At 37.2% G+C, this 72,089-nt stretch overlaps 2 protein-coding genes across 2 annotated transcripts; both read right to left on the bottom strand.

The window, feature by feature from the left end:
• Positions 1–21,425: 21,425 nt before the first annotated feature.
• LOC149177721 (putative disease resistance protein At4g27220) lies at positions 21,426–23,378 on the bottom strand. The gene has a single exon (XM_089421858.1). It carries the CDS (start codon positions 23,376–23,378, stop codon positions 21,426–21,428), a length of 1,953 nt encoding a protein of 650 aa, XP_089277984.1.
• A 26,585-nt stretch (positions 23,379–49,963) lies between these two features.
• LOC149177720 (disease resistance protein UNI-like) lies at positions 49,964–50,869 on the bottom strand. The gene has a single exon (XM_089421857.1). It carries the CDS (start codon positions 50,867–50,869, stop codon positions 49,964–49,966), a length of 906 nt encoding a protein of 301 aa, XP_089277983.1.
• Positions 50,870–72,089: the final 21,220 nt, after the last annotated feature.

Genomic DNA, 72,089 nt, shown 5'->3' with positions numbered 1-72,089 from the left:
TCCAACTGAATCACATCATCTATTTGCCGGAGGAGTGGATTAATAATCACGCTGGTTATTTTGTTGGCAATTGTGTTGCTTGCACTTCCCGTGGCAAAATCCAAAGCCATGGCTACTCCACAGCACAATATCAAAATAAAAATAAAAGAGGCGGAGAGGAGAGTATCAGTTAACACGCAGAAGAAAGTTTGAGTATAACGGTAAAGGAAGACTGGAAGGTTATTGACCCCGGGTAGACATAAAATTTGTAATCATTGTAGAGTGACTCCATTCATAACATCACATTAATAAAAAGAAACTTCAAATAATTATTTTTTTTCCCTCAAACTTTATTTCAACATCTACTTTAATTGATGAATCTACTTTAATTGATGTTTTTTTTCAATGTTCCAACCAAAAAAAGCATTTCACATCGAACATATCCTTCGTTGGATTCTTTTTCAATTTTCTCCTCGACTAGTTCTCGTTCACACTAGCGATCTGGAAAACATTACATTCATAAAGAGCATCGCTGGTTTTTTGTTTTTCGTTTTTTTTTTTAATTTTAAATGTAAATTTAAATTTATTTGCCCGTGCTCAAAAATTTCTGATTTACACGTTATATGAAAACGACTGGTGTCCATAACTAACGTCACCAAGATCTACTTTATTGAATTTTGCATGGTTCCGGGTCAAAGTTCTCATTCACACACAATATAAAAAACAATTTACTTGCATATCGAAATTTCATCTGCTTGATTTTTATATATACATTCCTTTAAAAGTTTCATTTGCATACATTATTAAACAATTCACATCTATAGCCACATCGTGGCTTTGCTGGTTTTCGCTATAAAATTATCCACTATACAATATATATTTAGTTTCTATCTATGGGCAATAGTGTTTAGTTTTTATATTTATGCGTAATGATAACAGTTATGGTCATACCATGTGGCTTCATGAAGAGTCATAGAGTTGCACAAAAGTAGCTTCCCGACAGCCACCCCTCTGCATCTGCGCGTTAAAAAATTTTAACGCGATGGAGATCTCCCAAAGTCGATCCAACGGGTAAAGAGAATTAGGGTTCGAAAGTTTAGGGAATACATTCTTTCATCTTTGCATTTCGCTCAACAACCTTGCCGCTTTTTTTTTTTGTGTTAGATTAGAGCATATATAACACAAAACGGATTTATACTCGGAGACAGAGAAATGGAGAAACAACATGATTACTCAATCAGAAACAGTGGAATAGATAAAACAATCATTGGAGAACAGAAATCACTTTGCATTACATAACAGGCTTGAGCCTTGGCTTGCTTTCCTTGGCCAGAGAAATTACAAATTTATGGAGGCAGAAGAAGGATCTCGAATCCTGTATGTGATTCAGAGGGAGATCTGGAATGATCTAGAAAATAATGGCGGTGTAGAAAGATCTAGAATCCTGGAGATCTAAAAACTAATGGTGGTGTAGAAAAATCTAGAATCCTGCATGTGATTCATTAATTTGGCTTCACACTTAACATTCTCCCACTTGATGCCAAATAAGAGTCATCAAGTCACATCGATTCCTACCATGCTTTTACATAACTCATGTTTATTTCACAGTAGAATCTTAGTGAGCATATCAATAAGGTTCCTATCTGTATGGATCTTTTCCAAGGATAATTGTTCTTCCTCCAACACATGCTGAATCCAATGGTACCTTAAGTCAATGTGCTTGGTTTTTGAATGAAATGCTGAGTTTTTCGCCAGATGAATGGCACTCTAACTATCACAATATAACACATACTTGTCCTGCTTTATTCCTATCTCTCTTAGGAATCGTTGCATCTACAACATCTCTTTACAAGCTTTTGTTGCAGCTTTGTACTCTGCTTTTGTTGTAGAGAGGGCTACTATTCTTTGTAACCTTAACACCCAAGATACTGCTGCACCTCCAAATGTATACAAATAACCTGTAGTAGACTTTCTGGGATCCATATCTCCAGTCATATCCGCATCTGTAAATCCTTCAAGCACAGTTTCATCATGACCAAAACATAAACAATAATTACTAGTACCCTTGAGATACCTCAAAACCCATTTTACTGCTTGCCAATGTTGTTTACCTGGATTGGCAAGGAACCTACTCACTACTCCCACTGAATATGTAATGTTTGGTCGTGTGCATACCATGGCATACATCAAACTGCCAACTGTTGAAGCATAAGGAATCTTTCTCATCTCTTCTTTCTCCTTGTCATCACTAGGACATAATTCAGTACTCAACTTGAAGTGGGCTACAAGGGGTGTACCAACTAGCTTGGCATCCTTCATATTAAACCTGTCAAGCACCTTCTTGATATATTTTTCTTGTGACAACCACAACCTTTTGTTTTTCTTGTCACGCATAATCCGCATGCCTAATATCTGTTATTCTGGGCCCAAATCCTTCATTGCAAATTTGCTACCCAAATCTTTCTTCAATCTATTGATCTTATTCTTATTATGCCCAACAATCAACATGTCATCCACATATAACAATAATATGATATACTTTCCTTGATCATATCTCTTGATATAGACACAATGGTCAGCTTCCAACCTCTGAAAACCATGTTCCAACATGAATGAATCAAATTTCTTGTACCATTGTCGAGGTGCCTGTTTCAACCCATAGAGACTCTTCTTCAACCTACAAACAAGGCCTTCTTTGCCTTTTTCTATGAAACCTTCTGGCTGCTCCATGTAAATTTGTTCTTCCAATTCACCATGAAGGAATGCAGTTTTTACATCTAACTGTTCACATTCTAGGGCTAAAGCAGCAACTAGACCAAGAATGATTCTAATGGATGATATTTTAACAACATGTGAGAAAATTTCAGTGAAGTCAATACCTTCTTTTTGGGCAAAACCTTTAACCACCAACCTTGCTTTATACCTCTCTTTCTTTTGGTCACCTTCATGCTTAATCCTGTACATCCATTTGTTTTGTAAAGCCTTTCTACCTTTTGGGAGGTTACCAACTCCCAAGTTTTATTTTCTTGCAAAGAGTTCATTTCTTCTTCCATTCTTTACTGTGCTCGACTTTACAAGCTTCTTGAAAACAATTAGGTTCACCTTCATCAGTCAACAAAATATAGTTTGAAGGATGATACATTTGTTAAGGCTTATGAGGCCTAGAAGATCTGCGAACCAACTGTGGTGGTGCACTATCAGGTTGAATCTCCTGTAAAGGTTCCTGCAAGATTCCTTCTTCTTGTTGTTCATCATTTTCCACTTGTTGTTCTTCATGCTCCTGAATCTGTTGTTCATTTTCTTGTATGGGTGGTATGTTTTCCTACTGCTCTTCAAACCTGTCAATAACTTTCTTGACCTCCAACTCACCTACAGTTCTCTTGAACATTTCTAACTCATTAAATATAACATCCCTGCTTCTAATAATTTTATGTTTGACTGGATCCCATGGACAATAACCAAGATCTTCATCTGCATATCCCAACAAAATGCATTTCATAGATTTATCATCTAGCTTAGTTCTATTTTCTTTGGGAATATGTACGAATGCTTCACATCCAAAGATTTTCAAGTGAGAATAATTCAAATTCTTACTAGTCCAAACTTCTTCCGGAATACCACCATCCAAGGCTGTAGTTGGAGATCTATTTATGAGGTAGCAAGCAATCATGACTGCTTCAGCCCAATAATTCTTCTCCAAACTGGAATTGGATAACATAATTCGCACATTTTCCATTATGGTGTGATTCCTCCTTTCTGCGACACCATTCTATTGAGGAGTACCAGGCACAGTGTTCTCATGCTTTATGCCAAACCTATTACAATATTCCTTAAATGTATTTGAGCAATATTCTCCACCATTATCTGTTCTTAAACACTTTAGCAATTTGTTAGTCTCTCTTTCAACAACCACATGGAATTTTTGAAATATTCCAAACACTTCATTTTTATTTTTCATAGGATATGCCCAAACTTTCCTAGATGCATCATCTATAAATGTTACAAAATATGATGCTCCTCCTAATGATTTGATGTTAACAGGATCAAATACAACTGAGTGTACCAATTCTAACACATTTTTCTTTCTGTCATGGCCACCTCTAAGGAATGAAACCCTTCTCTGTCTACCATATATACAATGCTCACAAAGATCAATATTGTAGGATTTCAAACCTGGCAATAAATTTTTACCAACAAGGATTTTTAAGCTCTTCTCGCTCATGTGACCCAAACGCTTATGCCACAGATCTACTGAATTTCCTTCTTTTGAGACAGCAACCAAATCTAATTTTCCTATCAATGTCTTCAATGTGTATAATGTTCCTGTCTTGGGTCCTTTGGCTACGACCAATGCACCTTTGCTAATTTTCTAGTCTCCTTTTCCAAAGCTTGTCGAATAGCGTTCATCATCTAGTCGTCCCATAGAGATTAAACTCATGCGCATTTCTGGTACATGCCTGACCTGTTTCAACAATATATCTTGTTTATATTTCATCTTGATCTGGACATCTCCCACTCCAACAATACTACAAAAATGATTATTCCCCAAATGCACTCTACCATAATCACCAAGATTATATGAAACAAAACTATCTTTGCATGGGGTTACATGGTGAAATTCCCCAGAGTCAAGGATCCAATCAAAGCTACTGCTAGATGTATATACACATGCATCCTCTACTGAAACAGTAAACAACACATCACCATCTATGGTTACAGCAGTAGTCTCATCTTTATTTGTGCTAGATGATTTGTGATTTGTACTAAACGGTCTCTAATCCTTTTGTCATTTCTTTCAGAATTGACATTCTTTCTTCATTTCCCGGTTTTGCCACAATGAAAGCAGATGATTCTGCCTCTCCTTGATTTTGATCGGCCTCTCGATCTTGATTTCCCTTGCCGGTCTCGATCCATTCTCCTACCACGATAAGCTAGATCTAGAGCCTCTCCTCCCTGATTTTCCGCAATTGACTTACGTCGCAGCTCCTCATTCATTAAACTACTGCTGACATCATCAAACATCAGGGTCCTTGTGGTTGTTGAAGTGCTCATAGCTATAATTAAATTTTCCCAACTGTCTGGTATATAACACATCAGCGAAATAGCTCTTTTTTCATCATCTAAAATGATTTTAACAGAGGCAAGTTGATTAGTAATAATATTAAATGCATTCAAGTGTTCATCGATTGAAGCACCCTCCTTCATTTTGAGATTATAAAGCTTCTTCATCAAGAACACTTTGTTTGATGTCATGTTCTTCTCATATAGATCATGGAGCTTCTTCCATATTCCTTTTGTTGTCTTTTCTCCAGACACGTTGAAATAAACATTCTTTGCTAAATATTGGTGGATTGTTGCAATCATCTTTTTATTTAGCTTATTCCACTCTTCATTTGTCATCGATGAAGACTTTTTTGTTGTGCCCTCAATCAGCAAATACTGATCCTTTGAAATCAGTATATCCTCCATCTGTGATTTCCAAAGGGCAAAATTAGCCGCACTCAACTTCTCCATATCTGTAACTGTTGTCTCCATTTTCAATCAAATTCACGCCGTAAAACACAAAAAAACTCCACTTAAAAATAAAATTTTAATTATTACTTTTTAAAATTTAGTAATAATGACCTTCCTCCTATAAAAATACCCTTTTCAAAATTCCTGCTTCTTTTTAAAATATATTTTTCAAAATTCCAACATATAATTATATATGTTTCATAATAAATATAAAAACATATATAATGTTTTAACCTTTTCACATTTCACACATACATATGTTGGTTTGAGAAAAAACTTGACATATATGTGCAAACTTGATGTAAAAAAAAACTTACGAACACCATGTTTCAACTCCAAACTCCAGGGATCTCCACGTTTCAAACTCCAGCAACATGTTTCAACATAGATCCATGACCTTGTTTTTCTTGTAGCAACTGCCTTTTAGTTCAAGCGTTCCTCAGCTATTTCTTGGACATATCCTTCAACAGCTCCAAGGGTACAACCAACGTCTTAACAAACGCTGCCAGAGTAAGGCGATGGCACTAGCACTAAGCGGCTTGCAAAGTGGATATTCGACCCTAGCTCTAATACCAATTGTTAGATCAGAGCATACATAACCCACAACGGATTTATACTCAGAGGACAAATGGAGAAACAACAAGATTACTCAATCAGAAACAGCAAAATAGATAAAACAATCACTGGAGAATAGAAATCACTTTGCATTACACAATAGGCTTGAGCCTTGGCTTGCTTTCCTTGGCCAGAGAAATTACAAATTTATGGAAGCAGAAGAAGGATCTAAAATCCTGTATGTGATTCAAATGGAGATCTGGAATGATTTAGAAACTAATGGCGGTGTAGAAAGATCTAGAATCCTGGAGATCTAGAAACTAATGGTGGTGTAGAAGAATCTAGAATCGTGCATGTGATTCATGAATTTGGCTTCACACTTAACACTTTGTGTTGGAGAGGTAAATCCCCTCTGCGGACAGAGGCGATCCCACTAGCCCAAAATGGGTCTAGCAACAATCAATTCACGCTACCATGCAAGTTCCTAGTTGCATACTGAAAGTGGATTACGAAAACCAACCTGGAGTCCAACGCTAAAGTTGAAGAAGAGTTGATACTCCCGTTCCCTTGCTCCGGCAGGTCACAATCCTTGCGATCCCCGCGTATGGATACATGCACATGCAAAGAACGAAACGAGAACAAGCATAAAATCCACTATATACAACTATATTTCAGTCAGAAAGGAAATAAATCAAACATTATCATGATGAACAATGAGATTGGAACCATAACAGTATCGTTTATTAATGAATAATCAACAGAGAAAGATACAACCAAGGTTCTGACGTTGAACCTCTCCTCTGGCTGGGCGAGCAGCTATGTATGTCTTGCAATAGACCTTCTCTCTCTCAGACTTCTGGCAGCATAACCTCCCTATGCTTCAAGACTCTCACTATCACTCAAGACAAGCATAATCACAACTAGCATTATTCAGAAAAACTAGCTTGTCTAATGCATGAGGACAGACTTTTATAGATGGAGAAGGGAGGAAGATACAATGCATCAGGACACCCATTGTGGATTGGCATTATCTCCGAAAAGCCTCTGTGGGTAGATGTCAAGGATAGATGATGACTCTCGACCTCTATCAGATAAACTTTATCCTCAAAAGACTTCGTGATCTGAAGGGAAAAAACATCTGGGCGCGCGTTTGTCAAAAATCATTACCAAACTTGGTTGGCGCAGGTGTTGTTCTGAGACAGAGCGCCAATGGTCGCACCCTCTTTTGAGGATCTCAGTGATTGGCGCGGGTAAGACATTATGGACCCGCGCTAATGGGAAAAGGGCACTTTTCAGGGATATTTTGCAGAAGGTGTCTTCAGGGAACATGAAGTACATACTCAGGGGAACATAATGCAAGTGTTTTTAGGTTATGTCACTGTTCACAAGTCCCGAAATGCGTCCTCCAACATACAGAAACAAGGGTAACAGGGACGGTGACCAATGGTGACAAATTACTGTGTAACAGATGCCCCCTAAAGTATGAGACCCGAGAGAGAGAGAGGGGTGAAATTCTTTACAAGAACACATGTAGCTGCCGCTGAGAATCTGCATTGAGAGATACAACTGATAGCTCAAATACATGATGTATGTGGTATGGTCGCAACCATCCATAAGAGAGTACATAATAATCTAGATCCATAGTATGGACGCAGTCATCTGGTTAGGATCAATGAATCGACTCAGGTATGGTCGCAACCATCCAGTGAATGAGCCATGTATCAAGAATCACGCCTGGATTACAACAGACACAATCCAGGGTCTTGCGCTCCATCTCGACCCGAACAAAAGTACAAGTTCAAGCATGCGAATATATGAGCTGAAGTCGAACATGCATGAACATCGTCTGATTACTAGTCAATATTGGAAACTGTTAACAGACGCGAGAGGTACCACCAATAATGACAATGGCCCTCAAGGTACTACAGGTACAATCTACGGCGTGCGAATTAGTGATCTGACGTCGAACACCCGTAGAATCATTCGATCGGAGGTCAATGATGAAAACCTCACGTCGAACACGAAGAACCTGCCATTGAGGCATGCAGGCTCCAAGGCACCGGAAGGGAGTCTCTAGATCATCCTCCTGGATAATGAGCTGAAGTCGACAGGAAGTGATCTTGATCGAAGGTGGGCCATAATGTTTCCCACATCATTGACACGAGACAGAGAGATAATGTTGTGAATCAAGATTGTGCGAGCTATCAGAGGGAGGTTGTTTCTTTGCAGAGGTCAACTTCTCTTGAACATATCGGCGGCACGACAGTGGAATTGGCAGTATTTGACATCAACGTATCAGAGGTCATGGTGACGAGGCAATGAGCAGATGAGCGGTCAAACAGGATTACCCAAATCCACGGAGGCAAGTGAAAAAATGAGATGAGATATCCCCACCCAGACACGAAAGCAGAGAAGTGCCATGTTCAAGAGCGACATACTGTCGACACGACGGTAATTATGGTTCCTTTTTTCCCCCGCCATTTCTGGCGAGTACCCCAATTATTTTTAACAAGCTTGATGGGGATAGCATATGCTTGTGGTGCGTCATTTCGAAAAAATCCGATGTCATTAGGTTTTAATGAGTCTGACAAAGGAAGAACTCGGCGTCTTTAGATGTTTAGAGAGTTTGAAAAGACAGCAGAAAAGGAAACTCCAGGGGTGTCCTTTTTCGTAAAGTTGTGTCTCTCGAGCCCGAAAAAGTATAAAACAATGCTTGAAAGAACCGCCCGACCATTACGATCGAGGAGTACTTTTCATAAATAGTGATTTCGACCTGAAAAAGTAAAAAAGCGATCAAAACCACGTCGTTTCGTAACCATTAACGAGTTTGAAACGACAAAAACCCGGTAATCTTTTTATGTTTTAACGGTCGACAAAAAGAACTTAAAACGACCGCCCCTTATTAACGTTTAACGAGTCAAGAGGAGTAACTCGGCAATCTTTTCCTCTTTAAACGGTCAGAAAAGAGCTGAAAGCAGACCTTAAAAATAACCTTTTCACATGTTTTACTGAGCCTGAAAAAGTAGAAAAAGGAGCTCATTTCATTGCTTGAGTTGCACCAATCCCTGTCATCATACAAAAAACAGCGTAAAACCCACTTCGACATAAATATATTCCAAAAATACTCAAAAAATATCATTTTAATGTATTTTTAGGTCAAAAAATGCTATAAATAGTGAAATGGTAAAAAATAAATTTACTTTTCACTTTTTACCTTGTGAGTTTACCATTGGAGGGTTTTGGGTGCAAACTTCAACTGCTGATTGCGATCAATCCAGGAGATCATTCGAGCCGCCGTCTGAAGCAGGTAAGAGGCCTCATCCTTAGCTTTGTTTTCATTCCATTCTTTCAGTTTTTCATCCATAGATTAGTCCCCTGCCAGAGGATTTGCAAATTCATAGGGTTGCGCCATTGGCGCGAGTTTCCCGCACGGGATCGCGCCAATGGGATTTTCTGCCCAAAGGGGGTGTGACCTTGGCGCGACTGTTTTGAAAACAGTCGCGCCAACCGCGCAACCTAAATTTGCCTCAAATTTGACCGTTGAAATTGCAATTTTTTCTCAATTTTGATTTCACCAGTGATCTAATGATGAAAATTTCGACTTTATGGGTCAGGGATTCGTCAGAATGGTTGTTGAATGGAGAGAAAGAGAGCATGATGCCATAGATGCCATGGAAATAGAGGATGATGCATGCATGGATGCTTTGAGAGACTGTGGCTTGAAGAAATTCTTCCTCACCTCATATTTACGTGCACAACCTGAGTTGCTGCGATTTATTGTGGATGCTTGGGATACGGAGGATCAGGTATTCCGCCTGAAAGATCAGACATTGGAGTTAGATGTTTCCGATGTCTACTTCATCACTGGACTATCGCGGAGAGGTGCACGGCCCATCTTGACTGGTAGTAGGCCCTCTGGGGAGAAGATGGGGGAGGTGATGGAACGAGTTTGTCCTGGGGCACGGTTTGGATCAAACAGTGCCAAAGTAGATATTATCACGGTTCCCGACCTGGTGCTACGAGTGATATTATTCACTATCACACGGACGGCTGGGGTACAGGCACCCCACGAGGTCAGCAAGAATCATTTGCTGCTGGCAACTGAGTGTCTCCAACCTACACTGTTTGATTGGGCCACAACAGTGACGACCAATATCAATAGGCAGCTTACCAAATGTAAGCGTGGCAACAAACAGTTCGGGTATGGGTCCATCGTGGTATCTTTCTTCCTGGAGCGACTGCCGATATTCCAGATTCAGGGAGGTATAGTGGCAGATCCAGTGCCACGAGAGCCAAGGTTGGCTCGATGGGCAGCACTCATGCCCAGAGGAGGAGGGGGCCAGCAGATGGCCTGGAGGCCCGAGTTCTTCATTTGGCTCCGTCACCAGATGATCGTCATAGAAGACTGGCCCTATGCGGGCACGGATTTTACTGGAGATCCAGATCTCCCATTGCTTGCGGGAGAAGACTGGGACGAGGAGCTAGGTAAGAACTCTTTGTGTTTTTGATGTTTTTATGTATTTAATTTTTTTTGTAATACATGCCAGTCTCTGACAACAGATATATATATGTGTATGCAGATGTTGGTGCAGAGCGACCAGCTGACTTGTCTCACATCGCAAGGAGGGCACAACCTGCAGCCGACCCTCAGGTAGAGGGTGATGCGGATGATGATCTAGTACAGAACCTTGAGGCACTTACTCGAGGGATTCCAGACTATGGCAGATTGGCAGACGTGCCCAGAGCGTATCAGAGGCACACGGTGGGAGTATCTACTCGCGTCCATCGTCTGTTGAGACGTTTGGTGCGAGCGGTGTCATGCTATCATGAGCATCACCGTGATTAGACGCCTAGGTTTCATTTTTGCATGTTTTTGAGAGACATGTTGTCAGCGGCCGTATGAGTTTTGGACATGTATTATTTTTTGGATTATGTAATGCGCGTGGCGCAAACATTGTGACACACACGTATATATATACATATGCCTATGGTTTATTATTGTGTTTTCATGTGCTTGCTTGTATACTGTTTTGGTTACAAATTACGCAAATGTCTATCTAATACATGATTAGCCAATGCATCAGATAATGTTTTTAATTGTCGTGGAATATGTTGATATGTGATAAAATAAAAGTTCCTTTCTAACAATCTCACACGTAAATACAACCTTAGAATGTGATGGTCTCTGACGGAATATTGCCCGTTGAGCTGGTGGACGACAAGTTGAGAGTCCAGGTTCACTATCAATGCATGAATGCCGAGATTAATTGCTTCAGCAAGTAGCTCGATTACAGCACAGTATTCGGCGACATTGTTAGTAGTACGACCCAAACAGACACCCTGACAATCTATCAGCTCGCCATGAGGATCGTAGATCACCCACGCCGCAGAGGACAAGTTGCGAGTACTGCGGCAGGCACCATCAGCGAAACCAACATAAGGTGCATCAGACTTCTGCACAAGAAGCAAAAAAACACAATAAGTGGCAGTTACGCCTTTGAAAACTAACACACACACACACACAACACACTTGCTAGAGTACATGTATGTACAAAATAAAATGTACCAGCATCACGCATAGTACTTTTTCAGATATAGCCCATTTCGTGGCTTCCCAAGAGGGTTCCCTTCATAATCAATCAGCTCGTAGGCCCCTTTCTGTAGAACTTTCTTGACAATGTAAGGGCCTAGCCACATAGACTCGAGCTTTCCTGCTCCTAGCTTATCTTTTGCCTGACCATAGAGCAGGACTAAGTCTCCCTCAACAAAAGAACGTGGATGTACGATCTGATCGAAGTGAGTCTTGACTCGCTTCTTTTGTGCTTCGATGGCCAAAGAGGCCAGGCGATGAGTCTCATCTAGCCGTTCTAAGTAAAGAAGGCATTCTTCTAACGGAGTGGTGTTGGGAAGTAGCTCGACAACTAATTTTAATGAAGGGATTTCACATTCAATTGGAAGGGTAGCCTCTAGTCCATAAACTAGTTGAAATGGAGTGAAACCAGTGGCATCCTTCACAGAGGTTCGGTAGGCCCACAAGGAAGGGAACAACATCAAATGCCAGTTAGACTTATGCAAGCCAACGGTACGTTGAAGCATTGTAACCAAAATCTTATTGATAGCTTCAACTTGGCCATTGGACTGAGGGTAGTATGGAGTTGAACTATCGTGTTGCAAGCCTAGCTGGGTTGTTAATTCCGACATCATATGATTACGGAAATGCTTTCCGTGATCAGTGACGATGGCTTGAGGGACGCCAAATCGCGAAATAACGTGATTAAACAAAAATTGCACCGCTGTGTGACCGTCTTCGGTTAATGTAGGCATCGCCTCGGCCCATTTAGTAAAGTAATCGACGTCAACGATAATAAACCCATGCCCCCCGGCCGAGCGAGGGTTACAGGTCATATAATCAATGTCCCATTTTGCAAAAGGGCCGACGGAGACAACAGGGTGCAATGGAGTAGGAGGCGCTCGCATCTTCCGCTGGTATATCTGGCACTCATGACAAGAGCGGACGGCAAGGATGCAATCCTTGAAGATAGAGGGCCAAAAGTAGCCAGCACAAAGGATTTTTTGGGCAGTAGCATATCCGGACATGTGACCGCCACAGGCACCGGAGTGGCAATCATTCAAGACCCGCTCAGCTTCCTCGAGAGTAAGACAACGGCGAAGAACAGAGTCGGCGCCGAGACGATATAATGTATCCCCAATGATACGGTATGGTTGAGATTGATGATGAATCCTTCGCCGAGCGTCTTTGGACACGCCTGGGCGAAAGGAGGACGTTTGCAGATATATAATTATATCTCCGTACCATGGATCGAGGGTGCTAATGAGGAATAAGGTGTCATCCGGAATTTGATCCTCGACGTGAGAGGTCGGGGAAGAAGATGGCAAAGAGCAAATTAACTCAGCAAACACAAGGGATTTCTTGGACTTGGCAGTGGTAAATTCCAAGTCAAACTCTTGGAGGATAACAATCCACTTTGAGTACTTGCCCCCCAGTAACTGGCGTGATAATATATATGTCATGGGGTTGCAGTCATAAATCACAGTGGTAGTACGCAGTAGAATATAATGACGGAAACGTTGGACAGCACAAACAACGGCCAAAGCCAACTTCTCGATGTAAGCATATCGAGTTTCCGTATCTAAAAGGTTGCGGCTGAGATAATAGATAACATGCTCAGTGTCATCATCGTCAGTTTGGACAAGAACCACGCCGATGGTGGTGTCGGAGGCGGCCAAATACAGAGTGTAGTCGCGATAATAATTCGGAGGACGGAGCAATGGAGCAGAAACAAGGAGGCCCTTGAGACGCTCAAAAGATTCCTGAGCAGTGGTATCCCAATGAAAAGGGACATCGCGCTTTAGTGATCGTGTAAAACCTTTGGCCACCTCGACATAGTTTGGAACGAAACGACGTAAGAAATTTGATTTACCCTGCAAGCTTTGCAATTGCTGTAAAGAAGCGGGGGGGGGAAGATTCACTATAGCCTCGACTTTAAGGGGATCCAAACGGATGCCCTCTCGGGAAACGACAAACCCGAGAAGTCGGCTAGATTCAACGCAGAAGACACATTTGTGAGGATTAAGCCTGATTCGGTAGTATTGACAGCGAAGAAAGATTTCGCGAAGGTGCTTAGGGTGGTCCTGACGTTTGGCTGAATGAGCAGGGAGATCATCCAGGTAAGGTTGTACAATGTGTCGAATGTCATGGAACGCATAAGACATTGCACGCTGGAAGGTAGCACCGGCATTTTTAAGACCGAAAGGGAGCTTCTTATAGGCAAAAGTGCCCCATGGACAGATAAAGGCAGTTTTGTGTTGATCACCGAGAGCAATATTGATCTGGTTATAGCCAGAAAAACCGTCCATAAATGAATACATTTCACTTCCGGCACACTCGTCAATAATTTGATCAATGAATGGTGTGGGAAAATTATCTTTAGGACAGGCACGATTTATATCACGATAATCGACACAAACACGGATTGTACCCTGTTTTTTAGTCACAGGTACGATATTTGAAACCCAATCTGTGAGTGGAATAGGATAAATGAAACCGGCTTTAAGAAGCTTCTCGACTTCGGTCTTGATAGCTGCAGCCTTTCGGGGTGTACAGGGCGTAAATGTTGCCGAACAGGCTTAGCACCTGGGTACGTGATTATCTCATGCACCACTATGCTGGGATCAATGTCGGGCATTTCTTCATAGGACCACGCAAAGACATCACGAAATTCGCGAGAAAGATTAGAATACAGTTGAATCTCCTCCGGAGTACAAGTGACTCCAATGTGAAGATGCTCGACAATCCCTGGCTTGACAGAGATGTCGATGGGTTGGGTTTGCATAATGTTCGCCAGATTTCCTTCAGAAGACACTTGACAAACTTGGATAGGTGTTTGAAGGATTTGAGATGGGAGACAAGAAGCAAACCGCTCGAGACAAGTGAGAAAATCCTGTGGGGCAGGTAGAAAGTTCCTCGAGAGACATAGTCTCAATAATGGCTTCATCGGAAGAGAATGATTCTTGTAAAGGATCCGAAGAAGTTTTATCTACAAGCCCTGAGGATGGATCAAAGGAATGGAGAATCGTGCTCGAAGGAGCAAGTTCAGAAGAAGGAGTCGATGCAACAATAATTTCAATATAGTTGAGTTCAGCAGGACTCAACGGCATCTGGTCGCCCCAAGAATCTACTTGGTCGGTGGGAGGAATGATCCACGGATCAGAACAAGTAGTAATCATATTAACAGAGGCGACGTTAGGAGGTGGGAGCGGAAAAACACCCATAAGAGCGGGATCTTTGAAAAGTCCGGCTCCCAGACTCTCAGATAATTGCGAGGTATGCTCCAAAAAAGGGATGTTACCTTCAGAAGAGGAAGCGAAGAAAGATAGCTGGTCTACGGTAACAATCTTCCCTTGATGAGGGAATCGGATGATACGAAACAGAGATGAAGCAACAACTTTCATCGCGTAGATCCAGCTACGTCCGAGAAGGAGGTTGTAGGTAAGAGTTGCGTCAACGACTTCAACTTCCATTTCGACCGTCTTCCCTTCCAAAGTGATGGGCAAACGTTGGAGTATACCATAAGGACAGGATGCTCTTCCATCAAAGGCTTCCAAGGTTGTGGGAGACTGGCTCAGCGTAGGAGATCCAATAGCCTTCCAACAGGCGACAGACATGATGCAAATAGAAGCACCTTCATCGATGACTGTACGATGAATCGTTTTAGAATCAATAATAACCTGTATAAGGAAAGCGATTTGGGGAGGCAGTCTCTGCGCATGGCGTTCTAAGTCAAAAGTAATTAAATCCGAATCGGCCGGGTCTATGCCACCAATAGCGGATAGCAAGGACTTCCTCTGAGAAGGGCAGCTCTGGAGAACTTCTAAAGCGGACATAGCCGACGGAGTCTGTGCTAAGTCCTCAACGATATTGTAGTGTTGTGCAGCACGAGCATTTGGGTTGTAAGAAGATTTCCGGAGTACTCCTTTTGGAGGGGGTCGAAGAGGCGTCTCAGTGGTAGGTCTCTCAATGTGGAGCGGACCCGAACTGAACGGTGGAGCACTAGAGGGGATCTCAGGCTCCTTCCCAGTAGATGGCGGATAATCTTTTGTTCGAGTACTGATATTAACAGGTATCGTTCCAGCCATAAACACTTGAGAACTGAAGGAAGAGGGAGGCTGAGAAGGGTCAGCCACCATCTGAGTTTTTTGAGTTTGTTGTGAGGGAAAGGGTTCTTTAAGCACCGCAGGAGTTTCGGGGGCGCCTTTCAACAAACGACTAACCTCGGACCGCCTCGGGCAGTCTTTGGTATAGTGATCCTCATCGTAGATAAGACAAGGATACTTGGGTTTGCGTTTAGCACCGTCCTCGGGCGGAGGTTTAGGGGCGTCCTGCTTAGGTTGATTTGGTTTATTCTTCGCTTTCCCTTTCTTCTTTGCTTTCGAGGATTTGTCTGCCGTGGTGGATTGGACGGCATTAACCTCGGAAGTAACATTCGAAATGGGTGCTACATGGGAAGGTTGTTCACTCGAAGCAGTTGGTTTTTGCTTCCCAGGGTTCGCGGGATTCTTTTTTGAGGATGAACTAACCGAACCAATAATACCGTCAACAATTGGTGTTCGCGGGGCTTTAGATGTTCCTGGTCTTGGGGCATCAGGCAGATAATCATACAATGTACCTGACTGAGAGTAAACCAAGTCAAGGTACTGAGCGCACGTGATAGCTTGCTCTTCAGTGACACACGCCCCCATTGCAATGTCCCGAGCTATTGGAGGAACGAACGAAGTCGTAAACCAATCGGTAAGAAGCTGGTCGGGAATCCAAAATTTAATCATACGTCTACGCCGTCTCCATTCATGGATATGATCAGAGATATGCGTAGCCGTCGTTTGTCTTAAGGATGTGAGGAGGTGTGTACCCGTTTCATATCGAATGGGCAACTGAAAATGCGTGAGAAATGCCATAGCCAAGGAGTTAAAATCCTGAAAGGATCCGCGATTGAGCTCAATATACCACTTAGCTGCAGAGCCAGTGAGAGTCCGCTAAAAAAGGCGAAGCCGAATTGAATCGTCAAGCCATGAATTGGATGAGCACCAAAGGTGATAGGTCACGACATGGGCTTGTGGATCTTCATTAGCTTTACCATCAAATTTTGGACAGTCACCGGGAATTTTCGTTGGAACCGGAGGCTAATATGGGTTATGAAGAATAGGATCATTGGTCAATTTAGACACATCCGGTAATTCTAAAGTTGCTAAGAAAGGTAATTGAGGATTAAAGGACATCTAGGGCTGCTGGTGGGATGGAGCACCAGGGTTCCAACCAGCTGGCGGTTGCCCCCAAGGGCTTGGTCCGGACGGATTTGGCCCCATAGGGTTTTGTCCGTAGGGATTTGGGTTCTGCCCCCCAGCGTTCCATGGATTACCAAACGGTCCTGCAGAAGCACCATATGGTTGCGGATAAGTTTGATAAGGATTCGTCTGCAGTTGTTGGTAATTTTGATATGGGGCAAACAACGGTTTCCCTTGAGGTTGCTGGTGACCATAAGGTGGCTGGACTCCAAACTGAGTTTGAGAAACAGGCTGAGTTTGATAGGTCTGTTGAGATTGAACTCCAGCTTGCATTTGAAAACCGGATGGGGTCTGGGGTCCAGCCTGGGGGAAAAACCCAGGTTGAGCAGTGCCAGAAGGATGTCCTGTAGGTTGGGCTATCTGGCCAGAAGGATAACCTTGTTGATATTGAGGTTGACCTCCCTGCCCAGAAGGTTGTACCTGTTGGGAAAGGAGTTGTTGTTGCCCAACTGAAGGTTGTCGCAACGGACCAGATGGCTGAGTGGGCTGGGCAGTTGGTTGGCTTGATTGGATTTGAGGCTGACCGACTTGCCCAGAAGGTTGACTATACTGGACGGTGGGCTGACCATGTGGTTGAACAGCTTGTCCAGATATTGGACCATACTGGACATTGGGTTGGTTTGGGTTAATAGATGATTGACCAATTTGTCCAGTAGGATAACCTTGCTGGATACCAGGTTGTACTTGTTGACAGAAGATTGACTTGAGTTACCAGAAGGTTGCTAGACCCAATGGATAAGGCTCTGGTCTGCGAAACCAGAGATTCTGGGTTCGATCCCCAGTGGAGTCGCCAAATTGTTGGAGAGGTAAATCCCCTCTGCGGACAGAGGCGATCCCACTAGCCCAAAATGGGTCTGGTCAACAGTACTCAGACAGGTCTAACAGCAAGAAAAAACTTTAAAGCTGACCCAGAAAGCTCATTTATGCAAGCAAGCAAGAGAAAAACTAACATGCAAGACAAACTCCAAGCCGTTCGGTTCATAAACCAAACCGGAGATTGACTGAAGTGGCGTTGATCTACTCTGCTAATGCAAAACAATAGCATTTCAAAGGCTGTCTGGTCGTGCTTCAGACTCCGTCCAAGGTTTATGAATCAAACAACAAATAGCTCCTCCCCAGTGGAGTCGCCAAATTGTTGGAGAGGTAAATCCCCTCTGCGGACAGAGGCGATCCCACTAGCCCAAAATGGGTCTAGCAACAATCAATTCACGCTACCATGCAAGTTCCTAGTTGCATACTGAAAGTGGATTACGAAAACCAACCTGGAGTCCAACGCTAAAGTTGAAGAAGAGTTGATACTCCCGTTCCCTTGCTCCGGCAGGTCACAATCCTTGCGATCCCCGCGTATGGATACCTGCACATGCAAAGAACGAAACGAGAACAAGCATAAAATCCACTATATACAACTATATTTTAGTCAGAAAGGAAATAAATCAAACATTATCATGATGAACAATGAGATTGGAACCATAACAGTAGTCGTTTATTAATGAATAATCAACAGAGAAAGATACAACCAAGGTTCTGACGTTGAACCTCTCCTCTGTCTGGGCGAGCAACTATGTATGTCTTGCAATAGACCTTCTCTCTCTCAGACTTCCGGCAGCATAACCTCCCTATGCTTCAAGACTCTCACTATCACTCAAGACAAGCATAATCACAACTAGCATTATTCAGAAAAACTAGCTTGTCTAATGCATGAGGACAGACTTTTATAGATGGAGAAGGGAGGAAGATACAATGCATCAGGACACCCATTGTGGATTGGCATTATCTCCGAAAAGCCTCTGTGGATAGATGTCAAGGATAGATGATGACTCTCGACCTCTATCAGATAAACTTTATCCTCAAAAGACTTCGTGATCTGAAGGGAAAAAACATCTGGGCGCGCGTTTGTCAAAAATCATTACCAAACTTGGTTGGCATGGGTGTTGTTCTGAGACAGAGCGCCAATGGTCGCACCCTCTTTTGAGGATCTCAGTGATTGGCGCGGGTAAGACATTATGGACCCACGCTAATGGGAAAAGGGCACTTTTCAGGGATATTTTGCAGAAGGTGTCTTCAGGGAACATGAAGTACATACTCAGGGGAACATAATGCAAGTGTTTCTAGGTTATGTCACTGTTCACAGGTCCCGGAATGCGTCCTCCAACATACGGAAACAGGGGTAACAGGGACGGTGACCAATGGTGACAAATTACTGTGTAACACTTTGCTCTGCAATGCACTTGTGCTTTTGTCTCGCCATGTCTCTTTCTATAGTGTTTTTAGGAAAAAGGATTCTCCTTAGGTCTGGTCCTTGATTTATTCGGCTTCTGTTTTGAGATCTATTCGGGCCTATGATTGGGAATCGCAGTAGAGTTCGCCTTCGGCGTTAACAACTTTGTGCTTTCTTCTTACAGGTAGCTTTTTTATACGCTTGGTGTGAAATATATCACTCAATCCTTCTTCTTATATCCTTAAAAATAAATAAATAAAACATTTTCTTCTATCCTATACAATTACAACCAATGATACAAGCATAACCAAACGATTATCATCAGATTTCTAATTGAGAGGCCAAACAACAAACCCCAGAGTTAAAAATGGAATCAATTGAAGGGTAGAGACACCATTCGTTTAGGAAGAAACTCATGTCATGGACTGAGAAACGAAAACGCCGTACGAATTTCTCATGTGGTTCTATTTTCTTTACGTTTTTATCTGGAAACGGAGGTTCCCTTTCAGTTTCTGGTATATATATATATAATTGGTTTTTTTTAATCAGTAATATAAAATATATTATAAAACAAGTATTTTAATGTTTATTATTGATTAATGTATGTTTTCTAGCTATTTATATGATTATGTTAATCTATATATTATGCAATTTAGATCTTATTCTTTATTCATTTAAATAAATATCATTTATTTCTATTAATTCTCTTTAATATAATTTTCTGAACTTAATAACATTTTTTAATGTATATTCTTGTATCTTATGCCTAAAAACAAAGCAAAGGAGAAAGGAGGTTATACTATTATTACCCATGTTGACAATTTACCCATAATGAATTTGGCACGTTTTGAAATAACTTTATTAACATGGATTTTAACGTTATGATTAATGTAATTCTTGTCGAAAGTAGTAAGGAATAAATTGTATATCAAAATCATTGTAAATAAAAAATATAAATAATTCTAACATTAACTAGTAATGTAAATAGCTAAGTGGAAATGAAAAAAGGCATATCCATTGGAAATTCCAAACTCTATAAACTCTTATACAAATTTCATCAAATACGATCATATGCTTTGTTCAATTGCCTTTCCTTTCTTATTTCTAATTTATATAATTTCTTTCTTATATTTGTCGAAACAATTATAGAAGATTGCACAGGCAACAGAGAAGAATAGGAACAACAGAAAGCTGTTTTTTAAAAGAGAAGATCACCTATGTTCCTTTTCACTATGTAGAACGATTTCAATGTTGTGCACTTTCATAGTTATCTCATGTTTCCTTGCATTAAAAATGTCGAACGGGAGACATTGTTGGTCGCTAATATGAAGAGTTACAGGATTTATTGCTAAGGCACATTGCAAATACCAATTTTAGGATATAGAGATTTGGAGAAACCAAAAGTTCTCGTCATTTTACAGATAAGTTGAAAGAGATACCTACAAGGGTAAGCATTTCAAAAGTTCTTTTTATATGATATGTAATGTAAAAGAGATATACACATAGAGAAGTATTGATTCATGTTTAATTTAGGGTTAGTAAAATTAGTTTTGTTAGTCGAGATTAAAACATTGGCGTTTGTATGTAATTTTATCTATGTTTTTCAGTATTGCATTACAATTAAGATTAAGGGATCAAACGTTTTTTAACTTACAAGTTAGTTGTAAAATGTTCAAAAGTAAAATTAGAATTAAGAATGTATATGGTTCATTATTATACAAAATATTACTTTTTATATAAAGTTAGTTCAGTTAAACCTCTTTAGAACCTGTCTTTTTCCTTTTGGTTCACCTCTAACTCTATATAAAGCAAAGACCCAATTGAATAATTGACATAATTAAATTCAATCCTCGACCTGCAAAGAAACTTGCAAAGAAATCTAGGAAAAGCCTCACTGCAATGCAAATGACCTAGGAAAAGCCTCATTGTTAAATAAATTATACATTTTAAGTTGTGTATAATAATAAAACTATATTAATAATTGTATAGAGTTCAAGGAAGTTTTATTTACGATTTATTTTAACCAAAAATTGGATGGAGTTAACATTGACAGTCCATGATCTCATTGTAATTATATAAGTTAATAATGGAGAGATGTCCGAAAACACTGGCCCTTTTGATTTTGAAACATTTATTATATGCTATACTAGTTTCAAATACTAATAAAGTGAATCATATTTTGCCTTAAGAATATTTCTCACTCCAGGCACTTACAACAGTTGATAAAGATCATAAACAGCTTTGGAAGGAGAATGAACTTAGAAACAACTCTTTGTCTACAAGTAGAATCACCATGAGCTTATAATACAACATTATACTGAGATGCTTGGAGACTCTTGAGATTTTTAAGTTCTCTTATATGACGAGGCAGTGATCGCAGTTTGGAACATCTTGAAAGATCTAGAAACTGAAGTCGATAAAGATTTGTTATACCTTCTGGCACATCTTCAATTTCTGTGTAGCTTAAATCTAAAAACTCCAGCTGTGTGAGTTGCCACAATGATGTTGGTAATGTTTTGATCTTTGTCCTAGATAAATCCAACACCTTGAGGCACGGAAGGCTGCCCAGAAATTCTTCTGGAATATTTTCTAATCCTTTATTTCCTCTCAAGATTAGACTTACCAGTTTTGTGCATTTCAATCCTTGTGGCGGGAGATGTGTAATATTATTCTCATACAGTGACATTCTTTTGCAGTCCTCCCTAATTTCCAGGGGAAACTGTTCATGTATTTGACCTGCCCTAAACAAACAATTTTCTTCCTTCTCCCCAATGAAGATCGCCATGTCAAGGAGGACATCGTCAGTTTTTAAGAAAACTATTCCCTGTGGAAAGTGCGCTACCTCAAATAAGCAACGGTCTACCAGCAAGTTTATATAACTCTTCGCTGTCTCCATCAAATTTGCTGGGTTTTTGCTTTCAACAATCCCTTCTGCAATCCACATTCCAACCAACTTGTCCACTTCAATTTCTTTATCTTGGGGAAACATGGCACAATACAGAAAACAATTCTTGAAGTTAGCATTGGGCAAACGATCATAGCTCCATCTCAATATCTGATACAACTCGTATTCAACGCGAGGATGAGTACTTGGGAAATTCGAATCCATTATTTTCATCTGGCTTAAAGCAAGATTCCACTGATCTACACCCATGATGCCAATCATTGTTGAGGCAATTACATTTATTGCTAAGGGTAACCCTTTACATTCATTGGCAACTTCTATGGCAATGTGCTCTAAATCATCAGGAACATGGCCTTCTTTGAAAGCCACATTGCGAAACAGCTCCCATGCTTCTTCTGAGGATAGGGGTTGTAATTGAATGGATTTTCCTGTGTTCATCTGTCGAACCAGATCTCCATTGCGAGTAGAGAATACAACTTTGCTTCCTCTGTCATTGCCAAATTCTACTCCTAATTGTTTCAGATTGAGGGGATTCCACATGTCATCTAAAATTAAGAGATATTTCTTGATTTTGAGATGTGCAGACAATTTCATCTTCCTCAGATCAGAATTAGAATGGAAAACAGTGAGGTCTAAATTGATTGTCTGAGCAATACAACTCTGCAAATCTATGATAGAAAACTGAGAAACAGTGACCCAAATCACTACATCAAAAAAACCACTAACCTTGTAATAGTTATAAACCTTTTTGAGCAATGTGGTCTTTCCAACACCGCCCATGCCCCATACACCAATTAGATCTACTTGAGGAGCATCGGTGAGCCAACTCTTTAGCTGTATCTCCGCAGACTTAATCCCCAAACCCACAAAGCCGTGATCTGGTGCATCTTGAAGTAATAGCTCTGTCTGATGCGGTGCGGACGTAACAATCCCTCGAGCATTGTAAAACACAGACAAGTCGGTTTGAAGCTCTGTAAAGAGCTTCTCAAAATTTAACTTCCATTCTCTGATTTGCCTCGAGAGGTTGGGCTTGCAGAGGAGGCAATCGAGGCATTGCTGTGGCCTTAGCGAGCGATCGATCAAATCTCGGGCCTTCCCAACTTCATTTTCCATCCTTCGCAAACAATTGTTCACTGTCGCTGGAGGCGTCCTTTGTTGATCTCCGAATTGATTGCCAACATCGAGTAAGAGGCTCTTCATTCGATTTAACTGCGTTTCGAGAATCTTTCTGTTTTCATCCAACTGGATCGCATCATCTATTTGCCGGAGGAGTGGATTAATAATCACGCTGGTTATTGTGTTGGCAATTGTGTTGCTTGCACTTCCCGTGGCAAAATCCAAAGCCATGGCTACTCCACAGCACGCAGAAGAAAGTATGATCATTGTCATAGTGACTCCATCATAAAATTTATGATCATTGTCACAGTGACTCCATCCATAACATCGCACTAATAAAAAGAAACTTCACATAATTGATTTTTTCCCCTCAAACTTTATTTCAACATCTACTTTAATTGATGGTTTTTTTTTTCAATGTTCCCAATAAAAAAACATTTCATATCCAACATCTCGTCGACTAGTTCTGGTTCACACTAGCGATCTGGAAAACATTTACATTCATAAAGAGTGTTTTTTTATATCCAACATCTCGTCGACTAGTTCTGGTTCACACTAGCGATCTGGAAAACATTTACATTCATAAAGAGCATCGCTGGTTTTGTTTGGTTATTGTTTTTTTTTTAATTTAAATTTATTTGCCAGTGCTCAATAATTTCTGATTTACACGTTATATAACTAACGTCACCCAGATCTACTTTATTGATTTTTCCATTGTTCCGGGTCAAAGTTCTCATTCACACACAATATAAAAAACAATTTACTTGCATATCGAAATTTCATCCGCTTGATCCTTTTATATATATATATATATATTCCTTTAAAAGTTTTCATTTGCATACATTATTAAACAATTCACATCTATAGTCATGGTCATACAATTCACATCTATAGTCATGGTCATACCATGTGGCTTTGCTGGTTTTCTCTATAAAATTATCCACTATACAATATATGTTTAGTTTCTATCTATTGGCAATAGTGTATTTAGTTTCTATAGTCATGGTCATACAATTCACATCTATAGTCATGGTCATACCATGTGGCTTTGCTGGTTTTCTCTATAAAATTATCCACTATACAATATATGTTTAGTTTCTATCTATTGGCAATAGTGTATTTAGTTTCTATATTTATGGTAATGATAACACTATTATGATGATAATATATATTAATATAAATATATTAGTACATTTAAATAAAATGATAAATATTAAGACACACTTTATTATATATGCCGAAATGATAAAATTAAAAAAAACCATAAAAATTAAATTATAGTTTTGTTTTATTATCATTAATAATAAAATTAATATAAACGTTAATCTTATAAACATTTAAAAAAAAACATGATTCTTAATTATGGATATTCTTAATCTATAAATAAGCTTTGTTACAATACCATGAACCAATACATAACTTATTAATGTCATATACAAAAAAAAATATATACTCATTTCATATCATACTTGTTTATATGACATTTTTTTAACTAATTAACTTAATTAAAAATGAAAAGAAAAACATTACTACTTTGTAAATAAATTTCAGTTTTCCATTTGTGTATACTACCAAGAATATTCTAGAATATTGTATGAAACTTAAATCCCTAATAATTCTAGAATATTGTATGGAACTTAAATCCCTAATAATTATAATTATTGATAATTCAATTAAAATTCTAAAAACTCTATTCCAAATTAAACATGCATGCCATCATAAACATAATAATAATTTTCATAAAGTTGTATTTATAATAATATAAATAAAACTAGCACAAGTATATAAATTAAATGAATGACAAATATTGATAAAAATCATAACACACTTTAATATGCTACAAACAAAAAAATCAAACTATAAAATTTAACTAAATAACTAACTATAATATTTATCATTAGTAGTATTGATAAAAATAAATAATATATGACTTAAAAATATATATTTAAAAAAAGTATGTGAACAAATTCTTAACCACAAAGATTAATATTCACTTTACCATAATGACTACTAACTTGTAAATATGCTTTATTACACTATCACGATCAATACCATAACTTATTAATATGACTTGCCCAAAAAATTACAACTCATTTCACAGTGAATATATATATATATAGATATATATATATATATATATATATATATATATATATATATATATAAACAAAAACGGTATAAGTACCTTTGAGATAAATCTCAACCCTCCTTGTTACTACTAAACATAAATGTCACATCAATCCATGACAAGCATCAAAATCCTAGATCTACTAAGAAGATTTCTGTAGAAGTGCAAAAATTGAGAAAAATTTGCACACTCTAGGTACTTAATAGATGTAAAGTTAAGATGAATCTATGCCGATATCTATATATGTGAATGATATTTTAAAATGACAAGATTTATTAAAAAATTATATATATACTTAATTCTTTTTATCATATATATATATATATATATATATATATATATATAAACCATACTCTCTTTCGTCCTCCAACTCTATCATTATCTCCCTCCCTCTCTCCTTCTCTCCCACCTTCCTTCCATCTCTCCTTCTTTGTGTATCTATCTCAACCCAAAACACACACTCTCTCTCTTCATCTCTCCCTTGTCATCCCCCCTATCTCCACTTTTCTATCTTTGTCCCTCCCTCTCTCCTCCTCTCTCTCAACTCCTCTCTTTGGTCCCCCCCCCTTTCTCTCCTACCTCCCTCTCTTTTCCCCATCTCTCTCTCTCTCTCTCTACCCTCCAAACTTTTCACTATCTCCCTCCCTCTCTCCTTCTCTCTCTCTTCCCTCCTTCATTTTATTAGCATCTCTCCCTTTTCACTCGATCTATCTCTCAAGCTCTATCACTATATATATATATATATATATATATATATAATGGGAGATAGCATGGAGTTGGGTTACACTTTTTGGTGAAGCAAAGGTGCATTTTGGTGAAAAAAGAATGCTCGATCGAACAATTTTAAGCACTCAATCAAGCATTTTTTAAGAACTCAATCTAACAGTATTTTTTGATCAAGCATCATTTCTTATTAAAAACCCTAGTTGTGACCTGCGTAAGTCATTTTGCTCAAACCACGAGAGGAAAAGGAGTTCGACAAAAGATTTCTAAGCTCAACTGAGATGGAGGAACTCAATCCAGTTACCCATTAACCCCACCAACGACCCAGAGTCAAGTTGAGGTAGGTTTCCTATCATTTTTGTATTTTTTTGCAAAATAAAATAAATTAATCTGAAAAGAAACCTACCATACAAAAACTACAAAAACATTGTAGAAAAACCAACATGAAAACCACAAAAAATCACCAAGAAGAACCTTGAAAATCATAAAAACACAACCTACAAAATCACCAAGAAAACCATTGAAAACCAAAAACAAAGAAAACCACTAAGAAAACCCTTGAAGGGCACAAAAAAAAACTATAATTTAGGTTTTATTTTTATATTTTAATTTCATTGTATAAGTTATGATGGCCCAGCCCCCGACGTTTGCAAACGTGTGGAAGCCTGACGTGTAAAGTTGTAACCACGCCAACACTTACAGGCCCTCTCGACCCTTCGGCGATCAACTCGGTTTAACTTGACTGTCACGTCCAAGTGTAATGATGTTAAATCTCCGTATCGATTGCAATCTATGAGTTTTAATTTTCTGTCCCTCCTCTCTGGTTGAGGGTTGCCACCTGTCGGTTCTATCGGTCTATTGCTCCCGCCTTTTGCTAAAACCCTACTCCTCGGTTTTTATGTCACTTTTCCATTTCGCAGTGTTTGTTTTTGAGCTCTGCTCTGTTGAGGTGTTGTCTTCCTGGAGGTTAACTGTGCATCTGTATGCTGCTCTGTTGTGGTTTTCGGATGGGTTACTGTGCTCGTGGTTGAGCGTTACTCCGTTATGGTTGCCGGCGCCTTCGGCTTCTCTGCTGTGTGCATGAATTTACATGCAAAGGTTAACCCTGTTGCTCCCCTGTTCTGTGCGATTGTTGGTTGGTAATTCTTGTGAGCGTTTTCCGTCACACGGTTTGGTTCTCAGCTTTGGTATCTAATTGTTTGCAACTGTGACAGGGTTTCTTTAACTCCGGCGCTTCTGGTTCGATGCGTTAGTCTCCGCCTCCAAGGTAACAATAGCTCTATGCTTCACTCTGCATCTTCTTCTGCTACAGTTCCTTATGGTTTTTGTCCCTTGTCTCAGGCTTGGTCTATTTGTTTCGGTACTGCTGTGTCACTTTGTCAAGTATGGGTAAGCCCTGTGGATTCCATGGTTCTCTCCGCCTGTTATGTTTTTTTTTTCTTACGTTTTCCTTGTTCTGTTCTAACCCTTGCTCACTTTCTTTGCAGGTCGTTGAGATGGTTGGCCGCCGAGGGTTTGTTCGCTCCCAATCTTCGAATCCCACATGTCTCCTAAATGGGTAGGATCTTTTCCCGACAGTAGTTTGATGGTCAGGTTATAGAGGGTTCGAGAATCTTGTTCTGGTTCTGTTTTAGCTACAATACTTAAGTCGTAATTTGACTGTGTTTCATTCTGCGTCTGTGGCTTGGATAGCCCTGCTCTGTTGTAATAATTTGAACGCTATACTTTGAAAATAAATTTGTCTTTAGCCGAACGTTGTTTTCTCAGGAGGTTTTGTAATGTACTGGGTTTGTAATAATGATGGATGCTAAACTATTTTCTCTTCCTTGCGTTCTGTATTTATGTTAATTTGTAAATAGAATGAAACAAGTTCAGTACCTGGTTCTTATTGGGACGGTTGAATGGTTCTTCCCTTTGTTTATTGGGTATGGTTGTCTGTAGCGACACTGTCTGCGGCCATTAGTTGATTCTTCACTTTTGTTGCTGGAAAATGACTCTGTAGCAGTAACTGTTTATCTTCTCATGTTCTGTTACAACTTTGTAGTGTTATCATTTCAAATGCGTTCTAAAACATATAGGAGAATATGAAAATGTACAGAATAACAAATAATGGTTCATTAGTTGGCAAAAGTAAATGTTTGTGATTGCTTGTATTACAGAGGTTTCATTTACTGTATCTTTTCTTTCTTGTGCCGGAGGTTCTCCCTCTTCATTTCTTTTCTCTCTGTTTTTAATACATGGAGAGCATAACTGCTTCCCTTTTCATTTGAACTGTCCAACCAGAACTTTGACAACCGCCAGCCAATTTATTTTTACAAAAATGTTAACTAACTGTTATTTATCTTCTAAGCTAAAACAACTTACAATTATAATTCTATGGTCTCTAACGACCTTCTGGGAAATGAAACAAATAATAATAAAAAGAAAACAACAATAACAAGTCTAATGACCTGTCCAGCGATGCATATAATCTTTGGCCTGTCCTTGTTCCCTCTCCATGAGACAGTCAACTGCCTTCCGTCTCTTCGGAGCTGGATGCTCCTGCATCAGGCTCCCGGGGTGGCAAAAAGTCATGGCTCCGTTCCATGAGGTCGTCGACAGAATAGCCTGCTTTCTGTATCTGCGTTGCGTTAAGCCACGAACTGTCCTCTATTGGACGGTTCTTCCACTTGACCAAATACCGCAGATATTCCTTTCTGCGTGTGCGCCTAGCTACCTGTGTGTCCAGAATCCTTTCGATCTCAAGGGGTGGTGCCATTGGCATCTGTCTCATCCATGAACTTTCTTCATAACTGGTGTCCCGCGGTGGTTCTGCTGTTGTATTGTCTTCCGAATCAGCGACATAAGGAAACAGATCTGCCACGTTAAAAATGGGAGAAATACCGATCCCTGGTGGCAATTGTAGCTCATAGGCATTTGCAGAGAATTTTCGAATGATCTTGCAGGGACCGATCTTTTTATATTTTAACTTGCTGTACTCCCGTTTTGGAAACCGCTCCTTACGTAAATACGCAAGGACTTCATCTCCAACGTTGAACTGAACTTCCCGTCGCCTTGAATCAGCTTGTTGTTTATACCTTTGACTGTTGTCCTACAATTTCAACTTGACCTGCTCATGTAAGTTGCTCATTGCTTGGGCGAATTCTTCCCCATCAGCACTTCATTTTTCGAGCTTCCCCAAATCTCGTAACTCATGCACTCCGCGTGGATGCATACCGTACAAAATTTGGAAAGGACTATAACCGGTGCTGCGATTAGGTGAATCGTTATATGCGAATTCTGCCTGAGCCAGTACACGATCCCACGTCCGGGAATTTTCACCTGTTAAACTCCGAAGCAAGTTTCCCAGACTTCTGTTTACAACTTCCGTTTGGCCATCAGTCTGCGGATGATAAGCGGAGCTGAACTGTAACTGGGTGTTCAATTTCTTCCACAGGGTTCGCCAAAAATGACCGGTGAACTTTACGTCCCTGTCGGAGATGATGGACCTTGGAAGTCCATGTAGTCGAACAATCTCAGTGAAAAACAAATGTGCTATATAGGTAGCATCACTGGTCTTCTTGCAAGGTACAAAGTGCGCCATCTTGGAAAATCGATCTACCACAACCATTACTGAATCGAAACCCCGCTGTGTCTTAGGCAAACCCAGAACAAAATCCATGCTGACGGAGTCCCACGGTCAGTTCGGAATGGGTAATGGTAAATAAAGACCTGTATTCTGACTGTGACCCTTTGCTAGTTGACAAACTTTGCATCTACTCACGTACCTTTGCACATCCCGCTGCAATTTTGGCCAAAAATAGAAATGCCATACCTGAGCAATCGTCTTGTCTATACCAAAGTGTCCAGCCAGACCCCCACTGTGTTTTTCCTGAATAATGTTCTCTCGCATAGAACAGTTGGGAATACATAACTGTCCTCCCTTAAACAGCAATCCTTCCTGTAGATTATAGTCCAACCACATGCTGTTGTTTCTCAACAGAGGGTTTTGGCAAGCCTCATAGGCCTCCTTAAAATCGGTATCTGTTTGATACAGCTCCTTTAGGTGCTCAAAGCCCAAAACCTGCATCGTGCTTTCCTGTAAGAGTAAGGTCCTTCTACTCAGCGCATCTGCCACCTTGTTTGCTTGCCCACTAATATGTTTTAGTACAAACGTGAAATTCTGCAGGTACTCAACCCAGGCTGCATGCTTATGGTTCAATTTATGTTGCTGCATAATGTACTGCAATGCAGAGTTATCCGTAAATAAAACAAACTCATTACCTAACAGATAATGTCTCCAGTGCTTTAATGCTTGTATAATTGCGTAGAACTCTTTGTCATAGGTTGAGTATTTCCACCTACTCTCGTTCAGCTTTTCACTGAAATAAGCGACTGGTCTGTCCTCCTGACTAAGTACTGCCCCAATGGCTGTACCACTGGCATCGCAACGAACTTGAAAAAGTTTGTTGAAGTCAGGTAGCCTCAATATCGGTCTTTCGGTAATCTTCTTCTTCAAAATCTGAAAACTACTTTCTGCTGCTTCGGTCCAGTGAAAAGGCTGGTTTGCCTTCTTGATCGTATCCAGCATAGGTGCGCAGATCTCGCTGAAATTCCTGATAAATTTCCTGTAAAAACTTGCTAGCCCGTGGAAACTTCGGACTTCAAATAAACTTTTCGGAGAAGGCCAGCTAACTATAGCTGCCACCTTTTCTGGGTCCATCTTCAGTTCATTTTCCGCAATTACAAAACCCAGATACACTAATTCCCGCTGAAAAAAGGTACACTTTTTCAGATTAATCAGCAGCTTGTTTTGCTGCAGCTTCCTCAACACACTTCGTATATGCCTGAAATGTTCCTCTTTAGTCTTACTAAAAATCAGAATGTCGTCCAGGTAAACTATTACAAACTTACCATTGAATTCCTTCAGTACCTCATTCATCAGGCGCATGAATGTGCTGGGAGCGTTGCTCAACCCAAATGGCATCACCAGCCACTCATATAAGCCTTCATTCGTCTTGAAAGCTGTCTTCCATTCATCTCCTTCCCGAATTCGGATCTGATGATATCCACTCTTTAAGTCAATCTTCGAGAAATAAGCCGCCCCACTCAAACAGTCCATCATATCGTCCATTCTTGGTAAGGGAAACCTGTACCTAACAGTAATTTTGTTAATGGCTCTGGAATCCGTGCACATTCGCCATTCTCCTCCTTTCTTTGGAGCCAAAACGGTTGGTACCGCGCAGGGGCTCATGCTTTCTCTAATCAGTCCTTTGTCCAACAACTCCTGGACCTGTTTCCTGATTTCTTCATGGTCCTTAGGGCTCATACGATAAGCTGCTTTATTTGGCAGACTTGCCCCTGGTATAAAGTCAATGCAGTGACTAATACCTCTCCTGGGTGGCAGTTCATCTGGAAGGTCATCCACCACGATGTCTCCAAATTCCTGCAACATCTTTTGAATTTCTTCGGGCAAATCTGAAATCTGTGTATGCAATATCACTGCCTTTGGTCTTCTTATGACAGCGAAATTTACTTCACTGTCCTCAATCTGTTTTATAAATTCCTTTCCGCCCATCAGCAATGCTTTCACCCCACTGGTTTCAGCTGCACTTTCCTCTTTGATGGGTACAAGCGTGTGCTTGATCCCATCTTTGACAAACTTATAACAATTGGTTTTTCCGTCATGAACTGCACTTCTGTCAAACTGCCAAGGTCGTCCTAGCAGTATGTGACAGACATCCATTGGCATAACATCGCAGAGAATTTTATCCTTATACCTGCCTATCTGAAACTCCACCTCACACTGTTCATCAACTAACAGCTGATGTCCTTTCTGCAGCCATGACACTTTGTAGGGGGTGGGGTGCTTCAATTTTTTTAATCCCAGCTTCTCCACCATCTCCACAGCCACTAAATTGTCGGTACTTCCACTGTCAATGATCAGTTTGCAGCACTTACCCTGTGACTTGCAAACAGTTCGGAACAAAGCCTTTCGCTGATCCGGTTCTGCAACTTCTTTTGCTGGTTTTAACAACACCTTATTCAACACCAAGGCTTCACCTGTCTCTGGTGCGTTCTCCGCTTCTTGAGGTGTTGCCTCAGCATCCTCTGGCTGAGCAACATAAGCTCCTCTTCCACCTACCGGTTCACCTTCGGGACAGTCATACGACTTGTGTCCCAACTTGTGGCAACGATAGCACTGGACAGTTCCCCTGCCCCGACCATTTCCTCACCCTCGCTGAGCTGGTCGTCCTCCTCTAGTGCTATTGTCCTTTTCTACTGTGCCAGCAGGCTTAGAACTGCTGCCTTCTTCGCTTGAACCTGCACCTCTGCCTCTACCAAAAACCTTACCTTTCCCCCTACCAGTTCCACCTCCTCTCCTGGCATTTTGCCTCCGGTTAATTTTCTCCTCTGCCTTCAGTGCAAACTGGTAAGCTTCATCCAACGTTCGGGGTGAGAGGATACCGATTTCATCCAGTATTTCCCCCCTCAAACCATTCACAAATCTGGCTGTTTTTTCTGGGGTATCTTCCACATACCCTGCTCGCAAATTCAACTTATAAAATTCCTCCGTAAATTCCTTAACAGTCATCCCTCTTTGTTTCAAGTTCTGCACCTGTCTGTACAACATAATCTGATAATCTTTCGGCAGAAATTTTTCCTTCAGTTTTGCCTCCATTCTGGCCCATTTCTTTATAGGCTGTTTGTGTAGCCTCTTCCTCTCCGCCTGAATGCTGTCCCACCACAAGGATGCATGTCCTTTCAGCTTGGTGGCAGCGAACTTCACCTGTTTGTCCTCACTGGTTTCCTCAAACTCAAAATATTTATTTACTTCACTTAACCAATCCAGTAACACGTCTGCAGACAGACTTCCGTCATAAGTAGATAGCTCATGCTTTGGCTTATGACTGGACAGCAAAACTGACTTCAATAACCGGAATTCCGGTGTTACCCCCTCAAACTCATCTTCTGGTTCTGCCACATCTTCATCACTGTCATCTGCTGGGTTTCTCCTTTCCCCCGCTTCTACCGCTTCCAATCGTTCTCGCAAGACGCGGATCTCCTCACGGAGTCCCTCTTCTGCTACCCTCCGGACCACTCTTCCTCTCCCTCTTCCTCTTCCTCTTCTGCCAACCTCCATTTGTTCCTACTCGGCAACCTGCTCTGATACCACTTTTGATGGCCCAGCCCCCGACGTTTGCAAACGTGTGGAAGCCTGACGTGTAAAGTTGTAACCACGCCAACACTTACAGGCCCTCTCGACCCTTCGGCGATCAACTCGGTTTAACTTGACTGTCACGTCCAAGTGTAATGATGTTAAATCTCTGTATCGATTGCAATCTGTGAGTTTTAATTTTCTGTCCCTCCTCTCCGGTTGAGGGTTGCCACCTGTCGGTTCTATCGGTCTATTGCTCCCGCCTTTTGCTAAAACCCTACTCCTCGGTTTTTATGTCACTTTGCCATTTCGCAGTGTTTGTTTTTGAGCTCTGCTCTGTTGAGGTGTTGTCTTCCCGGAGGTTAACTGTGCATCTGTATGCTGCTCTGTTGTGGTTTTCGGATGGGTTACTGTGCTCGTGGTTGAGCGTTACTCCGTTATGGTTGCCGGCGCCTTCGGCTTCTCTGCTGTGTGCATGAATTTACATGCAAAGGTTAACCCTGTTGCTCCCCTGTTCTGTGCGATTGTTGGTTGGTAATTCTTGTGAGCATTTTCCGTCACACGGTTTGGTTCTCAGCTTTGGTATCTAATTGTTTGCAACTGTGACAGGGTTTCTTTAACTCCGGCGCTTCCGGTTCGATGCGTTAGTCTCCGCCTCCAAGGTAACAATAGCTCTATGCTTCACTCTGCATCTTCTTCTGCTACAGTTCCTTACGGTTTTTGTCCCTTGTCTCAGGCTTGGTCTATTTGTTTCGGTACTGCTGTGTCACTTTGTCAATTATGGGTAAGCCCTGTGGATTCCATGGCTCTCTCCGCCTGTTATGTTTTTTTTTTCTTACGTTTTCCTTGTTCTGTTCTAACCCTTGCTCACTTTCTTTGCAGGTCGTTGAGATGGTTGGCCGCCGAGGGTTTGTTCGCTCCCAATCTTCGAATCCCACCTGTCTCCTAAATGGGTAGGATCTTTTCCCGACAGTAGTTTGATGGTCAGGTTATAGAGGGTTCGAGAATCTTGTTCTGGTTCTGTTTTAGCTACAATACTTAAGTCGTAATTTGACTGTGTTTCATTCTGCGTCTGTGGCTTGGATAGCCCTGCTCTGTTGTAATAATTTGAACGCTATGCTTTGAAAATAAATTTGTCTTTGGCCGAACGTTGTTTGCTCAGGAGGTTTTGTAATGTACTGGGTTTGTAATAACGATGGATGCTAAACTATTTTCTCTTCCTTGCGTTCTGTATTTATGTTAATTTGTAAATAGAATGAAACAAGTTCAGTACCTGGTTCTTATTGCGACGGTTGAATGGTTCTTCCCTTTGTTTACTGGGTATGGTTGTCTGTAGCAACACTGTCTGCGGCCGTTAGTTGATTCTTCACTTTTGTTGCTGGAAAATGACTCTGTAGCAGTAACTGTTTATCTTCTCATGTTCTGTTACAGCTTTGTAGTGTTATCATTTCAAATGCGTTCTAAAACATATAGGAGAATATGAAAATGTACAGAATAACAAATAATGGTTCATTAGTTGGCAAAAGTAAATGTTTGTGATTGCTTGTATTACAGAGGTTTCATTTACTGTATCTTTTCTTTCTTGTGCCGGAGGTTCTCCCTCTTCATTTCTTTTTTCTCTGTTTTTAATACATGGAGAGCATAACTGCTTCCCTTTTCGGTTGAACTGTCCAACCAGAACTTTGACAACCGCCAGCCAGTTTCTTTTTACAAAAATGTTAACTAACTGTTATTTATCTCCTAAGCTAAAACAACTTACAATTATAATTCTATGGTCTCTAACGACCTTCTGGGAAATGAAACAAATAATAATAAAAAGAAAACAACAATAACAAGTCTAATGACCTGTCCAGTGATGCATATAATCTTTGGCCTGTCCTTGTTCCCTCTCCATGAGACAGTCAACTGCCTTCCGTCTCTTCGGAGCTGGATGCTCCTGCATCAAGTTATCTCCAATGGTAGCCTGTGTATTATAAATATTTTTTATGGTAAATTTTTTATTTTTTAATTATTTTACGTTTCAAATTGTTGTTTTTAGGAATTATTAAAAATGCATTTTAAATTTCAAACAAATTTGACTAAAAATATTCCCAATTTTTTTCCAAAACAATTAAACTATAACCAATAAATAAATAAATTAGGAGCTTTAAATTGACATAATGAATATGGTTTCTCATGGAGAGCCTTTATTAAATCAAATAAGAAAATTTATTTATTTTTTAAATTTTAAGTAAAATATATTTATATTTTAATTATTTTTTAATAATAAATATAGTATTTTGTTTTAAAAAATTAATTGTACTTAAATAATATATTAATTAAATAAAAGTTCTAAAATGATTTTTTTTTATTTAATTAAATTTTACTAAGCGACATGACACACACACATATAACATAACTATCAACAACTTTTTAAGACTAGAGTTGATCTATAAACTATATATTTTCCTTAAAATTTCCACTACTCATCTTTGTAGAATTATTTAATATAATGATATGAAAACTATATATCTCCTAGTTCCCACCTTATATAATTTATTAGTTGACTAATGATTTTGTAGCTTACACTTCCTATATTTTTATTTAACTATATAAGACAAGATATCTCATATATGTGTGTGTATGTGCGCGCGTGTGTTCAAGTTTCAACAATGCATCATTGACACGTACATTAAATTCATGATAAAAAGTGCATTTAAAGTGAATATATAAACATTTTGACTCTTTTCTAATTTGTACCATATTGTTTCATGATGTAGCGTGTCGTACCGGAAACATTGTCTTCATGTGCTTACAGCTAGTACATGTCATGTGTCAAAATAAATCATTATAAGAACTTGTCTTATGGAGTATTTGGTTGGCATGAAATTTTATTAGTTTTGTAAATAAGTTTATTTCAATTTTTTACATATATTTACACATTTCTTCTCTATGAATAAAATGCATTATTTATAAATCGGAAAAAGTGTAAGTTAGATTTGATCACATTTTTCGATTGTGTTTAAATGGAAGTCAATATTTTGGTTGATAATTTATCAAAAAATACACTATTTAGTTTAGGACTTCAACCTAGATTATTCTACTTGAGTTTATAAATAGTTTTTTTATCAACATTATTTCTATGTCAACATTTTTTTTCTTGGATTAGTTTATATGTATTATACGTAATTTGCAGATCTATCTCCCATATGCACCCCAACCACAACCTGTTGAATTGTTGGGGGATCTGTTATACATGGTTAGGCTAGATCACGTAGCCATACTTGAGTGTTTGTTCCACTCATAGATCCTCCCTCAAATGACAGTCAAAGTGTTAGAGGCAATGCTTTTGTCTCTGTGGATGATCTTGCTACAGATAGTCAACCTTCTTCACCCATCACATGTATACATCTTGCATTTTAAATCCTTTTTAAACTTTATGTATTTATGTCTTGAAATTGTTTTTAATTTTCAAATAACCTTCAATTTATGTGTTTGAATTTAATGTATATGTTATTATGCTTCTAGTTTGTTGTATATATTAAATCATGTTTATGGTTTGCAAACCCTCAACAAGTTGAATACAAGGATCAAAGTGTAGTGTCGATCCCTCCATGGAACAATGCTATAGCTAGTATCATAGTTGAGGATGTTAAGGCCCAGAAGACATGGATCACATGAGAGTTGGATAAAATCTATGCTAGTTCACCTACTGGGTTTAATTTTTCTTTGATGTTGGATAATATACACAGGTTGATCGAGACATACCAGAGGGCGGGTCTGCAAAGCCACCTCCTATATTCTGTATATAGGATTAGGAGGTTGGAGGTTAGAGGCAAACATATTTGGAAGGCGGTGAAAGATGCCACCAAGAACATTGATGTTTGTGGGGAGTTGTTTACTTCTTAGTGAGTAGAGAGATAGGTTATTTACTTGCAGGTTGTGCTCAGTTGAGCAAAGAAATTGTAATACATCTCTATTCACTAGATTAATGCAAGCAAACATTTGGGTTTATAACATATTGCTTTCCACAGGAAACATACTATTTGCTTGTGTGTGATTTCTTATTGCATGTTTGAGATTTTTTTTCTAAATTGTGAATTAATTTCTGCAAAGCAGTAGAGTAGGTTTGTGTCTTACGATCTTGATTAAAATTTCATGAGCAATTACAAATCTACATCATAATTTCTACACGATGCTTTGATATCATGACACTACTATTGTTGGTTGATGTAACTTATGTCACTAAGGGATTTGGAATACTTGAAATATCATTTTCTCTTGTGGATAGTATCGTCCTTTGTCTTAATGCTGTTATATAGATTTAAAAAGGGGTGTCGAGAAAAATAAAGAGTGCTGGCATCTTGGTAATAATCTATTGATATAGGGTGCATGATCAGTGGTACCCAAAACTCCACAAATTAAGTCAAGAATTGAAGTTACAGGTAAATTTGGCACCTAAGAAACTAGTGAAAGCATGTTGAGAAAATTGAGAAATACATGGATAATAAAAAGGAGATATTAGTAAAACAAGATGTCAGAAATAATGAAAAGGTTATACTTGAGCTAAAGAAAAGATTTAATATTTTGATGGAGTTGCGAAGAGAGAGCCTAAATCATAGTTGGAAGCTTAATAAAAGAGTTAAATGGCCTATTGTGTAATGATATGCAAGGAAGGTGATACATAGGGTGAAAATGTGGGTTAAAACAAAGAAAAAACTTAGTAGAACTGCATATGGACAAAGATCCATGAAAAGGGAAGGAGTTATGATTTGTGAACTAGAGCAAGGAGCAATGCTCAGAGAAGATGATGAAGAAGATGAGAGACTTGATGAAATTCTTATGGAGTGTTGGGAGGATTTAGACATACGAGGAAGAGATGTTAGAGGTATCAACATATACGAAGGAGTCTCATGATTTTGAAACTATGGATTTGTGTGTGTATATGAGTTATGAAGATTGACAACCACTAAAGTATATCATAAAGGAATAAAAAAATGTATAATTGTCTCAAGTAGGAAAAGATTAAAAGGATAGAGGCAAGAAAATCTTAGCATACAGAATGAAAGGTAGTAACTTTATGACAAAGAAAAGGAATGCAAATGCTAAATCAGAAAGAAAACACTTAGATGCAGTGCTAATTAGTTATGATGAAGAATTAAATCTTTTGGAAGAGTGGATTAAAAATCAAAGATCGATGAAAATTACACCATAAGGGCAGATGCAGTAGATAAATAGGATAACATGATGAAGCAATTGAAAAAGAATTCATACGATGAAGCCACGACAAAAATCATGCTGATTTTTTAGGTAGGAATGAAGCAACAATTGTAGAATAGTAGTATAAACCAACAAATAACCTAATTGGATAATGAGGTGGAATCTATGTTATGCAATATTATGATGAAAATCCCTAGGTGGAGGTACAATGAGGTAAAGAAGATAATTGAAAATAGAATATAGTTGTTTGAAAGGACTTATGTAAGCAAGGCATGTGCACAACAACAACAACATAAAGTATGGAATCCATAGAATGCAACAAGGATGGAGACTCATGGACAAGATTCCATGAAATTTTTCTACCCCGTGAGTCTGATGCCAAAGCGTCACACGTGTATCTTCAAAATGTAATTTTATAATTCTATGAAAAGTCTCTAAAAGTTCTATATTATGCAAAGTTTTTAGAAATACATGTAATGGAAACTAATTGTATTTAGAAGGTAGGCCCTAAGATTATGAATAATTGTAGAAACATTTAGAAAGTAGACTCCTAAAATCAATAGGATTTTTCTCAACTTCTCCCAAAATTATAGGAGAGGAATTATCTCTTGAGAATTTCTATCTCTTCTTCTCTAAGTATTGTGGTTTCTTCTAATTTTATGTCTGAATATAGGTTTATAGGAAATTACTTTTGGTATAGAGCTTCTAAATATTAACATTATTTGTTTCGGTTTTTTTGTTTTTAGTTGTACCATTTAGTTTTGATTTATGGGTAGCTTTTGTTGTGGCACTCTTTCATCATATCTAAAAAAGAGACTAACTTGAATTCATAAAAACTATACTTCAAAACACAAATGTCACTTGAATAAATTTTAAATTGGTATATATCTTGCATACTCTACTTATACTTCACAGTAGATTTCTAAATAAGATAAACTTTCTTATTTGTAATATTAATTTAAATTTGTAAATATTGTTTTATATAATAAAATAAAAATTTATACTAGATAAAAGGTGATCCTTATAATAGAAGTGGGAAGATGTCAAACAATTTTAAATTTAAAAATAATAAAATAAAATTATATTAAAAAATTAAAAAATAATAATAAGAAAGGGATCTTTCAAATTCAACAATAAACGAATAAAATAATTGAAAGTAAAAAACAAAATTAGAAAAAATCTAATTTCATTTTATTTTTTAGTATGTAATATATGTGTAATTCCTTCATTACTTATATGGAATTGGAAAATAACATCTAAAAATAATATTAATATTCTAACTATGTAATTCATTGTATCTTCAATTGATATGCGATATTTGAAAAAATTATATTGACAATAAATAAAAAATTAGTGTCAACCACTATATATATATCTTGTTCATTTTTAAATATCATGTTGATACACATATATGTGGTGTGGAGGGAGAGAGACACAACACTCCCATTTTATTGGTGGATGCTTTCTAATACAATATATGAGGGAGCTTTTGTAATTCCTTCATTACAACATTTTCAAAAAAATATTAATAATAAATACATTATATGTAAATAGATAGAGAGAATATATAAAAAATAAAAATAAAAATAAATTGATAGTTAAAACATTTTATTAGTGTGTTGTTTAAGATGAGGGAGATTCATTTTTAAATATGATGTTGATACACACATATATGTGTGGTCTGGAGGGAGAGAGACACAACACTCACATTTTATTGGTGAATGCTTTCTAATACAATATATGAGGGAGCTTTTGTAATTCCTTCATTACAACATTTTCAAAAAAATATTAATAATAAATAGATTATATGTAAATAGACATAGAGAATATATAAAATATGAAAATAAAAATAAATTGATAGTTAAAACATTTTATTGGTGTGTTGTTTAAGATGATGGAGATTTGTAATTCCTTTCATGCTTAGCATGGAGTTTGACAAGTCGAATATATATATATATATATATATATATATATATATATATATATATATAAAATCATCATAGATGACACATGGCATATATAAAAAAACCGTCATAGATCCACGTTAATTCTGGATCTATTAGGAATGAAATCTCTTAAGGTATAAACTTTTTTTTCAAGTTTTGCACTTTAAAAGATATTTGCACGAGGAAATTTGATTTCTCTTGACCTAGGTTAACATGAATCTATGAAATATGGCATATATAAAAATAACCATCTTAAATCCATGTTAATTTTGGATCTAATGGGAATGAAATATCTTGAAATACAAATTTCTTTTAAGTTTTGCACTTTAAAAAATATTTACACCTGGAAATTTGATTTCTCTTGACACAGGTAATATGACTCTATGAAATTTGATTTCTCTGAACATAGGTTAACCTCAATACAAGTGATATTAATTTTAGTTTAAATTTGTGAATATTAATAAAATATATGCTGAGTAAGTTTTTTTTTAACAAATGTTCAAATTGGATACATATGGTTTAAAGAAAGATCTTAAAGGTCTTTATTGCTGAAATAATGGGGAAATGTCTTTGTTTAAAATTTATTAATGGAATATATTTTATTTATTATAATAATTAAATAAAGAATATATATGTGGCTATTTATATTTTATAAGAATTATATATATATGATTAATATATTTTTTTGTTATTAATAATTTTTTTTGCTATATTAAATATATAATATAGATAAAAGTTAAATATTTTGTTTATAATTTTCTTTAAAATTTAAGATCACTCTGATTAGAAATGTAAAAAAAAGAAAGTAAGAAATCAATTTGATATTATTTATAAAAAAAAATTGTTGATTAAGTTTTTTATTATTTCAAAATAGATTTCATATAAAATTAGAGATAATTGTTTAACCTTAGCACGGTCTGTTATAAGGGAAACCAAAACAGTTGACTGTGGTCTATTTAGTAAAAACCATCGTAAAATAAACTATCTTGCGGATTTTTGCCATACTCTGGGCTAGATATACAAAAACATTAGTTTTAAAACTAGCATTTGCACAACATGTTGCAAAGGAAAAGCCTTAAGGCAACAACATAAGAAACATTACCATAGAAGAAAGAAGTCAACATTTTATGCAATTTTGTTTCTTTACTGGTGTTTTCTTTTTATCATATATTATGTTTCAGGGAGATTCCAACCAGGTTATGTTCAAAGCGAAGGTAATGCACAACATTTCAGTCCAAAGGATTTATGAAAATGCTCTTCATTAAGTTTCCGGAACCTTTATAGGTAAATGATTTAAATCAAACATTTCATAACAAAGTAATCTCATATCATCTTAATTCATGGTGCAATGGATAATATTTGTTGTTAATTAGAAATTGGTCTAATTTTATGAGGAAAGCTTAATAGAAAGACTTTAGTATTAAGGGGAACACTAATAGACTCACTCATCATTTCTTATATGATGATGTTAATTTAGTTATTTGTTGCTTCTTATCCTTATTTCACTCATGTAAAATTTCCAAACGATAAAAGAATGGTATTATTTGTTGTCTCTTTGAACCATTGTATTTTATCTAACTCAATCATTTCCATAGCCTCAACTAGGTGTCCATCATTCTCTTTCCATACTGAATCAACGTCTTTAAATGCATTTCATAAATTTGGTTTAATAAATGTTGGTGGAAAACCAATATATTTCACTTTGTAGAAAGGAGTGTACATTAGTTGGGATAAAATTGTATTGCTCTTGCCATGTGATGATGTCATCTAAATCTTGAATCTTCCTGACCACTTATGAAATTCCCCATTCTAATTGTTATTTGACCATGATGATATTGGCATCATAATCCTTGTTCGTGAGAATATCATTTAAAAAGTCAATGATAAGTGACACAATTTGTTCCTCACAATTGTTAAAGTAAAGGACAAATTCATTCACATTATGTTTGAAAACTTTATACTAAGAGTGTTGATTCATGAAATTTTTTATCCTCTCCTTTTGTTGTTTTAATTTGTGTCATCTCAAAAAAAACTTTCTCCAATAAGCTATGTTATTGCTATCTTAGCGTTGGCATTGCCATTAGGTTTGCTTGCTTGACATTAAGCACAACTAAGTTTGTAGTTTCAATTGAAAATTTCAAGCCTCCATTCCATTTTTTCTATAGAAGCAAAGATCCCTAAAAACAATAGATGAATACTCATCATTAAAGCTAGGGGGCAGCTCATTAATCATCTATTCATCCAAGGTGTCATCTCCATGTTGTTGGTAACTTCACTAGTGATGCCTAAGCCTCATGTTAATACATTAATACTTTACATGGGAAACATGTGGGTAATTTTGTTTAAGGTCGATGTATATTGGCCTTGAATGATACTATATTGAGCCTACATGATGTTCATAGTACCTATTAACCCGACCCTTAGGATCTACCACAATCTCATTATTGCTCCATATTAATCGTCACTTGGTCATGTATTCTTCACAATTTTAGGATAATCTATCTTCTTTCAAAATAGATCATCTTTTAAAAATTTGAGCAATAAGATAGTAATAATAAATCTATCAAAAGAAGTAGACCTACATAGTAAAATATTTTAGCACAATACATGATCTGTTGCGATGAATTTTTCCAGTGAAATATCCATGGCAATGTACATGTCATTTGTCATTGTGCATTTCCTATCTTAAGTGATACACAATAATGCGGACGATTAATGTGAGGACTTTCCAAAATAAGGTGCCTTCAACATGCTTTTCATGGTCCATAAGAGATGTAAACATTGTGCACCCCACAACAAAGAAATTAACGTTGTATAAACTAGGATATATATGTTCTAGAATTACTTCAAATCAAATAGTATATATCTTAGCACTTACAACACTAGTTGCTTTGTTGAAAGGGTGTTTATTTCTTTATTTTTCTTTGTAAAACTAATTCTATTAAAAGGAAAGAAAAATATAATTACAATGAGGCTGAAGCCTCAGCTGAGAACCCCTGAGTTCCTTCTGGTTATCAAAACTGTCCCATATTTGGGAAAACCAGTTACACTTTGCAAAAAACAATGCACAAGATCAGGAATACAACGGCAAAACCAGAATGAGAACTTGAAACAACACCATTTGAAGCAGTTGAGAGAACACCATTTGACAGAAAACCAGAATGAGAACTTGAAACAACACCATTTGAAGCAGTTGAGACAACACCATTTGACAGAATTGCTAAACATGTCAGCAATAGAACCACAAATGACAGAACCACAAAACCACAAACAGAACCACAATACCACAAACAACAGAACCTAACCAGTCAGCAACAAAACTCTTAGATGGCACGTGGGAGTCCATGTGGCATCATACAGGGATGTCCTGGTCCAGTGACTCCTTGACGACGGGGCAAGCATTCCCATACCAAATTTTTCCTTCCTTCGCCACGTTGCCATCCGCGCTGCCACCTGGAGGTTCCATCGCCTGAAGGGTGCTGCTCGAGCTGCCAGGAATAGCCATCGAAATTGTGGCTCCATGAGAGCTGCCACCTGGTTGCTGAGTGTCGCTTGCAGTATCACCTTCCTCATGTTGTCCACCACACCTTGCTGCTCTGCCTTCTTCTGCCGGGATCTGCTTAGAGCCATGACTACCAACAATTCTGCGAATGTCCTGAGGTTGCTCTGCCGAGTTACGCGCCGGAGCACTATGCTGTTCTCCTTCTTCAGAAAAGATGATGGTTATATTGGCAGTGATAATGGGCCAGTTCAGGTTGCTCTGGAATTTGAAATGAGTCGACTGGAAGGCGTTGTGCGGATAGTGTCTACGGGGCGGGCTAGGAGGGGGAGAATTAGCTTGAGATGAAGGCGGAGAGGCAGATTGTGGTGGCTGATCTACGCTTTGCGCTACCTGAGAGCGAGTGCGACCACCTCGGCTACCTCCATGGCGGCTCCTCATGCGGTGACGAACCATGGTAATGTGACAGAGGAGAATCTCAGGAGAATTGGGCACTTGGATGGGAAGCAGAGAATGCGCAGTGGGTTCCTGAACAGGGTTCAAAGGGCAGAGTTGGGAATGGGAGTAATGAAACCCATTTCCAAAATCAAGACAACAAAGAAGCCAACAATGATTGCCTGTAACAGTTCTATTGCAGGGGTTTCCTGCTTGGAGCGGGAAAATGCTGAAGGAGGGAGGGCAGACAGTGGGGTTGATGGGCATATGCACCATGTTTAAACTAACAACTTCCTTATCTTGGCCGGAGCAATCATTTAAGATGTCTTGCAGGCGGACTTGCTCTCACCTTAGGTGAGTCTTCAGGTGCCATAACTAGGCATGGAAAAGAGCGCTGCCCAGCAGTTGGTGGGGCCGAGCACCGTCGTTCCTCTGAAATGCCAGTAATAACCTTGAATTTCACCCGCATCCGGGTGCTTGAAAGGGTGTTTATTGATAGCTTAAGTGAAATTCAATTAATATATTTTCTCTAGAGAGTCTACTACCATAGTCTTCTTTTGAAATTGATCTTGAGGCTTCCCTTGCTAGTGGGTGAATAAGAAGTGATGAAGATTTTTTAAACCCAATGGCCCTATGAATTTCGAGTTGAGAGCCTTTCTCACTAAGCCATACATTTCCAACCAGTGTCTTGTTCCCTGGATAATTTTTTTTGAAGTGTAACTTTCTCATCTTGTGGATCATTACTATACATGTATACATAAAAGAAAAATTTAGTATGCTAGAAATCACTAGAGAACATTTAGAACCAATCTACCTCCTATTCGTATGTATATCTAAATCCATAAATGTTTGTTCCTCTCAGGCTGATTTAGATCTGGGCGAGGGAATCCATAGAGGCAAACATGAGATCATGGCTAGGGGATTTTCAAAGGCAAAACAATATCCACTATGTAAACTCTTTCTTCCTGGAATTTAGGCAGAAAGTTTGGATATAGATAATTAGGGAGGACCACTTAAAATTAGAGTTGGTCAAATGGGGGCTGTATTGAAATTTACAATGAGTAAGATACATTCTTTAATTAATGTGTAGATAAATAATTCAACTCCAGTAACGTATCCATGATTATAATTAAGAAATTATTAAAAATTGTTTGTGTTGGATGATGCAACTCACTCTGAACACTTAGATGGCAGCTAAAATTGCCTCTTAAGCTATCTTAAGAAAGAAAATAATCTATACACCCACACACCTACATCATTAAGTGTTCTTTCTAATTAGGCCGATAGGCCTTTCCTATGCATCAACTTTTCGTCAACACTTTTACTTTGATCCGTTAGATCAGATGAAACACTTTCAATCGTTGATCTGAACCAGAAAACAAAACAATGGAAAATCAAGAAAGCACGGAAAGTCAAGAAAGCACAAAAGCTCAAAAAAGATTCTATGCAAAAAAAATCAAGAAAGCACGAAAAAGATCATAAAAATCAAAGATCGAAAGAAAAAAGCTCAGAAAAGCAAAGATTTTTGAGGATTTTTAATTTTTAAATGCAATGTATTATTAATTTATTTTTATAATTTAATTGAAATATAAATTTTAAATTTTAAATTTAAAAATTAGTTTAGATTTATTTTTAGTTGTAAGTTTATTATGTGTTAAGAGGGATTTTTTTTGACACTTTGATTTTTTAAGAGTGAAAAGAGATTTGGTTTTTTTGGCATTTGGTAGATATAGAGTTAAAATGAATTTAGATTAGTTTAAATATTAACCTTTAAATAACTCACATTAGAGAAAAATACCATGGGAAAAAACCATAGATTAAAAATATGATAAGAAAAAACCATGGGTTGGAAAATTTTATATTTTATATTTTAATTTTAATTTGACTAAATCAAAATGTTAAACATTGTAACATCTCTCTAAAATAATTAAATTCAATTTAATTCCATGTTAGCTCCCATCATTTTCCTACTCAAAAGATAGGCGTTCTCAACACCTTAGCTACTTCGGCGGGCGTTGCAAGTTTATGACGAAAATCACCTTGAAGATGAGAAAACTTAACTCCTGGAAGTTTTTAATAAGAATGGTTATAGTAGGTCTCAAGGTCTTAAGGCTTTTCAAAATGCTGAAAAGGGTTCTAAGAGTAAGATTGACCCCAACGATTGGTCTTTCGGTGTTCATCTTCCCTTTATTCAAGGGACCACGGATAAAATTGCTAGGATCTTGAGGAAGCATGAGATTCATTCTTCTTTTAGACCTCTTAACACTATATGAAGTTCTCTTAATTTTGTTAAGGACCCGATTAACCCCAAGGATTAGAAGGGTGTTTATATCATTCCCTGTTCTTGTCGAGCTCCTTATATTGGTGACACCGGTCAATCCATTAACCAAAGGATTTGTGAACATGCTGCCGACATCAAGCATGGAAGGTCTCGCTCCTCCGCTTTGGTAGAGCATGCAAAAAAAACCAATCATCACATCTCCATTGAAGAGGCTAAAGTCATTGCGAGGATTGACCATTTTCATTATCGTAAATTTAGAGAGGCCTTAGAAATTGAAAAAAAAAGACTTGTTAATTTAAATAGAGATGATGGCTGGAGTATCAACAAATGCTAGATTCCTGCGCTTTCTTCCTAAAAAATTATTTTTATTTATTTATAGATTAATTAATTAATTTTTTTTGTTAATCCCCATATTGCTTAGTTTATGACTCTCTTAAATTATTTTTGGTAATATGAATAGGATTAAACCTTAATATTAATATAATATTATATATAATAATATTCATTAATAAGATTATATAGGGTTATGAATCCTTTCTCACTTGAGGGGGGATGTGAAAAAGAGAGCGACGAGGGCTCTGTCAGCAGGAGGACTCGAACCAGGGCAGCCTAGGCCATCGGCCTAGGGTGCTGCAGACTAGACCTCATTTTGGATGACGAAGACTAGGAGGTACGGGGTGGGTCAACAGGTTTTCTGTGGAGATGGTCCATACAATGGCCATGTAGGCTGTGGGTTGGATCCAGGGTGCTCAATCTGCAAGGATCCCAAGGAATATGTTTACTGGGACAAATTTCATCCAACTGAGAGGGTACAGTGGATGATTGCAGAGGAGGTTTTGGGCGGGGATTCTTCCTTTGTTTCTCCCATGAATCTCAAAGGCTTGATCCAGTACACAAACCCCACCCCTTCCCCCTTTGATCCTTTGTTTACGTAATAGATTATACCCTAAATTATTCATTAATCGAGCATGTCCAAAGGTATGAATCAACAATCCAACTGTATATATTTGTGATGCTCACTGGTGCAAATTTTCATTTTTTCACAAATGCGTAATAGCGAATAGATTTACCTTAAATTATTCAACGTCCAAAGATATCAATCAACAATCCAGCTGTATAGGTATATGTGTGACGTTTACTGGTGCAAATTTTAATTTTTCACAAAAGCAGAATCGTTGTCAGGGTTTACCGGGAAGAGTTGTGGCAGTGTAGGAAACCAGGCTGATTGAACCAATATCTCTTCTAAAAAAATTCAACAATTCCAATTTAATAATCCTATCGGCTTCTATTTGTACCTTTTGGGACAATTGCTAGTAGTAAGTTTTGTGCTAAACTTGTAGTGAGCAAAACTTCAGTGTCTACCATTAAGAAATCTAATCAAAACTTTACAAGAATCAACTATACTGAGGGAAAGCCATCATCACGACATACCATCCCACCATCATATTTCCCATATAATGCAAATTGATGTTGATTGGAAAGATGTGGAAATTAACCTAACATAATTTCACATGACATAATCTCACATGACATAAAGCTCAAAACATATAGATAATATCTGATACATTTATGTTTCCTATTTTGCCATGTCTCATCTCTCTGCATCTTTTTTTGCTCCTCCGTGTCATGCTTTTGCTTTCTTCTTTTGTGTTTACTGCAGGAATTACATATACCGGCGATAGTGAGCTTTATCGATATTGGTCAATGAACATCTAATAAGTACATTTATTTATTTATTATCTTTAATATATTTTTCTTAATTTAATAATATTTTTAATGCATATTCTTGTATCTCGTGGTTAAGAAAAAAGGAAACGAGGTTATACTATTATTACCCATGTTGAAAATTTACCTCTAATGAATTTGACATGTTTTGAAATAATTTTATTAACATAGATTTTAACAGTGTGATGAGTGTATAATGGTTACTGAGAATAGTATGGAATAAATTGTATATCAAAATCATTGTAAAAAATATATATATAAATTATTATAACATTAAGCAGTAATTCAAATAATTTAGTGAAAGTGAAAAAAGTATACCAGTAGAAATTCCAAACTCTCTAAACTGCTTCTGGAAAATATAAACTCCAAACTCTCTAAACTGCTTCTGGAAAATATAAACTTCATCAAATATGGCTATATGCTTTGTTCAATTTCTTTTTCTTTTTATTTGTAATTTATATCTTTTCTTTTTTATATATCCAAACAATTATTAAAGATTGCATGGCCAAAGAGAAGAATAAGAACAACAGAAAGCTGATTTTTTTTCATCAACATTGATCATCTATGTTAGGTTGATCGCCTATGTTCTCTCTGCCTTTTGTAAAACGATTGAGCGATTTCAATGTTGTGCATTTTCATAGTTATCTCATTTTTCCTTGCATTAATAATGTCTAAGGAGATACATTGTTAGTGGCTAATATGAAGAGTTACAGGATTCATTGCGAAGACCCAATTGCAAATACCAATTCTAGGATCTAGAGATTTGGAGAAACTCGTCATTTCATAGATTAGATGAAAGAGATATCTACAAAGGTAAGTATTTCAAAAGCTCTTTTCATATGATATGTAAGGTAAATATTGATTCATGTTCAATTTAAGTTTAAGTAAAATTAGTTTTGTTTGGTCTGATCAAAATATTGGTTTTTGTGTGTAATTTTATTTATGTTTCTCACTATTGCATTACAATTAAGAATTCCAAAAGTTTTTGAATTTACAATATGTAGATAACGTTGTTGTAGAAAGTTCAAAAGTAGAATCAGCCATTGAAAATGCATATTGTTTATTATTACTGAAAATTACTTTTTATATAAAGTTAATCCAGTTCAACCTCTCTTGCTAAAACATGCTAAATCATATTTTGCCATTAAGAATATTTCTCACTCCAGGCACTTACAACAGTTGATAAAGATTAAGAATATTTCTCACTCCAAGCACTTACAACAGTTGATAAAGATCATACAGCTTTAAAAGGAAAACGAACTTCGAAAGAAACTCTGTCTACAAGGAGAGTCACAATGAACTTATAATACAACATTATAAGTCTTGAGATGCTCGGAGAGTCTTGAGATTTTTAAGCTTTTTTATATGACGAGGCAGTGATCGCAGTTTGGAACATCCTGAAAGATCTAGAAACTGAAGTCAATAAAGATTTGTTATACCTTCTGGCACATCTTCAATTTCTGTGTAACTTAAATCTAAAAACTCCAGCTGTTTGAGTTGGCACAATGATGTTGGTAATGTTTTTATCTTTGTCCTAGATAAATCCAACACCTTGAGGTAGGGAAGGCTGCCCAGAAATGCTTCTGGAATATTTTCTAATCCTTTATTTCCTCTCAAGATTAGACTTACCAGTTTTGTGCATTTCAATCCTTGTGGCGGGAGATGTGTAATATTACTCTCATACAGTGACATTCTTTTGCAATCCTCCCCAATTTCCAGGGGAAACTGTTCATGTATTTGACCTACTCTAAACAAGCAATTTTCTTCCTTCTCCCCAATGAAGATCGCCATGTCACGGAGGAAACGTGAGTTTTTAAGAAAACTATTCCCTGTGGAAAGTGCGCTACGTCAAATAAGCAACGATCTACAAGCAAGTTTATATAACTCTTAGCTGTCTCCATAAAATTTGCCGGGTTTTTGCTTTCAACAATCCCTTCTGCAATCCACATTCCAACTAACTTGCCCACTTCAATTTCTTTGTCTTCAGGAAACATGGCACAATACAAAAAGCAATTCTTGAAGTTAGCATTGGGCAAACGATCATAGCTCCATCTCAATATCTGATACAACTCGTATTCAACCCGAGGATGAGTACTTGGAAAATTCAAATCCACTGTTTTCATCTGGCTTAAAGCAAGATTCCACTGATCTACACCCATGATGCCAATCATTGTTGAGGCAATTACATTTATTGCTAAGGGCAAACCTTTACATTCATTGCCAACTTCTATGGCAATGTGCTCTAAATCATCAGGAACATGGCCTTCTTTGAAAGCTATATTGCGAAACAGCTCCCATGCTTCTTCTGGGGCTAGGGGTTGTAATTGAAAGGATTTTCGTGTGTTCATTTGTCGAACCAGATCTCCATTGCGAGTAGAGAATACAACTTTGCTTCCTCTGTCATTGTCAAATTCTACTCCTAATTGTTTCAGATTGAGGGGATTCCACATGTCATCTAAAATTAAGAGAAATTTCTTGATTTTGAAATGTGCAGACAATTTCATCTTCCTCAGATCAGAATTAGAATGGAAAACAGTGAGGTATAAATTGATTGTCTGAGCAATACAACTCTGCAAATCTATGATAGAAAACTGAGAAACAGTGACCCAAATCACTACATCAGAAAAGCCACTAACCTTGTGCCCCATACACCAATTAGATCTACTTGAGCAGCATCAGTGAGCCAACTCTTTAGTTGTATCTCCGCAGACTTAATCCCCAAACCCACAAAGCTGTGATCTGGTGCATCTTGAAGTAATAGTTCTCTCTGATGCGGTGCGGACGTAACAATCCCTCGAGCATTGTAAAATACAGACAAGTCGGTTTGAAGCTCTGTAAAGAGCTTCTCAAAATTTGCCTTCCATTCTCTGATTTGCTTCGAGAGGTTGGGCTTGCAGAGGAGGCAATCGAGGCATTGCCGTGGCTTTAGCGAGTGATCGATCAAATCTCAGGTCTTCCCAACTTCATTTTCCATATTTTGCAAACAATTGTTCACCGTCACTCGAGGCGGGCTGTCACGCCCCTACACCTACGGTAGTCTTTCAACCGCTTATAGTGAGGTGCGGCACTACCAACCGTTTTCTTTTCACCAATACTTACGATTGTAGACTACGCCTAACATTCCATACTTATTTATTTATTATTATTATTATTATTATTTTTTCTAACCAAATATTATTATGATCTTTTATACAAGTGAAAGCGCATAACATTCACATAAACAGCATTATACAAGAAAAATGTACAACAGTATAAAAGGAGGGGCAACTCCCTGCAATATGAGTTTGCCCGAATCAATATATATAATCTTCTTTTATAAGTACAAGTTAAATCTTGGGAAACCCCAAATTTACACTTAGCCAATTTTCAACTTCGCAAACTCAGTTGCCCAGCGCGTCGGCGCTTCTGCGCGGTTGCCGCACGACTCACCAACCCTTCGTTCATCTCGTCGCACGATCATGTTGTTTGCCCAACTTGGGCGTGCCTCGTCATAACCAAGTCGCCACACACGGGCGCCTCCGCACGAGTCACACCTCCATTCACAATCTCAACACTTCACCATTTCCACTGTCTCGTCGTGCACAACGTGCCCTAGCCAAGTCGCCTGTCCGCACGATTCTTCGTTTGGGCGTGCACGGTGCGCCCTCGCCCGGCCGCCCGTCCGCACGTCCACCAGTTCACCCAACTCGTTCACCCGAGTCGCCACACGATTTCACCCAGGTCGCCACACGACTTCACCTGGTTCCCCGAATGACCTCACCTGGGTCGCCACACGACTTCACCCGGGTTGCCCGAACGACCTCACTCAGCGCGTCCGAATGACCTCGCCCGAGTTTCCTGCCCGACGGCCTCGCCCGAGTTCTGCCTGAGTGACCTCCCCCGAGTTTCCTGCCCGACGGCCTCGCCTGAGTTCTGCCTGAGTGACCTCGCCCGAGTTCTATCCGAACGACTTTATTGAACGATTTCTCGAATGACTTCTCGAACGACTTTCCGAACGATTTCTTGAACGAGTTTTACACCCGAGTTCCGCGCATTGTGCGGGCTCATTCATGCATTGCAAAACTCCTTGTTCGAATTCGTGTTGATCGAATGATGATCCTTTGCCTCCAAATGCCCTCCAATATATACGGGTGGGTGGCGGGTTATGTCACCCGGCCGACCCACACCAAACGCCCAAGCCGACTCATTCAACATGTGTTGTCTCGCCCAAAAGGAGGGTTGGCCCGCCCAACTCGTGAGACCGCCCCCTCAACTCGCCCAACACGTTATAAACTCGTTTCTTCGTTCGTTCACTTCACATTTCACACCTCCTTCGCATGGTTAAGTCGCCCTGCCCATCGCACGGACCGCAGGTCCTAACACATCCTTTGTTGATCTTGGAATTGATGGGCAATATCGAGTAAAAAGCTCTTCATTCGATTTAACTGCGTTTCGAGAATCTTTCTGTTTTCATCCAACTGAATCGCATCATCTATTTGCCGGAGGAGTGGATTAATAATCACGCTGGTTATTGTGTTGGCAATTGTGTTGCTTGCACTTCCCGTGGCAAAATCCAAAGCCATGGCTACTCCACAGCACAATATCAAAATAAAAGAGGCAGAGAGAAGAGAGTATCAGTTAACACGCAGAAGAAAGTATGATCATTGTCATAGTGACTCCATCCATAACATCACACTAATAAAAAGAAACTTCACATAATTGATTTTTTCCCCTTAAACTTTATTTCGACATCTACTTTAATTGATGTTTTTTTTTTTCAATGTTCCCGAAAGAAAAACAAAAAAACAGTTCACATCCAACATCTCCTCGTGGATTCTTCTTCGATTTTCTCCTCGACTAGTTATCGTTCACACTATCGATCTGGAGAACATTTGGTTTTTTTTTGGGGTTAAATTGTGCTCAATAACTTCTAATTTACACGTTATATGAAAACGATTGATGTCCATAACTAACGTCACCAAGATCTACTTTATTGATTTTTCCATTGTTCCGGGTCAAAGTTCTCATTCACACACAATATAAAAAACAATTTACTTGCATATCGAAATTTCATCCGCTTGATCCTTTTGTCAATATTCTTATCATTTCTCTTTTTTACCCCTCTAAGAGTTTTCATTGGCATACATTATTAAACAATTTACATCTATAGTCATGGTCATACCATGTGGCTTTGCTGGTTTTCGCTATAAAATTATCCACTCTACAATATATATTTAGTTTCTATCTATGGGCAATAGTGTATTTAGTTTCTATATTTATGGGTAATGATAACACTGTTAACATGATAATATATATTAATATAAAAACACACTTTATCATATATGTCAAATTAATAAAATTAAAAAAACCATAAGAACTAAATTATAGCTTTGTTTTATTATTATTATTAATAAAATTAATATAAAAGTTAACAATATAAATATTTAAAAAAACAAAACATGGTTTTTAATTATAGATTATGGGTATTCTTAATCTATAAATAAGCTTTGTTACAATATCATGAGCCAATACATAACTTATTAATGTCACATGCAAAAAAAAAATACTCATTTCATTTGACACTTGTTTATATGACAATTTTTTAACTAATGAACTTAATTAAAAATGAAAAGAAAAACATTACTACTTTGGAAATAAATTTCAATCTTTGTTTTGTGTATACTACCAATAATATTCTAGAATATTGTATGGAAGTTAAATCCCTACCATCAATCTAATAATTATAATTATTGATAATTAAATTAAAATTCTAAAAACTCTATTCCAAATTAAACATGCATGCCATCATAAAAATAATAATAATTTTCATAAAGTTGTAGTTATAATAATATAAATAAAACTAGCACAAGTATATAAATTAAATGAATGACAAAATATTGATAAAAATCATAACACACTTTATAATATGTTGCAAACAAAAAAATCAAACTATAAAATTTAACTAAATAACTAACTATAATATTTATTATTAGTAGCATTAATAAAAATAAATAATATATGACTTAAAAATATATATTTAAAAAAAGTATGTGAACAAATTCTTAACCACAAATATTAATCTCCACTTTACCATTATGACTATTAACTTGTAAATATGCTTTATTACACTATCATGATGAATACCACAACTTATTAATATGACTTGCCCAAAAAATTACAACTCATTTCACAGTGAATATATATAAATATATAAACAAAAACGGTATAAGTACCTTTGCGATAAATCTCAACCCTCCTCGTTACTACTAAACATATTTTGAAGTTAAATCCCTAATATTCTGAACTTAAATCTCTATCATCTATCTATTAATTATTGATAATTAAATTAAAATTTTGAAAGCCCTATTCTAGAATAGACATGCCTAACTCAATCAAACTCATTAGGTATAAATTAGTTGGTTTGTGTGGGGTTTAGTCCTCATTGGGTTAGGAATTGAGGTTGGGAGCTAACTGTAAGAGATAAAAAGTGTGGGAGTGTTGTATAATTTTAGTGACAACATCTCTAATTTAAAAATAAAATAAAAATTAATTCTTACACAATCCTGGTGACAACATCCTTGAAAACAAAATTAAAATTGTATTATTGAAAATTTATCTCATCATAACAATTAATGGTGTGTTTCTATTCTCAACCATCTTCAATTATTTAACCATTTTTTTCTTGATTTTCACTAGATTAGTGTAATCATATAAGTTATATAAGTTAAATGGCTGATAAATGTCACATCAATCCATGACAAGCATCAAAACCCTAGATCTACTAAGAAGATTTCTATAGAAGTGCAAAACATGAGAAAAATTTGCACACTCTAGGCACTTAATAGATGTGAAGTTAAGATGAATCTATGTTGATATCTATATATGTGAGTGATATTCTAAAATGACAAGATTTATTAAAATATATATATATATATATATATATATATATATATATATATATATATATATATATATACTTAACTTTTTTATCATATATATATATATATATATATATACTTAACTTTTTTATCATATATATATATATATATATATATATATATATATATATTTTGTAATAACCATACTCTCTCTTCATCCTCCAACTCTGTCATTATCTCCCTCCCTCTCTCATTCTTAATGATATTTGGCCATCCATCCCAAATAATTTTTTAGCAGATATAAAATAGGCTACAGAAGCCATACAAAGAGTAAAAGCAGAATTAGGAGACATGACAGAGGACGCTGCAAGGATCATTCACTTCCTCAACTCCAAAAATAAGTATGAATTGTAGGAATTAGAGATACCTGACAGAACAAGCACAATTTTGGAAGTGAAAAGGGTCCTCACCAAGAGGAATTTAATGTTAAACCTTGAAGATAAGTGCCAAACCATGCAAATGGCCATTGACAGATTTATGGTTAAATTTGAAATTTTGAGGCAAAAGGGTTTACCAAATCCTTTGGTAATAAACGATAAGTTAATGCCACAAGAGGACTACAATAGAAAAATCAGAGAAGTAGCTAGAGATCAAGTGAATACTTCATCCATGAAGGGGATACCTATTGGCAAGGTCTTATACCAAACTTTTGAGAATTTGTTTTACCTCCAGCATGAGGTAAAACACTTTTTTGTGAATAATCCTACTTTTACCAAGTATACAGAGGCAGATGAGATTTACAGGAAGATGATGAATATCCAATTACCAGATGCCGAAACATGGGAGAAATTAAATGACTTACTATAGAAATACACAGTCAAAAGGTAAAAATGTACAGTAAGAGTAAAAAGGCACAGTAAAAGGATAATGACAGGTCAGCCAGGTCAAAGTGTATCAGTTGAAAGGTCAGAGTAAATAGAACATCTAGCATGAAGACCAAACAGTGAAGCAAAGATTAAAAGGAAAAATATGAAAGATTAAAGACAACACAACCTAATAAATAGGGACAACAAACAACAGTTCAATAGCTGTCTCTATCTTCTTGCATGAAGATATTTCTTTCTCCTAGATTAGTTCCCAAGATAGTTTGGGACATTTTGTAAATTATTTTTGTACAAATACTTCATAATTTGAAGTATTGGGTGGATTGCTATACATTTGTAAAGTTATTTTGATCATAAACCTAAGGGTTATTGTACCAATTTTTCAAGTCAGCAGACTGGACCAAGTAATAAAGAGTTTGCATTACAGGATTCATGTGTTGAGCTATTACAGTGAAGTATTTTCTTTGTTAAATTTATTATTTTCTTATGTTTTTTTCACAAACTTAAATGTTATCTAAAGTTGAATGAATTAACTAGAAGTTTATCTTAGAATTTGTTTAAGTACACTCTGTTTTCAACAATTAATCATTTACATGTTTTCTTCTGATATCCGGATTTGAGAATCCTTAATTGCTCTCCCATACTGATTGGCCTCTCTCACTCCCTTCATAGTCCGGCCTAAGGAACCCTTAATTGATCTTTGGATCCAATTGAAAACCACTTCACCATCTAGTCTTGAGATCTGAAGTAACTCTACTATCTTGCCCTATAGACATTGTTTTTAGAACTTGATCCAGTCCTGTTTGCTTGACATCTGACCCCATAGCCCAATGGTAAAAGACACCCCTCTTTTCATCTAAGTAAGTGATCCCACCACTAAATCTAAATTAAAACACAAGAACAATCATAACTAGCCTAAAATTAAATAACTAAACAAAGTTAAATGAAAAAGAGAGAACCCTATCTAAGAATTAGGAAGGCTAGATCCTAATCTCCAAAGTTGGTTTGTGGTTACCTCTAATAATTTCTTTCTCAAACACTCTAGAGAAATATTGGAGTGATAACAATCTCTTTGGACCATTGTATTTTATCTAACTCAATCATTTCCATAGCCTCAACTAGGTGCCCATCATTCTCTTTCCATACTGAATCAATGTCTTCAAATGCATTTCATAAATTTGGTTTAATAAATGTTGGTGGAAAACCAATATATTTCACTTTGTAGAAAGGAGTGTACATTGGTTGGGATAAAATTGTATTGCTCTTACCATGTGATGATGTCATCTAAATCTTGAATCTTTCTCACCACTTATGAAATTCCCCATTCTAATTGTTATTTGATCATGATGATATTGGCATCATAATCCTTGTTCGTGAGAATATCATTTAAGAAGTCAATGGTAAGTGACACAATTTGTTCCTCACAATTGTTAAAGTAAAGGACAAATTCATTCACATTATGTTTGAAAACTTTATGCTAAGAGTTGTTGATTCATGAAATTTTTTATCCTCTCCTTTTGTTGTTTTAATTTGTGTCATCTCAAAAAAATGTTTCTCCAATAACCCATGTTATTGCTATCTTAGCACTGACATTTCCATTAGGTTTTCTTGCTTGACATTAAGCACAACTAAGTTTTTAGCTTCAATTGCAAATTTCATGCCTCCATTCCATTTTTGCTATAGAAGGCAAAGATCCCTAAAAACAATAGATGAATCCTCATCATGAAAGCTAGGAGGTAGCTCATTAATCATCTATTCATCCAAGGTGTCATGCCCATGTTGTTGGTAACTTCACCAATGATGCCTAAGCCTCATGTTAATACATTAATACTTTACATGGGAAACATGTGGGTAATTTTGTTTAAGGTCGATGTATATTGGCCTTGAATGATACTATATTGAGTCTACATGATGTTCATAGTACCTATTGGCCCGACCCTTATGATCTACAAAAATCTCATTGTTGCTCCATATTAATCATCACTTGGTCATGTATTTGCCGCAATTTTAGGATAATCTATCTTCTTTCAAAATATATCATCATATATCCAATCGAGACAATCCAGGAAGGAGAAAGGATTTGTTCTCAAACTTGATTTGGCTAACACTTTTGACAGAGTGAGGCACTCCTTTCTCTTTGCCGTCCTGAAGAAGATGGGTTTTGATGCAAGCTTCCTTAACCTCATCAAAGCCTGCATCTCCGGGCCATGGATCACCCCTCTTGTAAATGGCAGACCAGGTGAAGCTTTCCAATCCTCCCGTGGTCTAAGACAAGGTTGCCCTCTCTCACCTTATCTTTTTATTCTAATGGCTGAATCATTTAGCAAAGCGCTGGATTTCCATCGGAGGGTCGGTCTCATAACAGGAATAAAATTTGGGAATGGAGTCAAGAATATAAATCATTCTCAATTTGCAGACGATACCTTGCTAATTGGGGGGGCCTCTATCACAATAGCCAGGCGTTTCAAAGTTCTCCTGGACAAATTCATGGATTACTCTGGCGGTCTGGTCAATCAGCAAAAAAGTTGTATTTACAGCTGGAATACAACATCGCAGGCCCTTCATAATATTGCTGCAACATTTGGGGTTTCTTACCACTATGACTGGACTCACTTTTCATATTTGGGCATTCCTGTAAGCGCAGGACCTTTGAGGGCTGAAGTCTGGGACACCATAATCGATAAGATGAAAAGGAAAGTACAGCAGTGGGGCTCAATATGGCTCAACCCAGCTGGTCGCCTCACCCTTCTAAAATCTGGTATATCCTCTTTGCCATTATATCAATTTACTCTCCTTCAAGCCCCTGCCACCTTCCATCACAAAATGGAAGGCATCCTTCGCCATTTCTTGTGGCAAGGAGGGAAGCAAGACAAAAAGAAGTTTAATTTGATCAGCTGGAAGCAAGTAATTCAACCCCAAGACCGTGGTGGCCTTGGCATCAGATCCCCCAGATATCTTAACTTAGCTTTTGGAGGAAAAATGGTTTGGAGATTCATAACTGGTCCTTCTGCATGGTGGAAAAGGGTACTGGAAATTAAATATCTGAATTTTCCAAGGCATTAGCTCCTCGATCAAGACATCCCCATCAGAGACTCCACCAAAATCTAGCACTTATGCAAAAAAGTAATTCCTATAATTGCCCAAAACACTTCCAAAATTCCTAAGGGAGGAGCAAGCATTAATATTGGAACGGACAAAATCATGGGACAACAACCTATTAATATGCAAGCTGGGGTCAATCCCATCCTCTCCTTTTTTGAAAGAATTGGCATCCATCATTTAGATCAGATTTCTCAATGGGATCCTTCATCCCTTCTGTGGTCTGGATGATTCTTCCCCGCCATTAACAATGATCTCAAAGATAGTTTGTCAGCTCTCCAATCTCACTTGCACAATATAGCCCCTATCAAAAAGAATACCTCAGATGGATTCAGTTGGGACCCTTCTGGATCTGTGTATACCATTAAGGCTGCCCATCAATTCCTCTGCAGCAGCAATCATCCCATGCCAATCTGGAATCATTGGAAGGCGGTTTGGAAGTCTGAGGCCCTTCCAAAAATCAAATTTTTTATATGGACTCTTCTCAAAGGGAAAACTCTTACTGCCGAAAACTTGCAAAAGCATGGAATTATCGGCCCCTCTCGCTGTCCCAACTGCTTGGCAGCTGAGGAATCCATCCACCACCTATTTATTGATTGCCCCTTCGCCACTGAATGCTGGGGAAACCTGTCCCAGAACAACCAGATTCCGTGGACCAGCCAAGATAACATAGGAGAAATTTTGCATAAGTGGAAAAAGAACTACCCCTGGCAGCGAAGGAAGAATAGCATTGCGAAGAGGGTATGGGATATTCTACCTTACATCATGCTATGGAATATTTGGTTGGCCCGCAATCGAAAAGTTTTTAAGGATAAGGGTTCAAACACCAGAAGTCTATGTAGCAAAGCAAAGGGTCTCGCCCTTGAAACCATATCAGCTAAAAACCAGAAGGCTGTAGACATCACCGATCTCAGTGTGGAAGAACGAAGCTTTATTGGTCACTTATTGGACAAAAACAACAGCAGGCAGATAGGTAGCACTGCTCACAACAGGCAAAATGTTGTCCCTCATAATTGGAAAATTAGACTCAAAGAAAATGAGTTTGCTACTTGGATCCAAAATTGCAACAGGTACTGTCTTCTTTTTTATGGAGCTTCAAAGTCGAACCCTGGGGTTGCAGGGGCTGGAGGAGTGATACTTAATGCTAATGGAGACATTGTTTTATCATATGAATGGGGCCTTGGCCAAACCTCCAACAATAGGGCAGAAGCACTGGCCCTATACCAGGGACTTATTCAGCTTGGGAAGCTTGGAACAGATGCAACCTTCATCTTCGGAGATTCGACAGTTGTTATTAGCTCAATGGTCCAGAGGAAAGACTCCACAAATGTGTTTCTCCAGCAGATTTTAAGTCGCTGCCACATTCTAGCTCAACACATGGAAGATCTGCGCTTTTATCATATCTTACGCAGCTTAAACAGAAACGCTAACAAACAGGCCAACAAGGCATGCGCCAGACCTCAAGGCTGTCTAGTCTGTAATGGAGCTGAGACCTATTACCATTTGCCATGACTGTGGAAAGGATTTCCCTCATTCAGAGTTGCAACAAGCTCATAAGTCCTAATATGATAGAAGATCCGATGAATCATAATTCTTTCACCATGACCAAGACTGAAAGAGGGACCGGGCGCACTCAGGTAATTCATTTGCACGAGTTATTTTTCAAATCGACTGTCCCTTTTCTTGCATCAGGCTCTCCCTCACCCGCTCCCCTGTTTCAGCTCCCTCTCTCCCTTAATTCTGCCTCTTCCCCTTTCGATTCATCTGAACACCCTGTTCCTGCGGGCCTGTCTAGCACTTAGAACCCGTGATTCCCCCTCCCCTGGAACTTCTAGACGCCCCCTGTTCATCGATCCTCCCTCCAGGCAGCATATTCCACTTGCACCGCTCAAAAATCAGAGCCTCATGATAGCGCTCCCGCCCTCCTTTTATCAGGATCTGTTTTCAACTGTTTCATTAATGCGGTCCAGATAGGCGCTACAAGCAGAGATATCGCTCAAAGATCAGAGCCCCATGACAGCGCTCCTGCCCTCCTTTTATCAGGATCTGTTTTCAGCTATTTCTTTAATGCAGTCCAGATAGGTGCTACAAGCAAAGATATCATACTTCTCTTCATCCTTTGGCGCGGAACAACAAGGTGCTTCAAACTGGAAAAAGATGGGATGATGTTTCTTGCATCAGTAACTGAATAACTTATTTTTGTGCTTGGTGGTTTCAAATCATGACAACATCTCATCTTCTAAATAATATCCATGCGGTCCATTGAAATTGCTTGAGCTCTATAGAAAAAGTTGGGAGTTTCTTCTGATTGAATCTATCTTTCCACACAGATAAAATTTAAGATCATTCTTATTAGAAATGTAAAAAAATAAGAAATAAGAAACCAATTTTATATTATTTAAAAAAAATGTTGATTAAGTTTTTTATTACTTCAAAATAGATTTCATACAGATTTAGAGATAACTGTTTAACCTTAGCACTGTTGAGATCTGTGACAAGGGAAACCAAAACTGCTCACAGTGATCTACTTAGTAAAAACTATGGTAAAATAAATTAACTTGCGAATTTCTGGCATACTCTAGGCTAGATATACAAAAACATTAGTTTAAATTTTTATAAAAAAAATCTAATATTTTTATATAAATGATGAATATTATTTAAAATAAACTAAGCTTCGTTTAAATATTTATAAAAAAATTATACCAAAACACAAACTATATATTTTAGAAGGTAATTGAAACTGTTTATTAAAAATATTGCATAGAAAATAATGTTCATATATTTGAGATTTATCTCAAAAATAGTTATATCTTTTTTTCTTTTCAATTTAATTTAAAAATTTGTCATATCCACAAATGTTATTAATTATGGTTACTTCAATATGTTTTTTTCATATATATATATATATATATATTACTTCTCTTTTTTTTTCTTTTATAAATTTGGTAATGTGAGATGTATTATGAAACAAGTATTTTAATACTTACTATTGATTTATATGTGGTTTCCAACAATTTAATCTATATGACTATGCTAATCTATATATCATGCAATTTAGATCTCATTCTTCATTCATTCTTATAAATATAATTTATCTTTATTAATTATCTTTAATATATTTTTCTTAATTTAATAATATTTTATAATATATATTCTTGTATCTCGTGGCTAAGAACAAAGGAAAAGAGATTATACTATTGTTATCCATGTCGACAATTTACCTCTGAAGAATTTCACACGTTTTGAAATAATTTTATTAACATAAATTTTAACATTGTGATTAGTGTAATTCTTGCTGAAAATAGTATGGAATAAATTGTATATCAAAATCATTGTAAATAAAAAATATAAATTATTATAACATTGAATAGTAATTCAAATATTTTAGTGAAAGTGAAAAAAAATTATACCCAATGGAAATTCCAAACTCTATAAACTCCTCATGGAAGATATAAACTTCACCAAATATGGCTATATGCTTTGTTCAATTTCCTTTACTTTTTTATTTTTAATTTATATCATTTCTTTTTTATATTTATCTAAACAATTATTAAATATTGTATAGGCAAGAGAAGAATAAGAACAACAGAAAGCTGATTTTTTTTGAAATTAAAAAAAAAAAACCATCAACATTGATCATGGTTGATCACTATGTTCTCTTTGCACTATGTTGTGCATTTTCATAGTTATCTTATTTTTCCTTGCATTAAAAATGTCTAATGGAGACATTGTTCCATTGTTAGTGTGGCTAATATGAAGAGTTACAGGATTCATTGTGAAGACCCAATTGCAAATACCAATTCTAGAATCTAGAGATTTGGAGAAACCAAAAGTTCTCGTCATTTTATAGATTAGATGAAAGAGATATCTACAAAGGTAAGCATTTCAAAAGTTCTTTTCATATGATATGTAATGTAAAAGAGATATACACATATAAATATTGATTTATTTTCAATTTACATTAAGTAAAATTAGTTTTGTTGCTCTAGATCAAAATATTGGCGTTTATGTGTAATTTTATTTATGTTTTTCAGTATTGCATTACAATTAAGAATTCTAAAAGTTTTTGAATTTACAGTAAGTAGATAATGTTGTTGGAGAAAGTTCAAAAGTAAAATCAGCAATTGAAAATACATATTGTTTATTATTACAAAAAATTACTCTTTATATAAAGTTAATCCAATTCAACGTTTCTTGCTAAAACATGTTCTTTTCTTTTTGGTTCACCTCCAACTCCATACATAGCAAATACCTAATTGAATAATTGAAATCATTAAATTCAATGCTCTGGATACAAAGAAACCTAGGAAATCCCCCTTGCATGATCGTGAATACAAATGAAAGCCGTCACCCAAATCAACCCAAGACAAGTATCCTTGCATAATGGTGATAAAATAATATAATAAACTGTTTAGGAGCTCAAAAGAAAAATTAGACACGAAACTGAAATTAGGAGCTTGTTAGGAAAGAAAGCAGCTACAAGCTCTCTTATGAATCTCAAGCACAAGAATAATGTAGAAATGAGACAAAGCAACCCAAGACAAGTATCCTTGCCTAATGGTGGTAAAATAATATAATAAACTATCTAAAAGCTCAAAAGAAAAATTAGAGACAAAACTAAAATTAGGAGCTTGCTAAGAAAAAAGACAAACTACAAGCTCTCTTATGAATCTCAAGCACAAGAATAATGTAAAAATGAGACAAGATATTCTCATTCAGAGATTCTTTTAGAGAAACTACACAACACCAAAATATGCCTTTCCACTCCAGAAATAGGAAAACCAATGCCTTGAAAATTTGAAATCCACCATAATTATCACTTGTAATTTTGCAAAACCATAAAAGAAGTTGTGCCTCACAAACTAGTGGGAAAACTAAATCAATGCCTGAAAATTATGTGATCCATCCGTCGCAATGGAGATAAGAGTAATTTTTTATTTTTATAGATTTTGATCGCCAATCACAATTGATTTTCATCAATAACAAGCACAATGAAAGAAACCAACGATGAAAACCTCTTTGCTGCATGAATGAGCAGTACATAACTATTTATGTCAAACAACAACTATGGCTAAAAATAGAAAAGAAAATACAAATCGAAAACAATGAACTTGCCCGACGAGTTGAAGCCTTGATGGGGCCCCTTCTTGAGCCTTGAGCCTTGAGCCTTCAGTGGTTTACTCTTATGTGTAGTTCAGAGAAACTATATGCGGCGTAGTTAAGAGATCTGATTGGTTCAAAGGGGCAAGGAGGCATTCTGGAGAATGCCGACTCAAAATATGCATTTCACACTCACTCGGAAGTAGGTCTCGGTCATTGAGAGAGATTCAACCACGCGTGTGACTAACGGACGGTGAGAAAGACTTGGACGATCATTTACATCTTCATGGTCCGGTTCCAAAAGTGGTTCTCGCAACCGATGTGATGTCAGCAACTGGCTCTTAAACCTCAGCATCCGGCTATCGATGCACCAGGGTAGACGACCAGAGAAGGTTCCGCGCCCGCCTCATCTCATCTGCCAACAAAGTCAGATTCACCAGTTGACTTCTACTATGTCTGTGTTTCACAGTAGTATTAGTCCCTTCCTATCTTCTCTTACTACGCTGGTGAGCCTTTCTCTTTCGGAGACGACAAACAGTGTTTCGCCATCTACAAGATCTAAAAAAGCTTTTGTTTATCTTAACTAAAATCGCCTTTGAACTCCCACCAATTGTTGACAGGGTTGCCAACTATCCATTGCAACAAGTGACTTCGGGCATGCATTTATAGCAATTTTACTGCCAAACTTTGAAATATATGTTGAAAAACCAATCAATGTCAGGGTCAAGTTTGACTGCCCAGTTAACTATTTAACATATGTTTTTAAATTAGACTATCGATAAACAATTTACAAAACTGCTATTGACTATTATCACCAATATTAAATCAACCGTTTGCATTTTCAGACTGTTGGTTGTAAGTGGGGTTGGGGTTTGGTTTAGTGTTGATTATCAATCGTTGAGCTTAACATATAAAACAATCAACCCACCAATAAAACATTCGTTGCAACCATTGTCTCACCAGTTGTACACTTTTAACATGTGCCAAAATCGCCGCTTAATTTAACCTTTTCCATTTTGGTTTGAAACTGCTTGTTTAACCATTGCTAAAATTGTGACCCACGAGTTGGCTGCTTCATGGGTTGATCTAGCCAATTGGCAGCCCAAAGGGTGCCACATGGTACCATATGATTGGGCCACATGGCCCCATATGATTTCCCACAACCTTGACACTAATTTTAGTGGGGTTCCGCCAACTTTGGCAGTTTCGTGAAATGTAGCGATGCTGCCAATTTTATTTGGATTTCTAACTAATTTTAGCCAAATTACACCAAATTTAGTTGGATTGCCAAGGTTGTTGAAGCTCAAATTTTAATTGGGGACATGCTAAATTTATCCCTTAGCCAACTTTGACCAGAAATTTGACTAGTCGTAACCTCCACATATAGAGTCAGATTGAGGCATCGTTTTTGTCGTTGGAAAGCTTGCAACTAGCTCTTCGTTTGGTCCTAGTTTCAATGAGATATAAGGACTCTGATTTTTGGATCAACCTAGATAATTCCTCCCCAATAAAGGCATTTTTCTCCTCCAAAAGTATAAACAATATTACAATCTTGATATGCATAAGAAATGTCTCTAAAATGCCACACTTCTCCTCCGCCTTGGTACTTTGGAGCCAGAAGTGATGAAATCAACACCCGTATCCATATGAAAATTTGTGGCTTCCAATACATGTCCAACTTGCAAGTTCCCAAACAAGATCATACTTGCCAAGAGTTCATAACACACTCATGGTCATGTTTACAACAGAAACCATAACCCATGCTATTTAACTAAAAGGCCAAAAGATCACTATATGGCATTCATAAGCGACGTTATACACCTCATTAATTTTACAATCATTTTCACACCATGTGATTTACAATGGTGGCCATACTCAGCTACTTAAAATTGATACCCATCTCTTACCTAACTAGGCTAATGGGATTTCATCTTGTAATTAGATTCTTTGTTTAATTGCTTCAACGGTCAGTTCCTTCATAGGTGTTTTCTTATGCTCCTTGTACTTCTTTGGGCATAACTCTCGATGGAGATTTCAACATGTGGCTCTCTAATGTCCACCTTTATTGCAATGGATGCAATGGTTTTTCTTCCTCCAAACTTTCCTGACCTTCTTTCTCCTCTGATGTGGAGAGAGATGCTTATGCCATGACTCCTTCCTGGTCAACATAACCTTCCCCGAATGGTTGCCTCTGGTGCAAGTCTAACAAAGAGAGTTTTCATTAACTTTTCCTTTGGAATGCACATTATCATTGGAAGGTTGGGATGTATTTTTCCTTGTCTTGGACTTGTTTCCAGAAGAATCTTTCTCTCTTCCTTTTTGACATAGCCCAATCCTACATATCGAGGCAATTCCACCACTTGGATGGGATTCACAATGCCTTGGCCATTCACACCTAGTCCCTTTCCTTGATACCCCCTCTTCTTCATTAGCTTTGAACTAATGCCTGTAGTGTACTAATCAAAAGCACCAAAATAATCATCATAATGAAAACATGAAACTTAAGAATTACTGAGAATATTTACCTCAGTTGTCGATTTGGGAGTGGGTTATGATGGCTTTGCTAAGCCTTTGTTGCACCTCAACTTTTCCAAGGCCTCCTTTGTGGCTTGTAACTGAAGTTGCAATCCTTGCTTCTCCTCTTTTTCTTCTTGTAACAATCTCCTCAATTCAACATTCTATGCTTGAATGCTCTAGTTTATTTTCTCAAGTTTTTAGAGCCATGCAGAGCTTGGTGCTCTTCTCATCTTTGGTGCAACACTTGTTGCAATCTTCGTCTCATCGCCTGAATTAGAACCCAAGTCAATTTGTCCATCACTTGCAATCCTAACAGCTGTGATATTCATCTCATTTCCAGAATCAGAACCTAGGTTAATTGGTCCAACACCTGCAATCCTAACAATTGTGACCTTCATCTCATCATCTAAATCAGTATTTAGGTCATGTTGCACTCTAGCAACAAATTTTTTCTTACCTTTTCCGTCTTTCCTCTTTGGCTTCAATTTTGGATGTAGTTTCCAGCAATTCTCATCATCACGCTCTTCTTTCTTATAATGAGTGCAAGAGGGATTTGCTTCATTTTTCTTTATTGTCGTTTCCTTCTTTGCATGGTTGACCTGTTCATACATTCCCTTGCTTTCAAGGTGAATGGCTTTCACACTAGCCACATCAAGAGTAGAAGTTTCAAACAACAACAAACAATGTTGAAGGTAATTATATAAAGAACCAATATATTTCATCAAAGTATCAGGTGAATCTAAAGGAATGCCCAATGCCAAAGCTTGCTTCTTAAATTCATATGTGAAACTTCGAACATCTTGACCTTTTCCTTGTCTCAAATATTTCCATTATATGATTTCTTTTTGCTAGTATCTCAATGGATAAAATTGTCCTTTTAAAGCAGGAACAAATTCAGACCAGGAAGAAAGGAGTTTACCCATATGCTTGCTACCTTTCTGAAGTTTTCTCTCCCACAATATAAGAGTTGTGCCTCCTAGTCAAAGAGATTCTAACTGGATCTTTGCCTCATCCTCTTCGATGTGTTTTATGCAGCAATACATTTCAATATGTCTAATCCAGTTGTCTAAATTTTATGTATTAGATTCTTCATTAAACATAGGCAAATCAAACTTTACATCAAACATAAAAAAAGGCTTTTTAGAAGCATTTCTATGTTGATGATTAGAATGATGAGAATCATATGATGATGAAGAAGAACATTCATTTCAAGATAAAGATGGAGGTTCAGGAGGTTCTCCTCTATTTCCCTGATTTACCGAAACATTATCCTCTGCTCTATCTTCCTTCTTCTTTTCCTTCTTTGCCAATTTCTTCTCATAATCTACAAACAATTTATCTACCTTATTTTCTATGGTGTAGAAATCTTTATGGAAAGCTTTCTCTTCCTCATCATGAACATCATTATCTATCATTTTCTTTCTCCGTGTTGCATGTATAATCTTGGCCTTGCTTATCATGCACACTTAGAATTCACATCAGCAAGAAGACTGCTCTTATAGCAAACTTGATATGATATTCCTTTGATATTAGCATTATCCAATAGATTTTCTTCGGGTGATGTTAGCAGAATTACATGACAATGCATGTAAAAACCATATTGGCAAATACTTAAAGAAGAAGCAACACAAAGGAGATCATAAAGACAATGCCCACAAAATCTTGATGATGGATTTCGTCTAGTGTGAAATATGTCTTCGGGCCTTGCTCCAATAGTGGGTATTTCGCTTCATTCATCTCATCAAAAATAAAGGCAAGTACATGGAAAATACATCAATATACCTCCATTCCTGGGAGTGACTTGAAGTTACACTGCTCAAAACACAACATTCATAGCACTAGTAGGTCCATCTCATCCTCCTCAGACTTTTGACTGTAAACATGACCTACTTTTGAAAGGTGAATTGCTATCTTGAACTACATGCCCAACAATTAGTGAAGATCGTGGGTTTCTGCCATGACCCTTGAGATCTGCTGCTCAAAAGAAAAAATTGATTACACCATTGAAATTCTTGCAAAATTCTAGTTAAAATGAGAATGAAGTTGGCTATATTTCGTCACTGTCATTTCTGGAATCCCTAGGGAATATTTTAGATTTCTCATAGCATCAAAAAGGAATATTCTTACAAAATATTCCAACAATATTGCTATAAAATATTCCCTAGAATTTGTTTTGAAATACGTGCCCATGACATTGTTTCGCTTAAAGGTTCTAGACCCTCTTGGTTTAATGACCTGCACATTGTTCCACTCTAACCTTGTTCCTCCTTCGCTCATCCCCCAATTGAAAAATAGGTGAGATATTTTATACGAGGGTGGGCATTATTTACAATGTGCTAGTATAGCACTCTAATTGGCCGACATCGGTCAAGGCATAGGCCAACAAGGAGGTTGCGGGTTCCAACCCACCCACGACCCATTTTAAAACAAAACATATTTTAATATAGAAAGCAACCCGTCTGTATCACCCTCCTCCCACATCTACCCAAGTAACCGAGAAACCGAGGTAAACATGTCACGAGAGGCTACTATGATTGGATTCAACCTCCTATGTGACCTTAAGGAAGTGGAATCGACAGATTCACAACATATAAACCTTCCACATTAGCTACAAGTCACCCAGGAACCATCCCAACCACTCAGGTAGCTAGCCCCTGGGTCCCAATGAGGTTGTTGACCACTTGACCTCTGGATGCTCCCATGCTATGGGCCTGACAACGTCCAGGAGGCTTTGGACACTCTCATTAAAAGGAATGCTAGCGTCCAGTGACTATTTTTCTCAGTGTTGTGCCAGTGTCCCCAAAATTTGAGCCATTTTTTCGAGCCCAGAGCCCAGGTCACTACCCATAATTGAACGACACTTTCAGAATAGGAAGATAGCAAGGAAACGTTGATGCAAATGCAAATACTTGAATAAACCATTAACCAGACCCCTACTTGCCATGTCATACATTCCGTCAAACATATCAAGAATATGTAATCTACAAGTGTAAACAATATATTTAAGCATAGAGGTCTGATACTTATTTGAGAATCGCTATGAAGCATTGTTCCCTTATATCATTTGCCACATTATCATATATTAGGTCATAGATACATTTTTCATGCATTGACAAGTAAAATCATAATGAGATCCATACATAGCCATTGTCATAGAACATATACATAACCAACGTAATAGCAATAAAAATACCAAGGAAATTACAACCATATGATCCACATATAACTAGTATAATACTCATAGAAATATAAGGAGAATTAACCTCATATTGATGATGCGAAATCCAAACCTGGGATGGGACTAGAACATTCCACTTAACCATAGAATGGTTGAGCCAAATCTCTCTTCAACCATTCACCCTCGTGCCATATTCCAAGCATGAATGTGTAAGAGCCATAAATTCAAAATTTTAAACAAATCCATGTTCAGAAAAATTGTGAAGCCTTTCAATTCAATATTTAACAGATTTTAACAATATTTCTACTCACAAATATGAAATTTTAATACAAATTATCTATTCTTCTATTGAGTACCAACCTGTCTGCTTTGTCGCGACTTCTACTTCTTCTGCGTTACCAAAAGACCGAAACCACCCAGCCAAACTGAGCAGAACCTCATTGCTCAGTCCAGTAAGCTTCTCAATGGAATCAAACTGTTCCCCCATGCCCAGAAGCTTCAGAACAAGCAAGGCTCAATTGTTCCTAATGATAAATTGTGTACAAATTTTCATACTCCTTCTTCCCCTCATCTTCAGCTTCAGCCTCTCCTTATGTACAGTTCCGTGGCGGTGGTCGCTCCCTCTACCAGCGAGCCTACCGCTTCTTTTCTCAGTGACACGTGAGTCTTATCTTTCTTTTAAAGATATATTGACATGTGTGTTTTTGTCTTGATTAAATATTTTATTGTTTAATTAAAATGTCTTAAATTCATACATAGGAACTTTATTTTGGTTTAATTTATTTTTTTAAGAATTTATTAATATACTTTATTAAAATTCTGGGGTAGATAATTATATAACCTTTTTTAAGAATTCACTTAATTTTCACATCTATTTCTTTTATAACCATTTTAATTTATACTTCTTAACTTAATATCATTGGTAATTGCTCATTAATCATGATGCATTAAGTAATATGTGTGCTGATATATATATATATATATATATATATATATATATATCTACTCTGTAACTATACTTACCATTTAATTTATAATTGGATGGTACACTAAATTTCCAAAATACCACTTATCTAAACTTTGTGGAAATAGATATTAGTATTCCATCTCTAAATCAAAATACCTTATTCTAAGTCGAAGTACACTCATGAATTTTACACTTTTAAGTATAACATTTTATCATTGTATAGGTATTATAACAATTATTTTGATTATTTGTAAGAATGAAAGTGCTACTTTTTACCTAAAATTCAATATGAACCGTTTTAAATTTAATAAACTTATAAATATCAAATATTAATACCATACAACTTTCTTGTAACAAGAATATTTGAAATTGAATAATAACTTTTATATAGGTTTATTTTGTTTTACCAAATATAAAACAAACATGTGTATTTATATGCATTACGGGTAATAGGTATAAATCATGATCTCTAAAATCAATATATATAAAAACATGATATAAGCGATACCATATGACAAATATATGACTATATTTCCTACCTTCACATATCCATATTATAAATCTATACACTATGATAAACACATGCCTACATCGGGTTACACGTTTTATGTCATCACGAATACATCCCATATCCTTTAAGAGTTACAAGTTATGCATTATTACAATTATATTTTATATTATTTAATACTTACGTTACATACTATCACCTTTATGTTCTTATGTCACCATTTGTATTTATTAATCATACATGTTATTACCTAGTGCTTTTATTTGAAGCTTGGTTGCACGAAATGGTTTTTACATAATTTAAAGACTCAGATAATAATAGAGATCCATATGCTTAATAGTGAGGACAATTACGATAGCATGGTATGCATATTTTCTCTGAGTTAGTATGCTGATGGAAAAGTGATTTAGTTAATATTGGTACTTTCATACTTTGAACTTCTAAAGACAATATTTGAACTTTTGGAACACTATCTAGTAATTTCTATATATTGTTCCGAAGATTATATATTCATTTATATATTATTTTTATTTATTTGGGAGCTAAGCGTAGAATCTCTTAATAACACCATCAATCTCTTTCTTCCCATCATTAATTAGTCTCGATTGTTTTTATAAATTCTTCCGTGATGATATTTGTTGTAGGGATTGGATGACTATAATAATTCACCCATTTTTATTCAAGAGTGTTTACTATGGTGATACTCAATTGGATTGAGAGAGTTACGAGACCTTTATAAGATCTTCCATTTATTTGGG

Source organism: Pinus tabuliformis, chromosome 4_1, assembly GCF_031772625.1.
Source record: "Pinus tabuliformis cultivar Carrire ecotype Pingquan chromosome 4_1, CPIR1, whole genome shotgun sequence".
In the NCBI taxonomy this organism is placed as follows: Eukaryota; Viridiplantae; Streptophyta; class Pinopsida; order Pinales; family Pinaceae; genus Pinus; species Pinus tabuliformis.
This window is presented reverse-complemented; position numbering and strand designations above follow the sequence as displayed.

What these genes read in the sequence shown, in the direction of transcription:
- LOC149177720 (XM_089421857.1), bottom strand. Translation starts at nt 50,869, where the DNA reads ATGGGGCACAAGGTTAGTGGCTTTTCTGATGTAGTGATTTGGGTCACT.
- LOC149177721 (XM_089421858.1), bottom strand. Translation starts at nt 23,378, where the DNA reads ATGGCTTTGGATTTTGCCACGGGAAGTGCAAGCAACACAATTGCCAAC.